Genomic DNA, 72,089 nt, shown 5'->3' on the forward strand with positions numbered 1-72,089 from the left:
TCCTCTCTAGAAACAAATGAATCAGATCTGTCTATCTAACAATGTCAGGGAAAGCAAACGAATACATTACATTTCTGTTGTATTGTTGTACTACAAAAATATTTAGCTTTAAGTTTGATGGTGGTGATACCAGAGTAGCAAAGGCTGACAAAGATATATTTTGAGGGCCCTATATGCAGTTCTAACAATTTCACCCCATTTTCCCACTTTACTCCTACTGGCACTCTTCTCCATTATCCTTTCTCCTTTTAGCACACTATAATACTAGCACCTTTTAATTTTTTCTGTTTAAAACGTGAACTTTTTTAAGTTTTGGAAGTTCTATGAGCAACCTTACAGCTATTCTTGCAATCTATATTTATTCAGCAAGCCCTAAAGGAGGCACAGATGAAAAAGGTGAAATAAGGGAACAGGAAGGAATATCAGCTATTTTTACAATATCAAATTTATCCAATGCAAGAACTGGGCTCATATATGTATGCATAAAACTATACCTGTCATAAAACAACCTGGGTTGCAATACAAAGTGAAAAAAGTCAAGTGATTCCCCACTCCACTGAATAAACTAATCTATGTATCTATGCATATATTATATACCAGCCATAAACCACAAAAAGGAGCAAAGATGGGCTAAATAAAACAATTGAATTAAAAACTATTGATTAAAATTAATTGGCTTTACAATAAACTGACCAGATTACAACATTAACCCACTTCTCACCTCCTAATATTGACCATTCTTTCAAATAACCACTACATACACTTCCGCCTTCCTTCCTCAGAAATAGAGGAAAAAAACAATTAGGATGGCAATGAATGGAAAGCTGCATTAAGAAAAGACAGAAACAGGAAAAAAATGAATCCCATCTTTTGTGAGCAAGAAAAGAGAAGAGAAGGAACAAAAAGGCAAAAGCTGCCATGGGTACTACATAAAGGTTAAAAATGCAAATAGCAGGAATGAGTCCCTTTTCCCCCTTGTCTGACCATTATGATTTATAGACATCCATGTCTATAAATTCAGAGATGTCCATGTGAAGATGAGAAGACATTCCTAAGAAGTCTCTAGCTATTTGCTTATTTATCACAGCATATTGTTTTCTCACAATGTAAGATAACTCCCCTTTCCGTCCCTGCCCCATAGTGAACAGATACTGTAGCTATTAGAAAGAAACTGATATTCATGCTGAAGTACAACATGTTCATGCACTCATAGTAATTGGTGCAAATATGTGGTGCAGCTGGGTCATACTTTGTAATCTCAATGATATATGCAAACTATAAGCTTCCATTCTTTATTTTTATTTTATTTATTTTATTTTATTCTTTATTTTTATTCAGGTCTCTTAGTCAGAACCAATACTGTGTTTTCTCATTAGCTAGCCTACCTATGAATAATTTGGTTTTATTATTTTAAATTTTATTCTTCCTTGACATGGCAACTAAATATATGCAACTAAATCATTACTATTTACAGCTAAACAAAAGAATGGTAGCTATATTTAGAAGGACATCTTGTAATGGTAGCTACAAAGTATGCAATATTTCCTTCCTAAGGTATCTAATCCAAAAATACAATCATTTCACCCATGAGGGATAATCCTTGAAAAAAGAAGGAGAATAATGTACTACTATATCTCATCCCACAGATGTCAACAACAGCAGTGAATACCTCAACTGGGGTCTGACTTATTGCACAGAAGCCTAGCAGCATGCAAAGAGCTGAAAGCAAATGAGTACAGCATTTAAAAAGCATTCTTAGGATCCGCTAAAAAGATAATGGGGGAAAAAAATCCCAATTATGAATCATAGGACAAAATTGATCATACAACTGTCATATCCATAACCATATTTTGCAGATTGCTTCTTTAGAAAGAAACTAATACATTTTGGGGAACCTGTGTTCCTGGGTTACCCACAATCATTACTGTACTGGAGAACAATACCTTATGTGCCTAATCACAGCCAAATAAAGTATTCAATTCAATTCAATAACTAATTGATCAAAAGAAATATATTTTACATAAAGAGTCAAATTACCAACATTTACAGCTTGTTCAAGCTTTTGTGGTTTACTATAGTGATTTATAACTCATAGGTAGATAGCATAGGAGGAGGGCAACTGAGCCTGCTGTGGTGCATTCCAAGGGAATGATTAAAGTTAAAACTTTTTTTAAAAAATTTACTTTTTTATTATTATTTTATTTATTGGTTTTATTGTTGCTGTGACCAATCCAGAGTTGCTTAAGATGGGCAGCCATATAAATCTTTTCAATAATAAATAAATTTAAATGGAACATAAATAAAAATAGTAATATATACAACTTACTGTAGATTCCTGAGACCCTTGAAAATTTATCTCTTGAGTTCTAAGCCCTTTAGTTAACACATGAATTTGCTTTACATCTTATACAGGGTACTAATTCAGTTGTATGTTTATAGAAATAATGGTCTCATAAAATTTAACCATCCAAATTTTGATTTTTTGAAAGTAATGTACCAGCATGTGTAAAACAAATCAGCCCTTCCTAAAATATTCCTAATAATATATTTTTTTTTAAATGAACCAGTTCTACTAATCAATGCACTGTAATAAAACATGTTTCATATCTTAATCTCTGCTACTGCCCAGGAAAATATATAACTAATCAAGAATTCTCAAGTATTTGCCTTGTGAAACATAGTTGGTGTTTTGAAAATTGAATATTAAATAAATAGGTAACTGGGGTAAAGCCCCTCCATGCCCCATCTGAAAAATGGAATTCAGAAATTTATTCCAACCTTGTGCTATGATAATGTTTCCTTTAAATAAAATAATATATTCCAAGAAATGTTCTCCCGGAATAAGACACATTAGAATTGTCTGATCTTTTTTTCCCGTCACTGTAAGTACTCATTGAAAAAATGTTGCATCTCTTTAGCATTTCTCATACAAATAGGTTCCAAATAGGCAAGGACAACAATTAGACAAAGAAAACATTTAATGTGGACCAATAAAAAGGACTAAGTGGACGAAACTAAACAACATGAAATCAGAAAGAAATTTAAATAGGGTAACTCCAAATGATCACAGAGTTATAACCCTACCCTAATTAAATGCAATGTATGCAGCAATGCTGGAAGGTACACAAAAATTCTGTATGCTGTATATAAAGCAGGCAGTTTGGAAGCAACAGTATACCACTTGTTACACTGCAATTATAGAGATATTACTCAAGTTTACCTGCCCTCTTTTTTTAGAAGATTATTCAGGCTAGCAGGTGTGTTTTAGATATATCAGGGGTGTCAAACTACCGGCCTACAGGCTGGACGGCTTATCCGGAAGCCGCACCCACCCCATTGCTGGCAATGGCAAAACCGTCCCGATATGTTGCATGACATCATGTGACTTTGCGAGTTTGACATGTGTGAGATATATTATTAATTACCTGATGCATGCAAGATCTCCCAGGAAATATTTGTTCAAATTCATTGAAAGTGCACACAGATATATAAAGTTTCTCTACAGGTAGTCCTTGACTTACAACAGTTTGGATAGTGACTGTTCAAAGTTATAATGGCACTGAGAAAAGTAACTTATGACTGTTTTTCACACTTATGACTGTTGCAGCAACCTTGTGGTCACGTGATCAAAATTCAGACGCTTGGCAACTGACTCATATTTATGATGGTTGCAGTATACTGGGGTCATGTGATCATCTTTTGCAACCTTCTGACAAGCAAAGTCAATGGAGAAGCCAGATTCATTTAACAACCGTGACACTAACTTAACAACTGCAGTGATTCACTTAATAACTGTGGCAAGAAAGGTTGTACTATGGGGCAAAATTCACTTAACAAATATCTCACTTAGCAACAGAAATTTTGAACTCAGTTGTGCTAATAGATGAACTATTGGACTTAATAATCTTTTCACTGTACAAAAAGAAAAAAATATTAGTTACTGAAATAGTTTATAAGTAAGTAAGTAAACTTCTTTATCGACGTCTGTACCTGAAAATGGTAGTCCTAAAGTAAGATAATCTAACTTTCAATAAAAAGATTTATTCCCTCTAAGAAGAGGAAGACCTCTTTTGTTGTCTTACACACGGATATCCAGGACCATAACTCATGAAGTAATGAAATTTGAGGAAGTTGTAGCTTCTTCAGTGGTACTGACTACTGCTGGGGTCACATGGTCTTCAGTTTCAACATCCCATGACACTTTCCCAGCCAGTCTCACAATCCCTAGCTCCCTTCATCACCCAGTAACAGCCACTTACTTGCAGGATGGGATGAGGTGCAGTAGAATGGGGAGAGGAAGAATGCCACAAAGAGAGCTATTTTAAAAACTAGCTTATGGAGACCCATTTGCTCAGCTGTATAAAGCTTGGTTGTTCCAGCCATATGTATATAGTCCACTTTTAACTATGTCCACAATGTAGACTAATCCTGCAACTACTTTGAATCTCTCTCTCTCTCTCCCTCCCTCCCTCCCTCCCCCCTCTTTCTCTGTCAGTATAAACAAAAAGAACTGTTAAAACTGGGACCTACTATGCAGTATGGGCCATAATAAATTCTGGACAGAAAAAAATCTGTCACATGTGAATAAAAAAAAGTTTATATCAAGTTGTTTGTGAAATTTCTTATTTACATTTCTTATTTATATTTTACATTCAGCAGATAATGGCTGTTTATTATGCCTAACCATGAATACTTAAAAAGAGATGCTAAATAACCATGTTTCTTGTTGTCTTCAGCAAATAAAGCCTATTTAGATTATTATAGTTAATCATACATTCAGCCAGATGTTTTGACTGGATTTGAAATTTTTATCCATCTATTAAGTCCTTGCCAAGAATATTGAATAGGCAACTTTTGTTGTTTGATGGTGTTAAAAGTACCCTTGTAGGATGTGAGCTGTCTCAAGTAAAGCTGCCTTTTGCAATTGAATGATAGTAAATCTGTCAATGTTGATGGTGTTCAAGTGGTACTCCAGATGTTTTGGGATTGCACCCAAGATGTTTATTATTATTGGTACTATCTTTGCTTTGTTTTGCCAAAGGCCTTCTACTTATATTTGCAGACTTTATATTTTATAATTTTCTCCAGTTCTTTCTCTTCTATTCTGCTGTCTCCAGTATTGCTATGTCCTATAATTTCCCTTACAGATCTATTTAAAATGAACTTTTAAAAAACCATGTACAGCAATAAAAATATTCATAAATTAAATGCTTATTCATTTTTAATGTTTGTTTATAGTTTATTTATTGGTAATTCATGAACACTATTTATGCTCTAGTTTATTAAAATAAAAATATCAATAAAGGAGAATATTTGTAGCTCAGGGTTGAAATGAGGGATCCTTGGTTCCTTCTGAGTTTAGTTGTTTTCCTGCAGATGTTTCATTACCCAAACTAGATAATATCATCATTGTTAGTGCTAAAACAAAAGTTTAATACACTAGTGAAAGATAGTATGAGAAAAGCTGAAAACAACCTCAATTCCCTGCCACTACCACTTAGATTTTTCAAATATCAGATTCAATATGTCATTTTTTTTTAAATAAAAAACTTTTAAAAACAGGATAATTTCTCTTTTGCTTTAATAAAATGACATCTATTAAAAAAGAAAGTTATTTCAGCAATTTATTCACAAGCATAAGCGTTCTATCTTAACAACACAAGTTTAAAACAATTTTTCTCCTGCCTATTATTTATTCAATGGTAATGGCTTCTTTTTTAGTTCACGGCATTCTTATTATTACAGTAGCTTTTATCATAAGTGTTTTGAATCAGTGGCTAATGCAGAAGTGACAAATCACAGAAATACCCAGCACTTTATGGTTTTAGCTGTAAGCAATGCCTTTTATGCTTTATCTCCCCTGTGTGTATCACGTTTCTTTTATATTCACATGATCACATATATAATTAAATAGTTCCAATGATTTTTTTAGTCAACACACAAGAGTTCCATTATTTACTGTGATGATGAATATTAAATGTTGGAAAGTGTTAGGATTAGAGCATTTTGTACTCTATGAATGGTATAGAGAAAGAACATCATCTTGTTAGAAATTACTGGTTGCTTCAGTTACAGGAAGTTGGCATTTTGTACATTTTTGACAACTGTACTAACATTCTGTTTTTGTTGAATGAATTTGTATGGATCCAGATTGATAAACAGAATTTGGATTCCAGTTGTCAGTGTCTTTGTCAGGGTCAAAAACAAAGGCATTTGCCCTAACAGTCCTTGAAACCATCAAAGGATAGAATGATGTTTTTCTTCACCATGGCCTTGACCTTGTGGTCAGTCATCTTAAGATTCACAAAGGAGCAAATGGCTTAAAGTATTTTTGAAATATAGCCACTGAAATGTTTTGTACAATTTTGAAGCTGATAAAATTTGCTTAAAAATTTTGGCACAAAGTTACTAGTTTCAAAATTACTATTAAATAGCCCTGGGGTCTTGCATTAAAATGGATAAATACCAAGATTCAGAAGAATCTTTATAACTGAAATAATGGGTAAAAATAATGATACCAATTTGAAGAGGAAATGCAAAGTCCTTTATTTGAGTAGAAAAAAACATGAGCATAGGAAGGGAGATACTAGGCAGCAATACCTGCAAAAGGATCTAAGTGTCTTAGAGGATTTGAAAGTGGAGTTTAGTGAAGGACAAGGTCTTTTAAGTGGAAACTTTTTCGTCTATAACATAGGTTTAACGGATATAGTCCGGTAAAATTACTTCTTTTGTTTTAGAAGACTTCGACCTAGTGATGGGTTTCGAGGGATTTGTCAAGATATATATTGACAAGTTTTATCGATCTACTGTAAGACGACACTATAGTTTTAGACGTTTCATGGTTTGTCTATATTTTCCTTAGTTCTTTATTTTTATGCTCTGTCCAAGTGACTAACCAATTCATTGAAATACAAAAGAAAGGGGAAAAGAAACGAACAGTTGGCCAAGCAAGCATTAGTACATGTTGATTCAGCAAAACATTTTACAGACACATCCCCCAAAAAGAAAAAATTAAAAAATAGTGGAAAAGGAAAACAAAGTTGTCCAATGAGGTTCTGTAGTTAAAGCAGGTCACTAGGGGCAAGAAGCAGAAGACCGAAGAAAGATGAATCACATAATATGACTGCAAACTTGAACACAAGCCATGTATACTGCAGCTCTTTGTTTTGTGTAAAGAAACCAAATTATTTTTTCAGTCTTTCTTTTTGCACATATAGTCCTGTTTTCTTATTTACGACAATAAAGGTACATGTTTGAAATTTTAAAAATTCTGAAAATAAAAATCACACCTGATGATCATTCATTTCCCAGGCCATTCCTAATGGTTTTTTTAAATAACTGCTGATTTGTAAAGAGGTAAACTAAAGTAAAATAAGATTTTTTCCATACATCTAAATCATTCATCCATTTCATGTTGAAAAAAATACAAAGTAACATTTCACCAAATTATAATTTTATAAGAACTCTCAATATATGAAGTATGTAAACTTTATGTTGACCATAAAAAAGAAGTATTCACCATAAAGCAAAAGGAAAATCTTATAGCAAGGGCTATATTCATTATCATTTTTAAAGAAGTTCAGATATATTAGGCTGAATACCATTTTACTGTTGACTTCTAAGAAAATATTACTTTTAGAAGTTACTGATTTTTTTTTAAAAAAAATCAGATATAAGGACTAAGTCAGCAAATTGATAAATGATCTAATTAAGCAGTACAACAGAGTTTTTAGCAGTTTTGTTTAATCCACTTTTAAAAGACAAATTTTCACTGTGTAAATAAGTAATGTGTTCCCACTCAACAAGGAAAAAATATGTCACATTGAAGTCTTCAGAATGACATGTATGCCTTACAAAGTTATCCAGCACAATTTATTGCATACATATGTTTTTCGTATTTTAAAATGCTACAGAATGGCAAGCAACTGTTAAAACAAATACTGCTTCTTTTTAGCACAGTGCTCTTCTCCAAAGCAGAAACTGACCCGTGCCATAAGTATAGCCAACAGACTGCTTAGAATTCTTTTGGAGCAAAAATAGAGGGTAACAAATGGCAGATGTCATTCTTATTATCAAGTGTTCTTTTTACATTTAGATTAAAAGATTTTTTTCAAACATTGCCTTTGGCTGTTAAAAACAACTTTTAAAACTTTAAGAACTACTTTATCTTCTAACGATTGATAGGAATGACCTGCAACCAATAGAATTACAGTATCTGATGCCAACTTTATCATCATGGTTTATATATATCAAACTGAAATATATTTGGACAGAGACTCAGCCTAGCAAAAGGACCAAAGATGGCAACCATAGTGGTGTTTGCTCCCCTTGCTTATCTAGGTGGACTTCTTGCTAAAATGCAGTTATTGTTTCCCTCTGCCTTTTCCTCTGCAGTATGAAATGATGCATTTGCTGTTGCCACCAAAGTGAACATCTTCTTTCAGCATCTTTTTGCATCACTATTGCTTGATGTAGGTGTTCTTTTGTTTATGACCTTCAGGTCTTGGGTGACTTTACGTATATTTTTGGCATACAGTCCAAGCATCTTCCTTTCATTCCTTTCATTCCCACCTACATGATGAGGCAGTACAACAGTATTATCCCACCTACATGATGAGGCAGTACTGCTATATTTACAATACCTCAAGTATTCTGCAAAAATTATCAGAACTGAAATATTCTATCACAGGAAAAAAGAATAGTGGACAGTTTACTACAGTGCAAATGTTACTACTAAAACCAATATTCTATCATTTTACACAACCAGTAAGTATTCAAAAGAAGATTGGTTTGATCTTATGAAACTCAGTGACACTTTCCAACTATAAAATGCCACAGAATACAATTTAAAGCTTCTTACTGAAGAATCTAACTTGATGATTCCTAATGGATTATTGCAAATTATCAGAGATCTAACTAATATACCAATTTAGAATATGGCTCATTAATTATGGCATTGACTACTACCTGTTCAAATGAATTATTTTATACAGAATAGATGAGCTTCATTTCAAATTACAGAGAGAGAGAGAAGGAAAAGAGTGATGATAGACAGACATAGGTTTTATTTGTATTTAAGTATCTCAATTACAGTTCCATTTAAAATGACAACATTTAAAAATTCTTTAATCCAATAAACTAAATTGAAATATTACCCTTCTAGTAAATTTTAATTTTCAACAGATTGTTATTACTATAAAATAGAAAAAACAATTTCAAAAGTTTACATACATAAACAGAGAAATGACTGGGAAGTCTAATTTATCTTCACTTTTTGATCCAAGGAATAAATACAAGTATAGCCATATGACAAAGTCGTTTTGAATGTTATTTAAAAAGGAAAGAATTGTAAATGAGAAAAAACAGACTTTCTATCCCCATCTTCCAAAACCATTTCCCCTCTAAATTATGGCTACTTTTATTTATTTATTTTTTAAAAAAAACTTGTTAAAATTAGTTATACATTGCTGTGTGTTACACTGAATTTAGATTGAATTATAGAGGAGTTTATAAGGAAAGGTTCATGCCCCAGTTTCTAATTCTGCATTCTTCTTCATTAAGAAAGTTTGTTCTGCATTTATTGTTTGCATTCTAATTTTCACCATTTGCATAAATTGCTAGCTTGTCTTGCTGTGCACTTTGGCTAGCTTTTACTGTAATGTTTCATGCATTTCCCAATTCTTGTTTTATTGCTGACAAGTCCTTGCTAATGGAGCACAATCAAGTCTCATGTGATACATAATGAAAAAATATGAGATATTTAACAAGCAAACAGCATGAAACCATATTGTAAATATATGCCCCACCCCAAATGAAGAATAGAAAGCAATCAATGAAAGTAGCCAAAGACAACAATATTTCTGTGGCTTCAAGTCACTCCATAGAATATAAAGTAATATTTTCTAAGAGGAATCTATTTTCTGCTTTAGGCCTTTAGCTTTGCATGCAATGTCTTAAGAAACTACTTTAAACTGTAATAAATAGTATTTTAAAAGCAGTATTTTCAACTTCTATGTAACTTTAATGGATTCAATATTTCAGCTACAGGGAAACTGCTTGGGAATAAAACTGGCTCTATCAGCATAAATAAAGAGATGATTGTTTGTTGTTTTTTGTTACCAACAACTGTAAGTGCTATATCATCATTATTGTCTTTCTTTGTGTGATAGCTGGAACCATCAGCAATAACAAGGAAAATCGAAAATGGTTTAATCTATCCATGACCACTTTACTATTTGCAGAAAATGCATAGTTACTGCTTCCACTCATCCATTATAATTTCTAATGTGGTGTTGATTTTAAATATATCTATTTTAGACTGTACACTTCTTACCTACTAGAAGCTGGCTTCAACATTCTTCACAAATGAACCAGAATTTCAGCATACATACACACACACACACACACACACACACACGTTTTCAAAAAGTAATGAGTTTATGAATACTCTGCTACAATTGCTACACTACAAAGCAGAACTGACAGAAATACCCATTATTATTATACCAAACTGTTCATCAAATTTTATTCTGAAGATTTGGGTGCGAAAGACTCTAAATAAACCTTGGGTGCCAGGTTTTGCTTGCCTCATTTTAAGTATATATTTATATTAATCATCAATATCTAGTTTATAAATATTCAAATATTTGATTTTAACAATCAATCCTTGATCTGTTTCTATTGATCTGTTTCTACTGATCATTCATGTTCACTCACAGAAGGGGAAAAGCATTACATTTTTGTTACTAAAATTCCATTAGAATATTCTACTTCAATTGTTTCTCATCTTGATATGAATGAAAATATCTGCTGTTTACTAAAGGAAACTCAACAACAAGTTAATCAGAAACCCTTCTTGTAATTTATCACATTAGCACAATCATATCAAAAAAGAAGAGAAAATGTCCTTTGAATACAAATACACATTTTTATGTTACACAGGAGCAGATTATCTGGCATTATAACACAGCTTTTGTTATTGCTGCTTAAGGAAGCAGAATATTTATAATATGTTCTCATAACAACACCAATTTACAGAATTTGCCCCTGGCAATCTGTCACTGTTTCTCCTTGAATAGACTTTGGTTAAGTAGTATTGCATAAAAGCCAGAATCTTAGCACAGGTCAATGAAAAAGCCTATACTGTAAACATTATAGATAACATAATTCTAATTGTGATTCTGACTTTAAATAAAGGCAAAGGGGATTGTTAAAAACTCCCTCATATAATATGTCTTATATGATAATTGTGCATAACATACATTTATTATTTATGCAAGAATAGAGGGAGGGGAGGGGGGAGGGGAAAGAAGGAAGGAAGTCTAAATACTGGTAGTATCAACAATATTTAGACTACTTGTTGACATTTACTTTGTAAATTGTGGCTATATTACTGTTTCCATTATTTCTCTGATATTTTGATGCTAGGAAAACATTACTGGGATTCTGATGAAGGAAATTGGAAGACTATGATAACATTATCATTTATAATGATAATGCATGAATGTGTGTTCATGTGCGTATTGGTCAACAAGACACTAAAGAAGTACATCCTCAAGAACTCAATTAGACTATGTAAAACAACAATAGAGGTAAACTCAAGATAGCTCACACAAGTAGCCATTAAATGCAGTATACACCAATGTGATGTATTGTCTTTGCTGCTATTCTGCATAGTTTTGAACCTTGTGAGCCAAATAATCACAACGATTGGATGCAGTACATGGCTGACATCAAGCTGTATTCCAAGAGTGAATGAGACATCAACTCACTGAAACACCTGACTGATCTACAGTGACAATATTGGGATGCCAATTGGACTGGAGAAGTGTACCCATACAATAGAAAAGAGAAGTAAAATAGTTAGACTAATTAGGTGGAACTATCAGCAGGCCACATAGCAGACAACCAGGCAAGCTACAAGTGCCTTAGTATCGCACTGCTACATAGGAACCACAATGAAAAGGTAAAGAAGACAACAACATTCTAGGACCACCAAAGGATAGGTCAGGTGCTGAAGAGGTAGCTCAATGAGAAGAACAAAATTCATGCCATCAGCACACATGCCCTATCAATCAATAGATACTCTTCTGATATAATGAGTTGGCCAAAGGAAGTTGTGGAGTCTGCCAATCTGAAGACAGGAAGATTCTAATAATGTACAAAGGTTTCCACTCATAGTCTAACATTCAGAAAATTTATAACACCCAGAAAGAGGTAAAGTCTGGTGAGTTTAAAAGCCACTGTCTTGGACAAATCTCAGAGCATCCAAGAGTACATCAGTAACAACCAAAAATGAATAGATGAGAGAATGCCTGAGGCATCAGCAGACATGGGAGGAAGGTCAAGCAGAGGAAGCACCATGGCAAGACAAGACCTGCATGGGATGTACTAGACAGAACTAGTGTGAAGACTGTATAGAGAGGTCTCAGAGACAGTCCAGCTCATAGTGGCAAGGTGTAAGATGTAGGCAGGAACAGCATAACTGAATGGCACAATCAAGTAGTTGAGATTGCACAGTATGGGCTAGACCCTCTCAAGTCCAGATTGGAGATTCCGTAAAAGATCATGGAGAATAACAGATTCTGTGGGACTTCCAAATCCTGTGGGACATGAAGGTACTGACCAATCAACCAGATAATAGGCATGGACCAGAAAACAGTGGAAGTGACATGTGTAGCAGTGCCAAATGATGAAACATCAGGAAGAAGGAATATGAGAATCTGGACAAGTATCACAGTCTGAAGGAGAAACTAGAGAGGATGTGGAAAGCAAGAGTCAAAGTGATGGTAGGAGCACTTGGGGCTATAACTCCTAAGCTGGGAGGGTGAATCTGATAGCTGTCAGGAACATCAGCAGAACTCTATTCAGAAGAGTGCAGGGCTAGGAATTGTTAAGATATCATACAGAACTCTCAAGTTCTCAGATTGACAATGATACATACCACCCATTGGGTTGAGAAGAGATTTTTTAAATAGTATTTTTATTTCTTAACCATCCCAAAGTAGCCTTAGAATTAATTTATGATTAAATTGTTTAGTTAAAAACACTGTATCAAAAACAATTAAATAAATCTGAATAAAATGTTTAAATACATATTTAAAACCATAACATTCTTCAAACTCTATACAGTTAAAACAACATCATTCAGACACATCTATTTCTAATTAATAAAACATTTGATTTTTTAAAAAACAGAACATTATGCCATAAAGTTTAACCCAGTATATCTAAATTTTTATCTTCATACAGAACCCAATTTATTAGGAAGTGATAGGAACTAGAAATGTAAATCTATGAAATTTCATGAAGCTCCAAGGCACTTTCCAAAACTATAAATTCTTTTTATTTTCTGCTGATTTAACTAAGTAGAGTTTTCATAGATCTACTCTAGGCTGGCTTTTCTCCTTCACTGCTCTTTACCTATTGATACTGACAACAATATTAATTAGGAATATGGATTGAGTTAAACCTTGCATTCTTAGAGAAACAGAGTGCGTCAATGTGAATTTTGGTAGCTATATAAGCAAGAGGCGTCCTTACAAAGCAATTAAAAAATGGAGAAACTTTATAACAGCTTGGTGCTTTGTAGCAATGCACAAAGGCAGATGCTGTATTGACAAAAATTACTGCATTGTTCCTTTTCTCTCTAATATGCCAGGGATGGAACAGGAGAATAGTGAAGTGTCTTACGAGTTTAAAAAAAAAAAAACAGCAAATGGTTCAAGAGCTTTCCAATCAGTTTTGTGGGTGAATCCTTTGTCTCCAATAGTCAGATCAAACAAAAAAAGAGGACATAGAAATTATAAAATAAATTGAATACCTCCAGACAAAATTCTTGCCATATATAAGTTATGTTTTGAGATATCCTAACTAAATCAAAATACCTGCTAGTTTTCCTCGTAGGCATGCTTTTTGATAAAGGAATGGTGATTTTTTTTTTGGTAACTACCTAAAAATTTGTAAAGTGTTTCTTGCAGAAATTGCTTTAAAGTATCTATCTGAAATTTACTATGACTCATGATTTGCTCGTGCACAAAATAGCTGCTAGGCACAAAGTTGTAGAGATGACCTTGGGGAAAAGATGCAGTGAGAGTTGCAAAACATGCTTTAAGCTCGGGAAAGGAAGAGAGCATAACAAAAAAATTAAAACTGTCACTATTCGAACTTCCTGTGGTAAAATGACATAAAGGGAAACACAGACTGTCAAAATTCTGTTACTACAACCTATATAAATATATCAGTTTTAAAAGAAGAAAATATTTGTAGCTCAGTAGCTGTGCTGCTCTCTGAGCTTGATTGTTTTGCTTGTGAATATTTCATTATCGAAGCATGTAACATCATCAGTATGACTTGCAACTTATCGATTGGATATAAACTCAAGCCATGAACAGGAGAATATGGTACCAGCTGCATGTTATTTCTCCTTTCTTCTTTCCCTATTCTAAAATGAGAAAAAATATTAGTTTCTTCCTTAACTTTCCCCCAAAAGAACAGAAAAGTAATAACCAAAATGGTTAGTCCTGTTGGTTTTATTTAAAGTTTATGTCAACTAACTTGGACCAAGGCCAATATTTTTGGAGATACTAGAAACAGAACATTCATATTGGCTTTTTTTATATTTTTTATTTTTTCATTTCTTTTTCAAAGCCTTGTACCCATTTTCATAAATAATGCACATAGAACTGTTTAAAAATATCTTTCATTTAAATATTAACATATTTAAAGTTATTTTTACATATACATTTTAAAATATTGTTTTAGAAATTCACTGAACTGAAATGTAAGAAGAGAAGCTAGTTGTATAAATATCATATATTTTCTAATGGTTAGTAGTTTATAAAACAGATGAGCCATTTGTGTACTGTAAGTAGAGCAACTGGAAGCTCTTCAATTAACAAATACTGTTGAGACCTTACATATTTAATTGAAAAATGTTTGATCTATAGATTTAATGTTCCAATATATGTAGAAATGTATTAAAAACTCTCTTTCTTTTCACTTAGAGTCAGAATGATTCAAGCATTATAAAGGCATTCGTAAATAAAAATAAATAAAAATAACTAGATCTGAAAAAAAGACAGAAAGTTGTATTTGTACCAAACAAAATTCTATTTGGTACAACATTTCCCATGGTGAATGCTGAGAAAAAAAAATGCTGATGAACATAACATCAAAGGGGCGTGGAAATAAACAAACATCAATGCTTTAAAAGCTACCATTTTTTCTTTTTCTTTTTTTTTTACAGTCCTACATAGTGCAGTGTTTGGGATATTTTAGGAAGAGATCAAAGCCAGGGAGGAAGCATAATGAGTGGAAGAGATTTGGATCTTGGGATAAAAGGAATGATTTTATAAAAGATGGCAGCAAGAGTACAGTTTGATTGCCTCATCAGAACTGACATTTACTCTATATGTGTTTCACTTTGAGAGCAGGCAACTAAATTTCATTTTTGATGTGTGCTGTTGTGCCCACAGTAAAAAAATGACAATAAAGGTTATCTTATCTTATCTTATCTTATCTTATCTTATCTTATCTTATCTTATCTTATCTTATCTTATCTTATCTTACCTTACCTTACCTTACCTTACCTTACCTTACCTTGCCTTATCTTATCATCTTATCTTATCATCTTATCTTATCTTATCAATAGAAAGGTAGAAGGAAATAATGAGTTATCTTATAAGAAACAGGGGAAATGCTGATTAAATAGGCCTTTGCTTCAAATCAAAATTGGCTTTCCTCTCAGGCAAGGCCACTGGAAGTTATTCTGTGAGAATCTGTGTTGCCACAACCACCTAATGCAGAGTAAGTATAATATCCCTGATCTTTTTTATCAAAATAAAATATACATTTCACAGTCTTGCAGAATCTTCATTTTTCTGATTCAGATTTATGCTATTGACTTGATTAAAATTATAGACTATTACACAAAAAGTCTATGTAATATGTATATAGCAATATCTATTGCTTTTTTCAGACATGCAATATTTGAGACTTTGCCGATAATAAAGTCATAATATCTGCAAAAGCCTTTAAAGATTTTAAATGTTAAAGCTGAAATGTTAAAACATTTCACTTGAAATATTATCAACTTCTCCAAAGCAAGTAGTTTGCAGAAATTAATCTACTATCTTAGCCTAGTCATAAAAGAATTCTCCTGTTTTCTACAACACAGGCCAGGTTGTCAAACCTTTCTGGGGCAGGTGGATTATAGGGTTTGCTGAAGCATCCAAAACCTTTCCATGGGTCCTTTAAGCCTCATGAATCTTTCAGGCTTTAGAAGGTGAGCTTATAGAAGGTTTTCTGTACACTCCAGAACTGCCAGCACAGCAATGAAAGTGACTAAAAGACTTTCTGATTTACAGCTACTGTTCAAGACATGCAACAAATCAAAGTTAAATTGATCTATGTTCCATTGTTTCATGTAACATCACAAATATGAATTTTAATGCCACCAATCAATTATTCATCTGAAGGTCTGCTTATCCCTTACTTGGGGTTAGGAAAGATGGGATTTTTAAAAAACAGTTTTTCAACTCATCAGCAAATGAGTTTCAAAATGTTTGGAAATACAGAATGAATTATTGTTATTGGAAGAAAGATCTCTAAGGTTAGGGAATCTTGCATAATTATAATCTCTGATCCTGAGATATTTGCAGCTATTACCTTGATTGCTTCTATCTTTGTCTGAAACCAGAAGCAATTAATCTTGAAAGATTAAGAAGCATTGCCTCATTTGTGTTAGTTTTTGCTAGATGCTAAATTCTCCCCAATTTTTCCTGTTACTCATTTCTTGATGATGATGATGATGATGATGATGATGATGATGATGATATTTCATCCTGCTATACATATGCATATATATGTCAACTCAAAGCAGTGAACATACCTAATATTTCCATCTCCTTTTTTTGTCTCAACAGCAATCATGTATGGCTTGGATTGAGTGAGTGATTGGTCCAAAGTCAGCCATCAGCTTTCATGCCTAAGTAGGCCTGGAATTCAGTTCCTTGTTTTCCAGGCCAGCACCTTAAGCATTGTATTAATACTCCCAAGAGGACCAACATCATTAAGTATGTCCAGTGGGCAAGGATGGTAGGTAGAATCAAATGTAATCTGGATATTTGTTGCTTTTGATAGTGAGATGAGCAGCATATACATTTAATAAATAAATAAAATAAAAAACAAATTAATAAATAAATACAACAGCTTTCTAAGTAGGAGTGCAATGTGTCTTATTTTACAGAGGTCTTGGATTATCTAATCCATATCCCTCCATGCTCTTATTATGAGGTTTTCCAATATAAGAAATAGATAACTTTAAAGACTGACAAGGAGAAAGGAGAGAAAATGTGAGATTTCCATTACCAAGGGGCAATCTATGGTTGGAGTTACCTAGGGGCTAAAGCACTGCAATCTTAGTCTTGGCCAAATGTAGTCAATTGTGTGTTTAAGTATAAAAATTGCAAGTAACCCTTATTTATGTTTTAATATAGTTGAGAGCAAAATATAATTATTATCTGTAGACTCTAATAGTAATTACTTCACAAGCTGTTTTTATATGCAACTAATATATGGAATCCGTGCTCTCCTCTATAGTTTTCTTTCTGACTCTATTATTGGATTTCACCTCAACAGCTTTACAGATAAATATAACAAGTGTGAAAAGAAAGGCCACAGAAACTTTTTTTTTCCTTATAGAAGCTATGCAGGTACAAACTGTGACATACAAAATCTTTCTTGAATATCCTGCATACCTCTCAAAATGTGTAAATAATAATAATAATAATAATAATAATAATAATAATAATAATAATAATAATAATAATAATAATAATAAAGTTGGATGGGACTTTGTAGATCTTCTAGTCCAACTCCCTGCTCAGGCAAGAAACCCTATACCATTTCAGACAAATGGTTGTCCAGTCTCTTCTTAAAAACTTCCAGTGTTGGAGCATTCACAACTTCTGGAGGCAGGTTGTTCCACTGATTGTTCTAACTGCAGGGAATTTCTCCTTAGTTCTAGGTTGCTTATCTCTTTGATTAGTTTCCATCCATTGCTTCTTGTCCTGCCTTCAGGTGCTTTGGAGAATAGCTTGACCCCCTCTTCTTTGTGGCAAAGTAAAAGTGAGCAGGTGGTGCTTTATTTTTTTTAAAAATGTGATATATCAAGCAGAATAAATGTCCACCTTTGATAAAAAATACATTTGATCAGCCTGCCAACCAATAACAAATCACTTTCTCTACAGTATATCTGCCTGGGATACTTTAGCCAATATTCTCACATTTCATGAAGATATAATCTGTATGGAACTCATTCTACTTATTCTAAGCTTAACATTCAAAATAATTCAAACTGGAGCTTTTACATTCTATGATCAATGCAATTAGATACTCAATCTTTAGAAAAAAAAACATTCCTTGAACATTTGCAAAGACTTTTATGCTTCTCAGCAGAAGTGGCCTGTGTTAGTTCAACATTTCAAAAATTAAACCTCAAAAGCATGACAAATACACAATACATCTTTGCTTGCTTTCACAATCATAGTCAAAATTCCACAAATTTATCATAATTTTGAACTAATATGCCACTATACACTTATCCTTTTTTTGCTATTTTTTAAATCCCCCTTTATTATTTTTATAAACAACATATAGAATGTTCCTTCTTCCTCCTATTTTCCCTACAACACCAGCCTTGTGAGGTAAATTGGCCAAAAAGCATGTGACTGGCCCAAGGTCACCCAGCCTGCTTTTATGCTTTATGGCCGAATTAGAACTTGCAGTTCCCTGATTTCTAGTCTGGTGTCTTAATCAGACAAACTGGCTCTCAATTTATTATTATTAATTTATTTGATTACAATATTAATTTAAATGATTTGCTGTGTCCTGTGGGAGATAATTAAAATATCTGGTTCTGTCATTGTAAAGGAGAAAATAGAGAGGTGGATTATATATGAAATTGTCTCCTATCCTTTACTTAGAAACAAAATTAAAAATAGGATAAGAAAATAAAAGACATATGAAGAAATGCATTTGCGTTTGCATTAGCAGCTGGGTAAAGAGTGGTTACTGCAGTGCAAACAAAACTAACTTGAATATATAGAACCTGATTTTGCTACTTTGAAATGCCATGGTGATTCCAAATAAAACAAGCTCTTGTGTACTTTAATTGTAGACAAAGAAGCCAGATTGCCTGAATAAAAGAGACTTGAAAATCAGTGGTAAGAGGGCTGGTATGTTTTCAGCTTGTCCCAGCTGGGCATTCTGTAGTAAAAAAAAGGTTAATAGACAGGGAAATGTAGTGATCCAGAAGAACAATATCTAATTTACCAAGATAGGTTTAATATAGAATTGACTAATGCTAAGTACAGGTGGCTCAGTCTTGGAACCAAAGAGATATTTGGGATACTGTAAATGTACAGCTTACTCTATTAGTTTACAGTTTCTTGTCTAACAGAATTACTAGCTGAACTGACAAGTTGGTATCAGAGGGGAGTGGGGTTGAAATCACAGGCCGATAGTGCTCAATTTCCAATTTAATAATAGTTAGACTGGAGTAGTCCAGGAGTTCATAGACCAATAGCAATTATGGATCTATTACAGTATGTCTCATATTTCAGATTACACAGTTGATTTGATCTTTTGTTCTGAGGGATGTTTCATGGGTGGGAATGCCTCAGCCTACCAGCTGATTGGATTTCTGACTTCATCTCTGTTCACTTCTGTTGCGATAGTGGACCTACAGCAGGAACAGGTCCTAAAAGGCTGTAGGATACAATTGGATTCCAAGTACTTTAGGAAAAGTTTATGCTTAGTGCCACTTTTTAATATACATAACAATCTACATTAAAAAAAACATTTTTCTATTTTCTATATGCTATGTTGTATGGCTAATTTTGGTTACCTTTCACCAATATTTGTTCCTGAAAATGTTTTTATTCCCCTATTGACACTCTTCCCACAATGTATTCACACATCCTTTAATGTCAGAAATGTCTTGAAAGCCTCAAGAATGCAATTATGAATAGATCTTCTTCTAACTGGTGTACAGAGTACAGACCTTACAATGCAGCTTCAGTTCAATCTGAAGCTAACATAGGTAAGATAAGAAAGAAATAACATAACTATTCTACATTTCCATTTCTGTAGTAGCAGGATGAGAATTAGATATTTTGGCACCCTAGGCAGTCATATTGTGACTCCCCCAAGATTATATTTAACTCTCTGTGGGCATGCTGGTACACAGAATACAATACCACTGCCTTTCCAGGTATAACTTCAATAAGCTAATAGTCATGTGATTCAATCACTCAATAATTTTATATAAATCTTTGTCTTCCTTTGGTTATATTATCAATTTACTGAAATCCATAGCTATAATATGGTAATAATTTCTTTTTTTTTGTGACTAGTAATGTCATTCAACTGACTTTGTTGAGTCAATTTTGTAAGCATTCTAAAAAGAATAGAAAGAAAAATGTCTAAATCAATGAGGAAAGGTTATCAGATTTTATACTCATGCTGTGCATTTCAGAGGTGTTTTCAATGTTGGCACCTTGTAAATTTGGCACCCAATGAAACTACCTACTTTGCCTGGCCTAGAAGTTACCCTGGATGGCAGCCAGAAAAAGTGGTATAGATTAGTGTTTCCCAACTTCAGTAAGTATCACTATCAAATTTGTACATATCATAATTTTGTACAGCTCTACTTTAATCTTCTTAATCACTATTCTTCTAAAGTAAAGGCTGGGTTTATTCATCATTCCAAACTATGGTTTCCTTATCTGTGACTGTCAAATAAGCCAGAATTAGCTTAACACATCCAACCAAAAAATCACAAAAGCTTTGCATCCTGTTGAACTTTTGGACAGAGATACCAAGATGTTTCACAGATGTAATACAGCCTTGAAATTTCTCCTGGTAGAAAAGTGGAATATAAATTAAAAGAAACAAAAGAAGGCTTAAATAATTAATAATACTTTATCTGGAAGCTATATAAAGATGCAGGAAGTTATTTTAATAATGATGGAGAAACATACACTTCAACAGACACAAAGCAATGCAATATTTGTTGAAAAGGAAGTGAAATAAGAATAAACGTAAATTTCAGGGGGGGAAATCCTGGTCAATTGGTTCAAAGACAATTGAACCAATCATAACTTTAACCATCAGATTTGCAATAAACTAGCAATGATGCAGGATTCTGTCTCTGTTCTATTATATTCTTGGAGTCCATGCATTATAATGTAAGCTTATGAGTACTGTAACTAGTAAAATTGAGTTATATGCTGTGCTTTTTATTATATACATTCCTGTTCCCACCCTGAATCCTATTAAACCAGCGTCATTGTCTATATTACTTTGACAAATACATTTGAGTAGAACCTTCTTAAGACTTCTAAATATTCCATGGGCATTTCCTTCTCACTATGTCCTATGTCAATGTAATTATTTTCTCAATTGGAAATACCCTCCCTTCCTTAACAGGACTTTATGAAAACAACATGTAATGTTGAAATAACTCTTCTCATTACTGTATATGTAAGTGAGTCATTGCACTTCCTTGAATGAAAAATTGTAAACCATATAGTCATGTCAAAAACTAAATTATAGTTTGCATATGACCATCTTCTTGATTGGGATCCAGAACAATCATCCCATTATACCTCGGAATCCATTTTTAAAAAATCCTGAACAGAATTATTCAAATCCAGGTTGTGTTTTTTCAGATTATCTTCGATAGCAAATTGCTTGTTCTAGCTTGGGATAAATATATTTTTCATGAGCAACATAGCAGGAGAAAGGTAATTGTGCCTGGCAGATAGAGGTATTGCAAAAATTGGAAGTTTATTACAGGCATATAAAAGAAAAATATATGAATGTGTTTGTGTGCGGATGCAATTTTCTTCCCATTACTTCTTCCAGTTAACTGAGCTTTTTGTTTCTCCATATAGTTCTTTTCACATCTAGATCAATGAAATGCTGAGACAGTTTTGCAACTTCACTAAAGCAGAACTATTGACATTTCAATTATGTTGTAGTTCTTTCAATCAGTGCAAAATATTTGGTATATTTTTCACAAGGATAAAATGGTTTTCACTCTGATTGTCAATATAGCATTCCAGATAAGTTTACCTTTGTGTCCTGTCTTTCATGCTTTCTCTAGCAAACATCAGAAAAATCTGACTGAATTATAATTACTGTTGACTTCCTCAAGTTATTTCACTGTTTACCTAGCATTAATATCTGTCTAATAAATATGTGATACCTATAATAGCTTACATGAATAAAGATATAAAACAACTTTTAATAAAATAATTTTAAATTATAATAAATAAGCATTTTCAATAAAACATAGTTTTCTACTAAAACCAAGCGGAGCATGATAGAAAAAACCTGGCCAAACAAGGAAAAATAGTATTACAATTGGATTCTTCTCAGGGTTTTCGCATAGTAGGCATGACAACCTGGATAAAATAAATGCTAGACAGTAGTATAATCCAATAGATTTGTAACACATTCAATAACCTTGTCAAAAATTGCTCATAAATGGTTTTGCATTATCTGGAGGGAAATATTGAGTGAACTCCTCCAGAGTTCCATCCTGCATGATGCTATTAAATACCTTTTAAAATTATTTGGAAGATGCAGTAGTATAGACTTTTGGTATAGGAAAGCAAGTCAGCACCCACATTTTCTCCACTCCATGCTGATTGTAATGGCTTATTCATAAAAATCTTCTACTAATGGTCAGCACTTGGTAATGTTAGATGAGTGTCAACAGCATTCAAAGAGGGTTGGATTTAGTTCATTTGTGGCTATGTAAGGACTCTAAATTGATCCCTCTTTTCACGGGTTCTGCCAGTCCTTCTCCTACAGCAGTGGAAGAAGGAATGGGTGATTGGAAATAAAAATATCAGACTGTCAACATTAGGAGAGGTATCTTCCATTAATTCATTATTTGTCACTGTCGTGATCCCACTGTGAGTGATTTTGAAGAAAACAATTTTGTTGTTGTTGTTAGTTGCAAAGTCGTGTCGGATCCATCGCGACCCCATGGACAACATTCCTCCAGACCTTCCTGTCCTCTATCATCTTCTTGAGTCCATTTAAGCTCATGCCTACTGCTTCAGTGACTCCATCCAGCCACCTCATTCTCTGTCGTCCCGTTCTTCTATTGCCCTATCAAACAGCAGAAAATGCTAATAAAATCTCATATTTGCTTTATGTAGATGATCTGAAACTTTATGGAAAATCATAAATCAAAATCCAATCATTACAAACACTGTAACAACGTTTAGCACAGATATTGCAATGGAATTTGGCATAGAGAATTGTGTGGTGGTAGCAACAAAGTGTGTTAAATCAGGAACAGTAATGGAATTGAAGTGTTGAATGTTGATAGGCCAAACCATCAGGACGAAGCCTCCTAGTATTCAGGCAATTATCTACAGTTAGATAATATGAATTATAGACAGGGTCAATATGGGATTAATAAAGAATACATCCAAATATGTGAGAAAATTGCCAAACTGAATGGTGGAAATACCATAAAAGCCATCACTACTACAATCGCAAAAATTATTAACTGGACACCAGCTAAACTAGACAGTTTGGACTGAAAAATAAAAAGAATCAATGAAAAAAGTGAATATCAAAATAATGTAATAAAACATGAACAAAATGCTGGCAAGGAAAAGCATTACCTGACTAATTAAAAAAAAAAGGTTGAGGGGAAACTGGATAATGATAAAACCTGGTAACGGCTTGCAACATTACATTAAAAAGAAACAGAAGGCTTAATTTTAGTTATGCAAGAACAAGCTATTCGAAACAATGCAAAGTAATGCAAAGTAATAGCAGGGGATAATAGAATAGATTCAATAGAAGACAAAATACAAAAATGTGAAAATCAAATTTGAAAGATAAGGTAGTGGACCCAGTGGTTATCAACACAATGGATCCCATCCCAAAAAATCTTGGTGAAAGCTGAATATAGAAAAGAAACAACTGAAAATCAAATTGCCAACTGGAAGAGTAAGTGAATACATGGTCAATACTTCATCTTTCAATTTTGATTTTCAGACTTTAAAGTCAAAACTTAATGCTTTAATATACTGTGTGGATTGTTCAATAGCACCAACTAATTCAATTAAATATCAGAGGTTTTTGAAGTATGAAAGTGATGACAGAGAAAGTGTATGCTTCACTCATAAAAAATGTTTCTGCCATGCTGCTTTTAGGTGTTTTTGAAAAATCCCTTATCATCTGTTTTCATCACCATTTCACATACTAAAGCCTTCATATTAAAGTAAAAAATAGGAGTTCTTTCTCTCTGTTTTAAGAGATAAAAATCTATTTCAAGGCATATTCACTACAATCATATTATTTTACATCCACACTAAGCAATTTAATAAATACAGGCATAATGTTCATATTATAGGCCAAATATCATACTGAAACTTAGCTATTTAATATAGTCTAAGAAATTAAACCAATTTAAGCAAACTCTGAATAACTGAATTTGTTGTAAAGGAAGCATCTATAATTAGAAGATCATAGTTTATGCAAAATGTTCATGGGAAATTCAATAGTTGAATATAGAAAATTGTGGCTTTATATAGATATCTCTATACTTCCTGCAAAGTAAGAACTGTTTATTGGATCAAGGAGCTCAAATAAAAGAGCATATAGAACACAATTGTGGTATCTGTCTAATCTTGAAGAAGAGAATATTCTATTCACACTCATTCTCTTCCCACTCTAGCCTTATGCTATCCTTTATTGCCTTTTTAATTTGATGCAACACATATATACACAGCTAGAGTAATACAGAAAGGAGATTTTAGATCCTGGATTTATGTGTTTTATGGGAATCCCTCTTGAGAGTTCCTGTTTATTACTTCAGTCGTGAAGCAAACAAATAGCTTTTGTCTACCATATATGCACTGCCAATACATTCCTTTATCACCATTTATATCTTGAAATCATAAAGCAAAGCATACTGAAACAGAGTACAAATCGCAGTATGTTTTATTTAAACATATTCCTGCTTTTTAAACCAGAATCTCCACCAAATACTTTTTGAAAATATTACTTCAGAATTACTTAACTTGTTTACCTTAAATTACTTAAAAAGTAATCACCTACTTTAAAGTCACTGAAATTCTACAACCATGGGAATTAAACAGTGTTTGCTTGTACTATTAAAGATTTGCATAGTATAATAAGCTTTTCCAGATTATCATCTGAGCAGCTGGAATGGACTATACAGATAGTCCAGCTGCATCACTACTTAAACACTGGTATCACCAAAAACATTTTGCATCCAATATCCAAAGTGCTTATATTGAGGAAAAATGCTCAGATATGAAATAAATACCGTAACAGGGCACAGAAGAATTTTCAAGACTTACTTTATTTTTATTTACCATGTCTTCCTGAAAATAAGACCAACCCAGAAAATAAGCCCTAACCTGATTTTATGGTGTGTGCCTAATATAAGCCCTACCCCAAAAATAAGCCAGGGGATGAGCATGGCCAGCACAAGAGGTGGCAAGTGGGTGGGGGCCGACGGTGTCCATCGAGATCACCTGCCTACCTCTGTGCCTCTGCCGCTGCCTGCTGCCAGTGCTGCTGCAGAAGCCTCTCGCAAGCCAGGCAGCCGCGCAGCACATCCAGATCGCCTGCCTCCCCCCCCATGCTCTGCCTCCGCCTGGCTCCGCCATGCATTTTTTGCCCAGAGGGAGAATGGAAGCTTCATCTGCTTGCAAATGGGCCACTTTGAAACAGAGCGAATCACTCCATTTCAAAGCACCCCATTTGCAAGCAGACAAACCTTCCAGACATGGGCAAAAAGTGTTTGGGTACCTATGGGGCACTTGGAATGGAGAAAATTGCTCCATTTCCATACACTCCATAGGCACCCAAACACTTTTCACCCGGACAGAGAAATGATGGAGACTGGAAGCTGATCTTGGGAAAGGTATGAAAGAGCTGTTAAGAATCAGGCTTTCAACAGTGATGTCAGCCTTTTGAAGATAGATAAAAAACTGATGCCAGAAGGATTACCAGAACTCTACTGAATCACAGGATATATTAACAGAGTCTTGAAACTCTGTTAATATACCCAACTCAATGACTTCTCCAAGATAGGTCTTAGATCTGACCTTGGAAAAGGTTTGAAAGAACCACTAATAGAAGAAGGTAGGAGTGAGCCATTAGATGGAGCCTTAGAGAAGATATAATGACTTCCTTCTTCCTTCCTCTTTTAATGGTTCTCTCATATCTTTCTCAAGGTCAGATATAAATTTCTTTACAATTTACAAAGATAATCAAGCAGAGGATTTGTGAACATCTAGAAATGAACAAGGTGATTACTGGAAGCCAGCATGGTTTTTGTTAAAAACAGATCATGTCAGACATGACCACTGGACCCTCTCCAACAAGATGCAATTCAATGGTGAGAAAAGGTCCTGCATTTAGGAAGGAAAAACCAAATGCATAAGTATAAAATAGGAAGTACCTGGCTCAACAGTAGGAACTGTGAGAGTGACAAAGTGTCCTAGTGGATTGCCAGTTAAATATGAGTCAGCAGTGTACTGCAACTGCCACCAATGCAGTTCTAGGCAGCATCAAGATAAAGGGAAGTAATAGTACCACTTTATACTGAATTGGTGAGACCACACTTGGAATATTGTGTGCAGTTGTGTGCTGACACCCTAGAGAGAGTGCAGAGAAGAGCAACAAAGATGATACAGGATCTCAAGCATAAATCATAAGATGAATGGCTAAGGGAACTAGGTATATTTAGCCTAATGAAGAGAAGGTTCAGGGGAGACATGGTGGCAATTTTCCAATACTTGAAGGAATGTCACAAGGAAAAGGGCATCAATTAATTTTTCAAAGCACTTGAGAACAGAACAAGAAGCAATACGTAGAAGCTTGACAGAGGGAGATTCAACCAGGAAATAAGGAGGATGGAATAAGGTCTCCTGCCTTGGGCAGGAGTTGAACTAGAAGACCTTCAAAATTTCTTCCAACCATATGATTCTTTGAATTTAACAGTCATAAACAAAAAAAAAACAGTATCTGGAAAATGTTGTTACTGGGAAAACAGAGCACAATAGTTTATAAGACAATACTAAATGAAAGCATTTTAGTAGTTTAAATTCAACCTGCAATCTGCAAATTAAAGTAGCATCTCTATCAAGTTATTAAGATGGGATAAGATAATATTATTTGGAATAGGTTTTGAATCACTGTCTCAGTCAAGCAATATCCATACTGGAGAGCAATAGACTAATTCTAGGCTTCCAAACATTGATATGTTGATATAACTGTAATGAGGAATGTTTTATTTCATCTCAACAATAGTTGGATGATATCAGAAAATACTTTAATTTTCTCATGGGGATTCTGTGTGAAGCTGAAAAACAGTTCAGAGTCTTTCTGAAGTCCACAAAACTTTGGCATAGGAATGCATAGAACTGAATTATTAGCAATCCTGCTGGTCTCTATCATTCATAGTACACATAAACTAAATTGTATTGTTATATGAGTAAACACTTCCCTTTGGGGTGAAATATTATGTTTTAATAGAAGGAATACATTTAATTGTTGTAACCTATACCTTTTTTATTGTAGAATATTATTGGGTTTCACATACTAGAAACCAAATAATGCAGTACAAATGTCAGACAGAGTAGTGGAAAATGGCTTTTGTTTGAAGATTTAATTCTGTTATTGCCATTCCACTAGGTGTAGAATGATAATCATATCATTCGGATACTTTGAAATGCCATCATTCACAAGAGACAACTGAAGTGCAATAGAAATACACAATGCTTTATCCACCACTAGATGTCAGCACCAGTTTATTTTTCAAATTATCAAAACAGAAAATTGCCTTTAAAATGAGAATCTTAACCATTCAACAATTCCAAACTTATCCAGATTTAGGTTTTATATTCATTTCATTTCATTTCTGTATGTTTTGGTCCTCCATAAAAGGTTTAATTCACTGCTTCCATTAGTAAAGGGTGGGGCAAAAATCCCCCTCCTTCATGTTCGGAAGTTTTTTTTCCCAGGAAAGTTAATAAGTAGGATAGAGAAAATTGATAATATTACCCAGATTCAAACATGCTGTTTACAATCAGCTTAAAATAGTGCTTTTTGATTTCAGTTGCTTGTAGCTTGGGCTAGACTCTGAAGTTAGGCTAGCCTTTCTCCTGTTGGTATAGATTGGTTGGTATAGGTTGGTATAGAATGTGCAAGTATACCAGCCAGTTACGGAAATGAAGAGGGCTTTAGAAGAATATCTGAAGACAGTGAAGAAAATACACTGAATCTAGCATACCATGAAGGCTTACTGAGTACCAGTTCGGAGAGACCAAACTGTCCCACAAGGAATATCAAATAAAGAATAGAAAAGAGATATGGCAAGACAAAGTATTATGCGGCCAGTACCTTAAAAGTATTAAATCAGGCATATTACAAGTTCTGGAAATGGTAAGAGCAGAAAAAAGAGACAGAGAGCCTAGTATAAGATCAAGCTGCAGAAGATCAAGCCTTTAAAAAAAATGCCTACAAAGATAGAATTGAGAAGGCATCAACAGATAGCAAACAGATTTGCAAAGAAGCTGAAGAAACAATGGACCACCTAATTAGCTGCTGCAACATCACATAGACTGACTAAAAACAATGGCATGATGAAATAGCATTAAATACCATTTGTTTGCAAGCAAGAACTGGTAGGATCACAAAGCAGACAATGTGATAGAAAATCAAGAAGCTAAAGTGCTCTGGGACTTCAGAAATCAAACAGACTAGCATTTGCCACATAACACCCCAGACTTAACAACTGTCTGGATAGTAGACATGGCAGTAACTGGAGACAGCTTATATAATTTTGTTATTGGTGGAGGAAATGTGATCACATACGGTAACTATAGTTATACTCATAGCCCATACTTATGTATTTCATTTGCCTTTAGCTTATTACTCTCTGTGAACTAATCACTATGGTTTGCATATCATAGAGAATGACTTGGCCTTATCGATAAACGAAGCCACTATAATTTAATACTGCAAATGACAATTAAAGCAAAATCTGGATGGGATGTGTGAACCAGTCTATCTTTCTGTCTGCTTGCTCAAGTGGTAATATTCTAAATGGCCAGGGCTTACATCCCTTCAAAAAAGATTCCTGTGTTAAGCAGAATGGGTAAGCTATATCCATAGACTGTTCTATCATATAATTCTAAGATCTCTGCAGGATATGCAGTTATTATAATATTTCCTAAAGGTATTGTATGATAGAACACATTTTATCCATGGAAGTTTTGTCTCTCTAAGCCAAAGCATTCTTAGAGAAACAGTATGGAAGCTTTTTTAAAAAAAACAAACAAACACAGTATATTTATATTTATTATGTGAGGTAACCATGATTTAAGTAGTGAATTTCATTTTTTTTTCTTCTGGAAAATGGAAAGAAATGAAAGTGAATGTTTGACAGAAAAAATAACACCAAAGGAAGCAAAATGTGGTTGCTGTCTATATATAGTTATGAACGGGACGCATCTGATTTTTGTTGGAAAGGCAACATCTGCAAATCTATTGGAAGCAAGTGCTTTCCACTTCTGCTAGAATGAGACCCATCTGGACTGAGATAATGATCAACACTGACAAGCTGCTGGGGAAAGCTTTGACATGTTCCCCCAGCTGCAGGAAGAAAATTATGATCCAGGCTGCTGGAGGGAAGAGATGTTTAAAATGCCTCTTAAAAGTCCAATGCACTTATTTTATTTTATTTTTGAGAGAGAAAAGAAATGCTTTAGTAACTGATGGGAGGAGAAACACAGGTGAGTATGATCTCTTGGCCTAGTGAACACCAAATGACCCATATTTTAATGACAGATATAGGTTAGGGCAATGGGGTATTACTGAAAATATTTGCTTTTATCACTGGACCATCAAGGAAGATGACAACATTATTAACACACACAGTAACCCAAAACCTACAAAACTGTAAAAAGGAGGGAGCTATCCAGTAAAAGACTTACAGCAATGGGGATATTATATACAGTGGAAGGGTAGGGCTTTTCTCAAATTATATTTCTCCAAAGGACATCTGAATAGATGGGATATAATATAAATTATATCATTTTATAAATTAAGCTTGCAGAACTTGAATGGAAGATTTTTGACATCTATTGTGAATATATCTAGTTATACCCCCTTTCCCTTATATACATTTTGAATATAATGGACTTATTTGAGCTTACATACATTCTGAATATATATAAATTTGAATTTATTAACAATAAAATCCAAATGCTATTATTTCTCTTAATGAATCTTTTCCTATGTTGCTTTATCATGGTGAGGTTACCTGCAGGTAGCAGTGAGATTTCTGATCACCTATCTTTTAAGTTACCCAACTACTCCCAAGATACTGTATATTTCAGAATGTATATCCATACATACCGATCACACTATTTTCCTTCTGTTAAGCAACATTATGCAGTGTCTACAACAAAAACAGGAAACAATCTAAGCAACCCTGGGAAATTTAAATGGCAGCTCAGTCCACAAATGGTTGTACTTTGCCGTACTCAATTGCACAGAATAAACTACTCAAATAACAAAAATTCAAGTATCAGCAGAACTGAGACAGGAGCTGAGATTGAATGTTCTATCAGAATGATGAGAGCCTTGACAGAAGGCTACATAAATGTGGCATGGCACAATCATTTCTGAGATAGAAGCAATTTCAGACTAAGGAATCTCTCTAAGAAGACTGGGAAAAGGTTGTCAAGGAACAAAAGCTAGAAAGTTATGTAGGTGACAGACAAGCCTGATAAATAATTGGAAGGCTTTCGGCTTTATAAAAACATTAGAGTAAAAAGCATGGTAGAGCTAAAGACATATACTTGTAGATCAAGTCATCCTGATCTTGTTATATTGCTCAGTATGTTTCCATAACCTTTACACAAGGTGATTATAAAACTACTTTGATGCGCATGCTTGCAAACATCCTATGTTTAAGGTTTTATGCAACAGGTTTCCAGTCACACAGCTGCATGCAAATCTGTTTCCAACTTGCAGGCAGGCCTTAATACTGAAGACAGAATGCTTCCCATGTCCCTGAAAAGATTGGCTTTTGATTATGTGCCATTCCCACAACAATAATCTTCATAGGAAGAGGGCTTTGTAAGCATAGAGATAAGAAAGAGAAGTAAACTAACCAGAACATAGATAATGTAGATAACATACATATAGGTCTTTGAGGTGTACCAGACAAAATTGGACATGTACATAGGCATCGCCTACTAGCCACAATTATAAAAAAAAATTAGAGTTCTTGAATCCTGACAGCATATACATAAGACATGTGTCATGACACACATTTTGTCATTTGCCTCTCTCTTCCCATAAAGTATATTTAAAAGGCAGTGCAGTCTTTGACTGAATATCATCATCATTTTAGCCAATGTCTATCCACCTCAGGATGAAAGCCTCTTCTGCATGTTTCAAGGTTGTACTTGCATTGTGGAAGGAATAGACCATATTCTGCCATGTCCAATACAGGTTGGCAGTGTATTAGTGTTAATCTGGGGTATCCATCATGGCCTGTTCACCTTGGGACAGCCTTCTGGACATATATATGTCTGAAGTCATAGCCCTCAATTTGATTTACCCACACAAGCCCTTCACCTTGTCAAGGCCCTGATCATAGAAGAAGTTAACTGAATTTATTTAGGAATTCTGAAAAACATATCTTGTGGTAAACTAAGTGAATTCCTAAATAAAAGCAAATATGGAAATTATCCTTATAAAATAGCTGAAAAGTCCCTGTCTTATTTAATAGAAGGATGGTAACAACTGTTATACATTACACTCACCTAATTCTGATGGTCCTCAGCAAGTTTCAGCAAACTATTCATAAATGCTTTCACTATCAACAAAGCAAATGTATAATTACTAATACTGAAATCTGATACTGCCACCTCTTAAATGACCTCACCACCTGTTTAGTTATAAGGATGTCACACAGTGGCTTTCTAGTCAATAAAATAAGAAAAAAATGTACTTGATCTTGTCTATTTATAGATGCCTGGTTCTTCCAAGAGCCTTGTCAATTTGATTTTAATTAAATGCTTTAGTAAATATCCAGCACGGCAGAGGCTCAATATAGATTGAAAAGATAATATTAGTGAAATACAGCAACCAACCAGATTTTTCTCCTGTTTATCTAAATGAACAAAAAAAATTTCTGTGGAAACCTCAAAGGGACATATAGACGCTGAGAACAATAAGCTCTTATTTTCAGATAGTCTAGTCAGCACAGTATTCTTTTAGCACTTCTATCCCAGTTTACAAGTACACATCTTTTATTATAATGTTCATACTGAAATGGGAAGATTTTGCAAATCAGTAATCATCAGCAGAAATGTGTGATTAACCTTTTGTCACCTGCCACACAAGGACCCTATCCAAGATATCTATATTTTTGAAAGGTATTCATCACTGAACAATTCTTTTTAGTTAGGAAGAAAAACTTTAACGATGCATGGAGAAAACAATAGATACGACCCTACTAACTATATTCTGCATTTTTTTACTTTGTGAGCAACACACTAATTTCTGTTCTGAATTCTGGAATTCTCTGAAATCCATCATATCTCTCAGGCTTCACCTCTCAGGTACAACTACTCTGTTGAACTCACAAGAAATTGAGACATTATTGAACAAATATTTGAAGTCATTTTTTTAAAAAAACAGCTGCTATGATTAAAGAACAAGTCCCATTAATAGTCTTTGGACTGATTGGCTTATCTAAATATATTTTTTTGTTTCTGTAATAATTACATTTCCTGTTGTGCTGTTTTCACTGTGTGATAACTAATTCTCACAGTTTACAACATATTTTTGCATCAGTTTTTACACTGAATGTATTTTGATAAAATGCTAAAGCAAACTATGTTCTTTATAACTCTGAGTTTAATGGTGCTGTTTACACAAATGGAGAGATTAAAATGGAGGGAATTAGTTATTCTGAATATAAATATTTGGCTGGTCATTATCAAAAAAATTGTTGAGATGGCATGTCACTTTGAGTGACAAGAGCTTTGGGGGGACAGTGGAGAAAAATGGAACAATGCCAGCGATCAGAGTTTTGGACTGGATTTATCAGAGGAAGATGGGAAAATGGTTTGGTGATATCTCCACTGAACGAAGAAATCATGACTTGCTCATTTCTTTTAATTTCAGGCAGAAAATATAGTATAAATTAGGTCACAAAAAGCATATTAGTATAGCTGTAAATTCTATCACATGAACAATGTTCTCTATGTTGGTGCAGCTGATGCAAAGTACAGAGGTGCAGGGAATTATGCCTGCCACCAATATAACACTTCTGCTCCACAAGCTGCATTGAATGTAATTTAAGGTACTGAACTTTCTTGTTTTTCTTTGAAGATGTTTCGCTTCTCATCCAAGAACCTTCTTCAGCTCTGACTGGATGGTGGGGAATGGCAGGGTTTATTCTCCTTGCAGACAGCTGGTCATTTGCATTCTTTTGGCAAGTTGTTGAAGCCCCTGGAGGCTTATCTGTGTCATCAGGATCACCTGAGTAGTGCAAATGGGTGTGGAGCCTTCTTGGAACTGTTGAAAGAACTGTGTTGTGGACTGGAGATAGATGATGTCGTATCTCTCTCCCTCTGTTGAGAGAGGGCTGTTCAATTTTGACATTGATGGCCTCTTTGATTCCTCAAACCAGCGGTCCTCTTTGTCCATAATGTAGACTTTGCTGTCTTCAAAAGAGTGACTTTTGTCTTTTAAATGCGGATGGACTATTTTGTTTTTGTTTTATTTTGTTTTTAATTGTTAGGTACCCAGAGTCATGTACGATGTCATATGGGAAACTATACAACTATATTAAATAAAAACATTTATTATTGTTGGTTGCACAGTCAGCCACAATCATTCAAATTGGATTGAGTTCTTCCTAAGAACCTGGGATACACAGACATTGTTGTTTGATGGTGTTAAAGGTATTTTTCACATATGTCTGAAATAATTATGTACTTTATTTATGGGGAATAACATTGAAAGAATGATTAAACTACCATTGCACTATACTTGAAGAAGTATTTTTATCCCTCATTTCTTATTTAAAAGGGCAAAGATGTTAATAAAGTACCATATGGTCCCTGAATTCTAGGAAAGGCAATAGATAAGTAAACAGCTTTGGCAAGTCAACACCTCTGGTTCCTATTTGGCAAACATGCTAGCCATAGTTACCAAAAAGTTGAGGGGAGCTTTCTGTGTGGAATAGCACTTCCTAATAGATCTCTTGGGCATTGCGATAGGTAAAGGCTCTTCTCAAATGTATTGCATCAAACCAGTCTCCATTCAGTCTTTTTTTCTAGGTCAAACATTAGACAAAGATTGGGAACACTTTCAAAGCATAACCTCTCAAGCCCAAGTCACCTCCCAGGCCTGTTTTTGTGAGGAAAATAGAAGAAGGAAAGAAAATTAGGTATGTTCTCTGCCTTGAGTTACTTATAAAGTAATAAAGGCAGGATAAAAATCTGATTAAATAAATACTCAACTAATGTGACCATTTTAGAAAAGGACGATCCCTACTGCCTTATAAAATATTATTAAGAGGGCTTTTTGAAATTCAGCAAAGTGAAACACTCTCCTGAAGCTTTGCACACCTCTAGTACACACCAGCCAAGACTGACCACTTGTCAGACTTCTGTCAGCTACCTCGGCAAGAAATTTCAAGAATACATTCAAAGGCCATGAAACCTCAGATAAATTGGTTTACTGTAAATTAAAACGCTAAAGAAGCATTCAGGAAATCACTTATAATGAAATGGAAGAACTATTTATGGTGAAATCAAAATTCAGATTCTTGTCACTCTTTCTTCTGTTTACATGATGTAAAGTCAATCTCTTCAGGGCAGGAGTGATATTTACATCCATCTTATTTCATTTAAAAGAATGATATGGTAGTAGTATATTCATAATATTCTGATAATTAGAGTTAGTTTCACAGTCAACCAGATGTTTAGACTGGATTTGCATTTTATCCACCTATTGAGTCCTTCCCAAGGACCTAAAATAGGCAGACATTGTTGTTTGATAGTGTTAAATATATCATCCTAAAATGTAAGCCAGGGATGTCAAACTCGCCACGTCACATGACGTGTCATGACGTATCGCAACTTTTTTCTCCTTGCTGGAGCTGGGGTGGGCATGGCTTCCATGAGACACATCCAGCCCGTGGGCTGACAGTTTGACACTCCTGATGTAAGCTGTTCCAGAGCTGCAATTGCAATTGACCAAACATGAACTATTGTTACTACCTTTGCTTACTTTTGCCTCAATCATTCTATTTTTATTTTCAGGTCTTTGTATTATCTTTTCCAGTTCTTTATCTTCTATTCTGCTATCTCCAGGAACTGCTATGTCCACTATCCAGATGTTTTTTTTAATCTACAATTGTTAAGTCTGGAGTGTTATATGGCAGGTGCTTGTCTGTTTGAATTCTAAGGCCCGAGACCACTTTAGCTTCCTGATTTTCTATTATTATTATTCTTACGCCAATCAATCCAACCTAATAATATCTGCCATGATTAGCATTATCCTATAAATTCTAAGAGGGATCTTTCTTCCCCCATCCCAACGTTATTTCTGATATCTTTTAAACTTAAAATGCTTAAATTTAACCCTGCAATTACCATTACCCCAAGCTACCATAATTCTCTGCTACTGTAGTCATAAATCGATGAGGCTGCAGTTCAAATGGCTTACAAATTGTAAGCTAATCCAACCTACTTGAAAATAAACATTACCACAGGAAGCATCTTGGATTACTTGAAACTATGCATCATATTGGCTGAAAATCAACTAATGAATAGTGAGAAATGAATGACAGCACCACCAAAAATGCATGAGATACAACTTTAGAGGCTCCACAAGCCACCATGGGAGGGAAAACATATTTGCTCACCCTTGATTTAATGAATAAGAATAGTTTTGAAGTAGTTTTGGCAACCTGCAATCATAAGATAATGAGCTTCTGTAATTCTCTCTCTGGTGCAGAGAACTAGGCTATGGTTATTATAGCAGTACCACCTGCCACTTTCTTTGTCAAAAATAGAAAAGATGGATTCTTAGACCTGTTCCACTGTGTGCATAATTAGATGCAGGTGTTTTTCCAGATGCATCAATGGACCCCACTGAAGTGATGTATTATTTCAAACTACCTCTATATAAATAATAAGCACTACAAATTTAAAACAAAGTCTGTTGTCTTTAAAAAATAAAAATTCAGTTCCTTTTAATTGTTCCATCCACACAATACTGCCATATGTAATATTTCGTATCCCATAGGCAAGATAATGGCAAATGGTTTGAATTGGAAACAGACTGACTTTAATCATTGTATATATGAACTGTGAAACAAACCAAAAATGTCCTGTTTAGTTATATGAGTAATATGTTCTAGAGAGATGAATATGAAATATATTAGCTGCAAAACTCAATTTTATCATGTCCAAGTTGTACTTATTCCTATACTATTATTTTCTTCCAACCCTTATAAAAAGTTTTGTTTTTATTATTTATTGAGAAAAGACAGTTTGTGTGGTTCTCCCAAATTATGGAAAACTTCAAGAAAAAAAACTTCAATAGAAGTTTTACATATATAACCAGATATATGAGATACAACTGGAATGAGATATACACTGGAATCACCCAATACTTATATCATGTCAAGTGATGACAGTAGAAACTGATCAAAACTATTTCCTAGAAGGGAGCTCCCTCTAATTTTGTACTTCCTCCCTTATAAGAAACCTCTCTAAATATCTACCATCCTGAAGTTCTTCTTAGAATGACAGTCATAAGATGGGAAATTAAATGGCAGCTACTATAGAGATGTGCACAATTGAAGGGTTATACCAGGGTTGGGCAACTCGTGCACTTCAAGTCCCAGAATTCCTGAGCCAGCCATGCTGGCTCAGGAATTCTGGGAGTTGAAGTCCACGAGTCATAAAAGAGCCAAAGTTGCCTACCCCTGAGTTATACCATCCCAAAGACCTGCAATAGGTACAGTGCCTATGGAGATTCTCAGACATCCAGGTCATGGTTGTCCCAAAGGTGCTTTTTCAAAAGGCAACTGGACATTCTTTGTTTTTGCTTGAAGACTGAGGAAGAACTGAAGAAGCTTCTTGGAAGACAAGTGAAACATCTTCAAGCAAAAACAAAGAAAATCCAGTTGCCTTTTGAAAAGGCACATTTGGGATTAGGTACAGTGAAATAATTATTTAGGTGGCAGCCAATGAAGATTTGGCTTCAGTGAGTTTACTATATTTGTCATGTGTTTCTGCCACTAGAAACAGTCTCAGGTTCTGGAAATAATATGCAACCTTTGAAACTGCCACGAAGATTCATTACATGGCATCTTCAGCTAGCAAGCTCAGGAGTTCTTAGACAGACAATACTAGTCAGAGAAACAGATAAATCAAATGTCCTGAAACAAAGTGCCAACTTTATTCTCATGTATTTACAGTTTCCTGTTTGAAGCACTATCCAGCCTTGTCTGAGTTTTATGGGCATGAATCAGTGGTGGGATTCAAATATGTGAACAACCGGTTCTCTGTGTGGATGCCGCTTCCTGAAGTCCATTCTGGTCTTGGGCAACAAAAAATTAGCTACCGGTTCTGCTGAAGTGGCGTGAACCGGCTGAATCCCACATCTGGCGTGACTGAACAGGAGAAATGGCCCTTGTTCAGCAGCTTATCAATATTCAACATGTTTTATTGCTTTGGGGATATATGGGAGCTGAGATATATAGGAATTGTTTTTAATATTTACCTATATAAAATTTAAGATATGTAAACTTATATGAATCTGCTTTTTTGTGATCTTTTTTAGGATACGTTGATGATGATGTGCTCTTGGCCATTCAGCTTATGTCTGGCCAAAGCTATGGAATTTTAAATTCATGATCCATTAACATACTTATCTATCTGCTGAAATAAACTTTAAAATAAAGTACAAATTCTGCAATTTGATTATATCATGGATATGTGGTGCTATAAATCAGGAATTTGAACTTAAATAAAGCATATTCACAATGATGATATAATATAGATAAGGGTCTCTTTTATCCTAGGTTTTTAAGGTGATGTTAGGATTATGAAAAGTAATGGTAATTGCAATCATAGTAATTTTAAAAAATCGGCAAATTCATAGTAAATATTTATATACCAAACTATTAGTGTTCATATTTATTCAAATCTTATGGTATTTAATTAAAAATTGTCCATCACACACAAAGTAAACATTTTGTGTGAAACCAATTTAGTGATACTTTTTGCTCAATTACTGAATAAAATTTCAATCACTCAAAAAAAAAAAGAAACATTTTTGAGACCATGGCAAAAGGACATGTTTTATTTTCAAAAGAGACATAAACATCTTAATTTTATAAATCAAAATGCATAAAATATAATCTTAAAGGAAGTTCTTTAAATATTGTGGTTGTCCTTTCCCATAGCTTCTCCAGAGCAGCAAATCTTTCTGAGAGGTAATTATCAAGTATGGAATTTACCCTTCCTCAATTATGTGTACATTTTCCTCAAGCTGTCTGCTAGGACCCTAAAATCTTTTTCTTGGCTATTCATTATTAAACATATTTCTATGCTGCCACAACCAAGCATCTCTCAATGGCTCAAATAGAAAAAATACAATATACAACATGACCCATACAAAAATGGAAACACAACCCATGTCAGGTTAACCATCAACTGGAAAATATAATTTAAAGCATAGTATGCATGACTTTACACTAAAGTATGTTGATATATATACAATGGAGATTACTAAAAAAATGAATTATATTGTGCTGCTTCTGATATAATTACTTATTTAAACAAAGAAGAGCTAGATTGGACTTCTCTACAATCACCTTTGGCTCCCAACTGTCTCACCCCTTTAGGATACAATGACATTGTCCCCCCCCCCACTATATGTATTCAGCTTGTTACTTTTAATAGAGCATTTAATAATCATTTTCTTATTTAATTTGTGTACATACTGTAATGTAATGGTTTTAAAACTTATTGCTAGCTGTTTGCTCTAAAAGCTCTCTCTCTCTCTCTTTCTCACACACACATACACACACACACACAAAGAGAGAGAGAGAGAGAGAGAGAGAGAGAGAGAGAGAGACAGAGAGACAGAGAGACAGAGAGAGACAGAGAGAAGGAGGGGGGAGGGAGGGAGGGAGGGAGAGAGAGAGAGAGAGATTCAAAGTAGTTGCAGGATTAGTCTACATTGTGGACATAGTTAAAAGTGGACTATACACATATGGCTGGAACAACCAAGCTTTATACAGCTGAGCAAATGGGTCTCCATAAGCTAGTTTTTAAAATAGCTCTCTTTGTGGCATTCTTCCCCTCCCCATTCTACTGCACCTCATCCCATCCTGCAAGTAAGTNGGAAAGTGTCATGGGATGTTGAAACTGAAGATCATGTGACCCCAGCAGCAGTCAGTACCACTGAAGAAGCTACAACTTCCTCAAATTTCATTACTTCATGAGTTATGGTCCTGGATATTGCACACATTCTGTTGTTTTCTCCAGAAGGAGAAGAATCTCCCTTATTTAGAAAAATAACTTTCAATCTAATAGAATGAAAGCCTGATGGTAAAAGTCCATGTCTGCAGCTATTTCTTCAAATGAATGAATGAATATTTGATAAAGTCATTGATTATAAAAAAAGAAAAAGAAAAACATGGAGGGAGGCAGGAAGAATTGGTACACAATTTTCATCTGTTCTTCCATTCTTTGTTTCAGTGATTAGAAGCTGGTATTCTTCATCCGAGCAAAGTAATCTTGTGCGATGATTTTCAAAATTATCTTGAATATTTTTGCTGAGACTTTCCTAAAAAGGAAAAAAAACTAAGGTATAAACTAAACATGGGGAATTTAGCCAAATGATTAAATTTGTCCCTGAACAGAGTTTTATAAGAGGCAACCGCTTAGAGTTACCTATGCCTGCTCTACTTGTAATACGAGGAACTACATCATAGCTATCCAAGGTAGAATGATAGGGGTGGGGGGAGAGAAGATCTTTTAAATGGGGAAAGCAAAGCCCATTTTCAAATCCCTTGATATATCAATTATTGTTTATGCACCCTCAGGCAAATAATTACAAAGCTCTGATTTCTACAATTAAAGCTTCAGTCTGAACACTTTTTTGGTTTGGAACTTAACATCATTGTGATGAATATAAAGTATCTGGGTTATAATTATGATTATTTATTTGCACTTTATTGTACTGAAATTAATCACAGCCAAATAATCTGCTATAAAAGCTTTCCTGTTATTTTATCTCTGCATTTGAAAATATGCCAGAAGCTCAAAGATGGGCAATTTTTAATGAGCTGTTTGTAAAAATGAAGGAGCAAAACATTCCCCAACCTCCCTTGACTTCTATACAAACTTTGAACAGATGTTCTCTCATAATTTTTTACAAACACTTTCTTGGCTCATCCAGAATGCTCTCTTAATGTGCATTCTTTTAGTTCATGAGGGTAGCACTAAAATTATGCCAACATAATGTTTTCTGTTCCAGAAGCTCATCTTTATCCTGTTTTAACAGCAAGGCAATCAAGTGGTGCTCTTTAATATTTTAATTCAGAATAAGTTAAGGGCAATGATTAGTGGCTGGGTTTCTCTCCTACTAGCCTTTCCACTCTCACATGTAAGATGGGAAAACTATGAGTTCCTCTCCTTAATGTAGCCAGGAAGAATTGTGTGGTAGAACCTCACACTTTTCTTACAATAAAAGCTATTATAGCTATGTGGACAGTTTATTAATCACATTGAAAACAACATAAATATCCTGTAATAAAAAAGAGGGGGGAGAGTTGACATATTGATGGCATCAAGAAGGGACACAAGATGAAGCAAAAGAGTGCAGAAAGAAAATACCAGTTAAACTTTCTTCTATTTCACCCTGTTTCCAGTTGCCCCTTTTTTTTGACAGATTACTATGAAGATCAGTGCTTGTTGTTGCTCACAATGGGAGCGGTAGTAGAAAGGAAGTTTAATGAACTTGCTGGAGTTCTTCATAACAATTTTCTATTATCAATCTTTAATCCAAATCTCTGTGGCTTTCTCTGTGGAAGCAAGATATCATGTCATCATTTGGGACATAGAATGAGGGAGCTGTAGAGTTGGAGAGGCAACATGGAAATGAAGGTCTAGAGTCTAGAGAGAGAAGAGGATCCAAAGAAATAAATAAAAAGATTCATGTTTTTATATCAATAAAAGGCTGTTTGCTACTTGCTAAGCTTAACTGAATCCTGAATTAATTATTTGGAGAAGTTAATAACAGCTACATGGTCAGATAAACACACCATCATTTTAGTCTCAGCAGGGAGACAGTTAATTTTGGAGTAGTAGAGCAATTAGGTAATAACAAAAATGATTGCAGTCCATTCTCCACAGACACTGGAGGAAGGCAAAAGGAGATAAGTTTGTATGCATTAGCTGAATTTTGCTCACTTAGTTATCTTCTTGGAAAAATCTTTCTACCTGTTTTAGGCTAAGAATAAAGAGAAAAGTTGATATAGCTCACAAGAAGATTCTTGCCTGCTGTATCTCAGAACTCAGAATATTCACAATATTTCTCATGCTAAAAATATGTCTTTTCCTTTATCACCATAATTGTTCCATTGCATCATACCTGAGATTCATTATATTATGCAAGGAAATAGATAAAATAGAGAGATGGATAATAGATGATAAACAAACAGATACTTTTGGAAGATGTTTAAACCCCGTGCTTTTTATTTGGATTATATTTTTCAGATGAATGGCATCCTTTTGAAAAATTTGCTGCCAAAACTCTGGGCAAATGACTATTCTTGGAAACAAAAAGTTTTTCATGCAAACTAAAAAGACATTTTGCCTCTAGTTGAGTCAGTAGAAATTACATTTATCTCAGCAGGAAGACTTTGCATATTTAATAAGTATTTCAATTGGAAATTTTCCATGTAAAGAACTGCCTCATCTGATTATACCCATTTTATATCAAGGTTAGAGGGTGGGGAAAAAGATATAAATTATTCCAAAAAATTAGGACAGGCAATGAAATTGTTTCTATTGTTTGGTTCTAAAGTAGAATGATTTTTTAAAAGGGGGGGTTACAAATAACTAAAGTATTTCCATAACCTAATAATCAATTTAACTATCTTTGAATCAAGTCTGCTGGAAATTTTAATTCAACACCAGTGACATATTTATTTAAATTATTTTAAAATAAACTCTTTAATGTGATATTAATTCAATTTTTCATTGCAATGACTGGACAGCGTATTTATATTGAATCGCATGCTGTTTTGAGGATGTTGAATTTTGATAGAAGAAAACTGTTGAATTATTATTTATGAATTATTGGTTTATGTTTTTAAAACATGTTCAACTGCTCTGAGCCTACAGACTACACAAATCTGCATTGGTTGCTAGATGGCTTCTGAGTACAATTGTCAGTGCTGATTATTACCTATAAAACTCTATATGGCACAGGGCCTGGATCTCTGAGGCTACTTATCTCCAACTGGTTTTGCCCAGCCAGTACACTGCAACAGAGTGAATGCACTCCAGGTCCCCTGCATTAAACATGGTCATCTTATATGTTTCTTCTCTGCTGTGGCACCATGATAAGGATGGTTCTCTGTCTCCTGGGATCCAGAAAGCTTTAAAAACCTGGCTTTGATGCTGGGGCTGGGGTTAATATATTGTTGTTTTGAGAGTGGGCACTGTTTTATTTTGTTTTTGTCATGTTTAGTTCATTGTAATGCAGGCTGTCTCTGTGATTTTAGGTTTTATCTGTTTTTATGGATTTGGAGGGAAGGCTGTATGCTTCCCAGAGTCTATTAAAGTTGCCAGTGTTGAAAGTGTTTTATTATGAGGATTAACAGTTGGAGACAATGGGAGAAAAATAAATGGTAAATTGCATGAATTGCATACATTAGAGAAAGAGAGAACAAATAGGATATAGGATATAAAAGCATGGTTCAGATCAATGCAGTGGTGGGATTCAGCCAGTTTATACCAATTCGGCAGTACCAGTAGCTAATTTTTTGTTGCCCATGCCCAGAATGGACTTCTGAAAGTGGCATCCACACAGAGAACCAGTTGTTGAAATATTTGAATCCCACCACTGGATCAATCCATAAAATAAATCAATAAAAGAATCCTAATTTGCATTTAGCTCTGCTGTTCCTTATGTGTTTTCCAGATTGTAATACTTCTCCCAATTGGGAGAGTTTCCTTACCTGTCTGAAGCCACTTTCAGAAGATACATCTTTGCCTCCTCCAGGGCTTTTTTTCTCATAGAACGCCCAGAACAGAGTTCTGGCACCTTTTTTGGATGGAATCTTATAGGGTAGGCAAGGTGGGTTGTATGACATGTGTGAGTTCCGGCACCTTTTTTTTTTTTAGAAAAAAAACACTGACCTCCCCTCATCCTCTCTTTAAACCCCTCCCTAATGACAATTAAACATGTATGTTCCTGCCTGGCATCTCAGAATTTGAGGTTTTCCAGGTTTTGTCAGTTTTTGACCACTACCTAGATTGACAGGTTTAGAGAGGATTAATTATTTTTAATGTAAACTTCATGGCATGTGACTATTCCCTCTTTATTACCTGATATATATCTGTTGTGTTTACTTTATTTTTGAAAGTTGCAGAGTGTGTGTGTGTATAGTGATGAGGGGAGTTCTTCCTAGTAATCTGGCTCATTCCAATTTTGTGGCATTATGATTCTATCACTGTTTAGTGACTTACAACTCTAATTTAGTTAAACATAAACATTTTCAACATTACTTCAGATGTGTGACCTCAAAAAGAAGACATTTGCATAAAAAAACCATCTGGATTTTTTTTTAAAAAAAAAAATAAGGAACAATAATATATAATACACCACATTTTATGAGAAAGCCATCATAAGATATGCAGTTTTATAAACAGTGTAAGTAGGATTTATTTAATCTTTCACCACTTGTATTATAATTGCTGTGATTTATCTAATCTCTGCTATGTTAACAACTACAGAAATATTTAAAGTTTTGCAATCAAATCCCTAAAACATTCAATGTACTTAAATTTAAGATTTTAATCCTGCAAAAAAGCATTCTGCTGGTGTAAGCACCAAGTACTGGATACATTTGACCTTTAGAGTGGCAAAGCTAAATGCAGTCTTATCCTGTTCTGGTGTGCTGCTGAGACCACAATTAATTAGCAGACAGGAACAGCATTTGTTATGGTCTGTAGACCAAGCAAACTACAGAATGCTGACTGATAATTAGATGTTGACTAACTTAGATTTCTACCAAAGATTTTGGCAGGCACCCAAGAGCTCTGTTCAATTAATGATTGTAATAAATGCTTTCTGGATTGTAAATGAGAACCTAATTAAACTAACACCTGTCACAGGTGTTCAATACCACTGACTATGTTATAGTTTTGAATCATCTATCTAAGGGTTTTTCTATAAGACCTGCTACAAAGGGTGGAAAATACTTCTGCAGTTGTATTAAAAAGATTTGAATGTACAACAACATGATCAGAGTCAGTTGGGTTGGGATAGATGGCTAAAGAAACCAAATAAATAAGCAAAAAAAATCATCTTCAGCTTGCCTTATTCCCAACATGGGGGCAAGTTATGATTATTTTTTGTCATATTTGCATCTGCACAAGCCTGGCTCTGTGATTTCTCATTCTAACTCTAATTCCTACCTACACATGCAAAAGATATACTTATCAATAGTTAGGATAAGTGATAGCTGGTTAGAGATTACTGATAAGTCACTGGATTTTCCTACCATTACTTCCAAATTGATGGAATACTAATTAATAGTAAACATGCAGAACAAAAATGATCAAATACCGTATGAGGGGGTCAATGGATGAAGTTTGTACAAGAAATTTATCAGTGGAAACCAATGGACTTGAAAAATCACATACAGAAAATAAATAGTACTTGCTTTTCCAATATAGGTGGGAGAGTAAAGAAGCCAGGAAATCCACCAATTAGAAGCGGAGATAACTGCAGTGTGGACACAATATCTGACCAGTATTATTGCCAAAGCTAAAGCACAAATTGAAATCTGAACAATAAGATTACTTTAAGCTTGGGTTCATTTGTAGCTAGTTTTACCATGGGAGACAAGCAATTTAAGGAAGCAAGTCAAGAAGATCTTTAAAAATAGGCCTTAGAGCATTGTTCTTCAAGTGTTTAATATTATCAGGTGAAACTATTCCAAAGGTAGCATTCATAAATTAATTTATTTTCAGTAAGTTTATTCTAACTTTATAGAATGCCCCAGATTCAACTTGTCACATTCAATTAAATTTATTTTGAATTTAAGAAAGAACAAGGGGAAATAACTTACACAAACTTACTACGGAGGGTTGTACATGGTTATATTTTTCAAAATTTCAACAGCATTTAGAACAGCCTGGTCAACTATAATTTCAACAGGAGGACAACTGCTGAAAAAATTCAGAAATGCTACAGTTTTCTAATTTAGACACTAATGAGACATTAATGTTTAAATGTTTTCTGAAACTTAAAATTGTAACTTTAACTTGAAACAGTTCTACAAAATCAGAATCTGTGTCTTTCAAAAGGCATAGGAACAAAATTGAATAGCTTAAAAGTACACTTTAATGATTAATATTATTTCTTTATTTATCAAATTTCTACACTGTCCATCTCACCTAATACATCTCTCCATCCGTCTGCAACATTCTTAGCTGTGCAATCTGAAAGTATAATGTGAATTCCGTCATGAAATTTTCCTTTTGGATTTCACTGAAGTGTGGGAAGCCAGGGACATTGCTCATCTCTGTAGTAATCATTATGCAATGAAAGACAACACATTTTCACATGTTTCTTGATCACCTTGTAACTGAGTTAGTTCTAGAACATTACACTAGCCCAATGATAATTTGATCAAAATATTCTCTTTTGAAAGAAAGATAAAAAACAAATTCTTTGCAATAAATTTAATGACAATCATTACAAAGAAATGCAGGAGAATTTCTATAAATTTATAGCTTCAACTTTCCTAATAGATGGCTACCCTAACTCTGACTTTATAAGGAAGTGTTTGAGGCTGTTTTCTTTTTTTCATAAATAAATCCTATTATTTACTTGAAATTTTTCTGGTAAGTTGAAACTGTGGATTCAGCTCTTACTTCCCATAGCAATGGAATAAAAATGCTCTATCACCTATGTTATGGCCCATTAAATATTTAGATAGTACAACCACATCATGCTTTAATGCACTTTTTCTCTAGGCTCAATTTACACAACTCCTTCAAATTTTCCTTAGTATACTTAGTCCTTTGAGAATATATTTCTCTATTGAGGAACATGACTTCAAATCACTTTTATTGAAGGCAAAGGCAGATCACATCAGCTGGTTCTTCCTTTGATCTCCATAAAGTCAACTGAAAGTGTGAATTGAATTTTATACAGACACAACTATATGCTTTTAAAACTGCATGTGTTCAGCTATGTATGTGATCACTTTTCTTGGAAGGTATTTATTTATATATTTGCTAGTATTATATCTTGCCTTTTCCTCAAGGAATTTATTGTTAGTGTACAGAAAATTCTCTGCTCCATTTTCCCACAATTGCAGGCTGAGCGAAACTGTGGTTGATCCAAAATTATTCAGAGAACCTCTGTATTTGGGGGTAGAGTTGATCCCAAGTCTCCAAATTCCTTACTCAGTCCATTAATCATTACACTTCAGTGACATCTTCATGGATATGATTACACATCTTTAGAGTTCCTTCACACTTCTAAATCCACAGTGCGTCTTTCTTTATATAGATGTACCATGAAAACTATTCCATCTCCTTCAAGAGCCCCGTCCCAGCAAATGTGAAACTGACTGACCCAGGAGTCAGACCATGTTATCAGCAAACCATCAAACAAAAATGTCAAAGAGGCTCAAAGAAAAGTTTCCCAAAACAAAAGTTCACATGGATTTGAATTTTATAGCGCCCATTCAAGATATAAGATAGGAATCAAAATATGAGTCGGCAGCCTTGCATGGAGAGCACAGAGGAGCAAACAGCTGTGCAACTGGCTGATAGTCTGAGAGCCCTCCCTTTGGCTTTCATCCTCATCTCCTAAAATTTTAATTTTTGTATACTTTTTTATATTTTAACATTTTACTGGACATTGCCCAGAGTCCCTCTCTGAAGAAAATAAGCAGTTTAAAAATGTGGAAAAATAAATATATAAATAAAAATATGCCTACAAAGAGTTTGGGCCAGGGGCATCCTTTAAAATACAACTTATCCACATAAAAATTTGTAATAAAAAAATTAAAACAAAAATTCCTCACACTTCTTTTTTGATGTAGGCTCATCACCATCTGTTATTTTACAATATTATTCTTGTGAAAGTCAGTAGATTATCTGATGGTTAGATGAGTATATGTTGGATTTAAAAGGCAGCTGTAAGGACCCGCTTCAAAATCTCTTCCCAAGAAAGAAGAACTCTTGGAACAGATTCATCCCAAAAGAAACTTTTATTAGGAGAAGTTATAGCAGGCATAGAAGGCAGGATCTGAGGGTTTCCTGCTCAAATCAATAGGTTAAAGGAGCAAAAAGCAAACCCCACCCCAACAGTTCATCCAGTCAGTTCAAATGGGCTAATCCCCAGATGTTAAGTCCGCTGTGGGAACGAGGCTGATGAGACTCCGTTCCCAAGATTGTGAAAACGTTGTTGGGTCTTTGCACCTTCCTATCCGCAGTGACAGATAAGCCAGATAGCCGGAGGCACATTCCTTTCTCACCCCAAGCTGGCATCAAGGAAAGAATAGTTCAAAGAGCAAGCAGATAGAGGAAGCAGAGAGATTACATTGTAGCAGTTAAGCAAAAGCCAATACACATACAATTCCCCCCAAAACCTCCCCCCTCCCTCCAGGAGTTTGGCAGAACCCAGAGAAAGGAAAAGGAAAGGAAAGGAAAAGGAAAAGGCCCCCCACCAAAGAAATGGTTCTGACAGCAGCAGATTTGTTTTAAATTAATTTCTGTAACAAGCAGACCTTGTTTTATTTTTATGCAGTTTAAGTTTCTTTCCTATTTTTTTTCCTTTCCTAATTTTGAGGGGAGGGGGAAGTAAAATTGCTGGACATATAGGTTAACATCTATTGATTAAATTCCATTTTGTTTAAAATTTATGAGTTTTCCTTCCTATCTATGTTTCAGGTAGGTATTTAATTTAAAAGCATTGTTAGAGGACTATTTACCAGATGTAGATTTGTCTTTCTAGGCACAAAAGATCCAGAACCATTGAATAGCAATATGTGCTAAGAACAAAATAATATTGTCAAGAAATGCTCCTTGTGTCTTAGTAATCTTAGTAATTTCTCAGTACATGATCTGCTGTATTAGAGGTAATTTGGGTTATCTAACTCATCCTAATTCTACAGATAGAAATTTCTCCTTTGTTTATAGAAGTGTAAACAGCAATACTTTGTTGCATTATTGTTTAACTTCTATAAATAAAGAAAAAAATCTCAAAGATCACTAATTAATTTCATTCTACATTTTCCAGTGATTTTTCTGAGCTTCTTTTTAAAATCTCACAATATTTCTCCATTTATTGTCATTCTTGATTATCTTTCCTTATCTTTCTTGTTTGATATGAAAGTCTGTGCCCTGTTTTCATGTGTTCTTATTGCCTAAGGCTTTCATCTTGATCTTTTCTTGGCCACTCTAATAGCTTTTTTTAAAAAAAAATCACTTGGTAGTTTTCTTATTTGAAATCTTGGAAGTACATTTTCTGCTTCAGTTTTCACAATATCTTTTATCTCTTACTTCAGCTTTCCGGTTCTCCTTTGAATAAATTTAGTGCATTAAAGTGCACCCAGTACTGATCTCATAGTCTTAGTTGTATCTTTTCAGATCATACCATGCTAACATACTCTTTAATGTTGAATGTTAACCCATATATCTGAACCCGTAATTAATAGTCTTTTCCATAATTTACATCTGGAAAAGTCCTAGCTGAACAGATTTCACTGTTTCTTAATATGTAGTCTCTTTGATTCTGATGTTATTGTTTGGATGTTCATGACTAGAGCCTATATTTATATTGCAGGTATTGTTTAAAAAAACATGTATTTTTACAATATTTCTATTTACCTTTATTATTGCATTTACCCAGCTCAAAACTTTTGTGATTCCAAGTTTATCCATTTTTCCAACTGTAGCTTTCCAGTTATCCATTAGTTATATTACTAGGTTCTTTTCTGATGTTTTATATGGCACCTCTTGTAATTTGCTGTAGAATTTCTCTAGGTCTTATTTTCTTGTATTTGTAGTAGGTGCATATTCATTAATAATTTATTAGATATCCAGTAATTCTGACAGATATTATTATATTTGAGTTATACTTAAGAACATACTTAGCAAAAATTATTTATTTATATCATTGGCAAAAATGCTTTGAATTGCATATCTATCTAATCTAAAGTAACAATTTCTTGTCCATTCATTTCTAAGATTTTTAAGTGAGTACTGTATATTTGAATTATGGATTTGGAGACAGTTATTAAAGGTATCTTGGACTGCAAGAGGAACCAGTTAGTTCTGACCAAATAAAAGCAATAATTAGCAATCGCAAGCTCATTTGGAGCATGTGACATGAACTATATATTATATTTGATAAATTAACTAATACTAGGACATTATTTCAGCTAGAGTTTCAAGGAAAAGCCAGAAATTCACAGAAGACCATAGTAAAACACTGTGTTTCTTCTCTCTTAAATAATAAAAAGTAACTTTTACTTGGTTTATTTCTTACAGAAAACTATTTATCTATAGTACTTGTTGCTTTTGCATAATCTATAGCATAATAAAAACAGATAAATTAACAGAAAGATAGATGCCAGGAATCTGAAACAAATTGAACATACATCTGCACATAAGCACTAACATATATTACACTCACTAAAATATTCAGCTCTCATCTGATGCTCATCTATGAACATGTTGGTTTTAATCATTGCCCTAAAAAACAAGTGGTGCTTGCCAAATCTAAGAGCATCTCTTAACTTTTTGTATCTGACAGCACTGCAACCTCTCATTTGGAGCCAGGGCAGAAACTATTAATTGTCCAGTAAATGAATACTGCTGGTAGATGACATGTTCAAACAGCAAGGACTAACAGAAGCATCAGCTAAAAAGAACATACAATGTGCCTAACTGCTGCATCCTTCCACACCAGTTTTCAGCCTTCTCAGAGTTGCCCCTATAAAGGAGTTAAAGTAAAGCAGTTGCTTCTAGACGTAAGGGATCAAAGGATTGCCACTTAACCCAATTTGGCAGCATGTTCTAAGTAATAGAAGGCTTCCAAGCTAATGTGTGAAATACTAAATTGCTCCCCACCAGTTTTGTTGTTGCCACCATCTTACAAGTAAGATTAGAATATTAAACATTATATCAGATGGAAGGCAAGTATGACAGCATATATTAAGAATATCTTCTATAAAGAAGAACTACTAAAACAGTATGTTTGTGTGTGTGCACACAGTATGTGGGGGGGGGAGGTGGTGCTTACAGAAGGGGAGCTGGTATGATGGATTGCAGTGAAACAGACCAGAGCAGGATAGGAGACAAAGGGAGAGAATAAGGATAGTCACTCCCTAAAATGTCCCAATATATACTTAGGTAAGAGTAGTGAGGTTTTAGTCTGCCAAGATTATGTCTCTCATGTGTAAGCAAAAAATTGAACCTGGCTGGATTGTTTTATGTTGTTCTTCAGCTTAGCTTGAAAACATGCCATGCTATTAATGATTGGAAATTGGATTAGGGTTAGGCAAGATTTTATGTCTAGAAACATGATATATAATTGAATACCAGAGAAATTACAAAATAGTTTCTTACTGAAGAGTATGTTATGCTCCACTTTTTATGCATGATCACATTAGCTTATTTTAATAGGCACTGTAAACATTTTACTGTGAATGTGATTTAGACAGTTAAACACATTTAAGTTCAGTTGATTTTATATGAAATGCATACAGTCCTTTTGGCTTTTATTAATTGGTGATTCTAATGTATGCTGACCAAATCTTTTCAGTTGAGAAACATGCTATCTCCCAAGAGGAAAATGACAGAATAGCTGTCAATAGCATCAAGCTGAATGACTGATATTCTTTCCTGTTCAGTAATCTGAAGATAAAAGGATTGCAATAGCAGCTATAACCTCATATCATATTTGATTTCAATGCTATAAGAAGGCTTGGCATCTTCTCTAACTGATCACCAAAAGACATTGAGTAGGTATAAAAGACTGTTAGTAGATGAGTAGTTTTACATATTCCAAAGTGTCCAACTGATATGCTATTATATTAGAGCTACAAGCCATCTTCCCTCATATCATGGAAAGAAGAATGACCTTTATGATGTAATTTTGTCTATTGCTAAAAAAGGATAAAGAGTTGGAGATCAGCTATCTTGAGTATGGTTTTAATTGGTCAAAGAAGGATTCTTCCAGCTTGATCCCAATATGATTATTACCACAATAAACCTTTGATTTATTATCCCAATTGAGCCCAATATTTGAGCCCAACATTGAGCCTGTACTTCAACATACCTGCCATCTACAATAAGGCCTCAACCGAGAAAGAGGGAGGTGAAATGCATGACTTACATGGTGTCATATTGCTGCTGGGTGCCATGGCCAAAGTCTGCCCTCACTGTCATGCATTCCTATTCCTTGGAAAAATCATCAATTTCTGCTGTATGAATGGAAAGGTCAGGATAGGTAATTTACAACCTCTACCTAATGAATTCCTCAGTTTATATAGCAATGATAAATCTGCTGTAAACGAGTTCAGGAAGAACATCAGACAATAAAACTGCCTTTTCCAAATGACATGGTGCCCAAGAAGTCCTTTCAATGTTTCCCTGCTTAAGTTGGGAAATATTTCTGAAATTATGACCCACTGGGGCAGAGACTGTCATGGAATTTTTTAGATAGTGATACCATGTTGTCCTGAAAAGTATAGCTGACAAAGAGTTCAGAAAGCACCACATGCTTAAAACTAAAGAATGAGTATTTCTTTCATCCTTTCCTTAGCATGAGCAAGTCCTTCCTTAGCCTTAATAATAATTTACAGAAGGAACAATTTAAGTTAACTTTTTTTCATTTAACCACAGGAATAGTATGTTTAAAGTTTCTTTTTAAAGTGGCAGCCAATAATGCTTTGCTAGGCACTCAATCATTTTAAGTGGATATTTTTTATAAATGAATCAAGTCATCCCTTAGGGTTTTCCTTAAGAGGAGGGCAAAGGGCAATGATTTCATAGTAGGTTTTTTTTCTTATATAACAATAAATAACCCCAATGAAAATTTAATTTGTCAAAAAAAATACTTCTGTTAAGCTGATGTCTGATGCCACTTCACACACATTTCAGTCTCAGCTTCAGTATAAGCCTTATTTTGAGGATGCAAAAAAGGAATATTATTTCCAAAATATTGGACTAAAATAATTTTGTAGAGGCATGAAAAATCTGAACAAGGAAACAAGTTTAAGGAAAGGAAATAACTTTAAATAAGTTGCTCGTCTGCAGGTAGAAAGGCCTTTGATCTAGCAGATGCTTCTTTTGGTGCCAGATCAGTGTTATAGGTCATACAGGGATTATTAATAAAATCACCCCCTTAATTTGTAAAATAACGCTCCAAAATATTTAGCCATAGATTATGGTCCATTTTTATCCATCTCTTCTGTGCACAAGAACATCCGAAGACTAAGATTTTTATCAAGTGTCTCAGAATACAAGCAGCAAACGTGCAAAATATAAATCAATTTAGCCCATTCTTTTGTACATGGCCATTTTTCTTTTTATTTTTGATAACATATTAAAAATATTTACACATAATGCAAGTTCATATTATACTTATGGCTTATAAATAAAAAACAAGGTCCAAGAATTTCAAATTGTCTTACATTCATTTGATATAATAATCAGTATTTGAGTCAGTTTGTAATATAATTCCAAATCTTTGGACATTTTGATAAGCATTATGTAAGAGCTGAAATTTAGAAAAATATATTTGTTAAACATTTCAGGTTCACCTGTAATTAAAATAGTTTTTGTCTCAGCAATTGGTGAAAGAAAAAGAAGGAAATAACAGAGCTTATGGAAACATGGCAAAGATAGAATCAAAGTCATGGGTTATTTAGGGAATTCAGATCTCATATTTATCTTAGGCAAGTTGTTAGTCTTCACTTAGTCCAGCAACCTGCTTCATAATGACTAGGTACATATCTTTGGGAAGCTTATGGTGGTAAAATAAATAATAAAAAAATATTAACATCTACCTGCTGTTTGGCTCCATCATCTTGCATTTGATCATATGGCCTTTAGACAAACTTTTGTTTAATTATGTTAACTGATAGGAAGGATTTCTGCAGGCGAAGTTGGTATCAGAATGTTATTGGATAGGAATAAGGGAAAATATGGTGGACAAAGTCAGGATTAACACTTCAGACTTGCCTTGACATAGAGCAAAGAGGACAATTATATCATATATTGCAATATATATGACATCTTCTCTATTTAAATAACATACTGTATATAGAAAGTGAGTTGGACTGAGATGGGCTATTATAGAAATTGAGTAAATTAATTAAACAGAACATGTTTTTAGATTTGAGGTTTGTAAGATATTACAAAAATTGGCAATCTAACAACGATCAAGGCTTTGATCTTTTTCTGCGTGGCATGTTTGAAAGATGTGGCCTTTTCAGATTGCTCCTGTTTCATTCCAATCCTCTTTGGGAGCCACAGTGCTAGCATTTGACAAAGAAGAAAGCAGAATTTCCTATAGAGGTTGCAGCTGTCATTTTCGAAATGGACCTTTGTTAGAAATTTTACTAAGAATGTCACCTTTCCCAGTATACTAAGTATCAGTTTTGTTTTCCCAGTTCACATGTGAGATGCTTGTCCAATTTGTTCTTACGTTGTTAGACACAAAATAGCCATTAGTTAGCTAGGCTATTATATCAAGTTAAAAGAAGAAATTATAGAACCATCATTTCATGGTGTGTTGCATCTACAAATCTCTTGTTATAATTTAATAAACTGTTTGCAATAGTGGCGAATAAACTGTCTTTTTTTTTAATAAACTGTCTTTTTATAAGATCATTACTTTTTGAACCAGTAGTTATACTGTGATAATTTTTGGAAAAGCTTTGTGTTCTATAAAGTTACCCATCCACCACCCAAACTGATCCCTTGGGGGGGAAAATCCTCTAATTTCTTCATACCACTGCTGTTCTCAGGAGGCATTTCCCGCACACTTTTAACTTTGCCTTCATAAATGGAAGAGAGCAACATTTAAAGGCCGGTGGGGATTTCTGTGCTTTTTAGAAAGAAAAGTTGATTTTCTCAGAACTAAGAGTATTGCAAGAAGAGTGTTAAAAACTATAGTGTGAAATGAATTCTTTCTTTCCCTAAGATGGGAAAAATGCCTCTGAAAGTGATAATGAGTATAAAAAAGGATTTAAGATCCAACTTTTAAAGTAGATTTTTAGAACTATTTAAAATTGTATTTTTTTAACATTGCATTATTGGTTCTGTGCATTATTTCACTTATATATGTTTATTTGTTGTGTACTGCTTTGGTAATTTTGGGGCAGGGCAAGGCAATATGTAAATAACACAAAAATATACATAAATATTCAAGACTTCTTCTAAAAATCTGTGGAAATTGCAGATAATTTATTCTCCAGTGCAAATCTAGCTACATGGCCTAATCTGAGACATAGTTTTGGAACAGGGAGAATCCCACCATATAGAAATGGAAGATGCAAAGACAAATCTATATTCTTGTGATAATGACAAAGGCTTCTCCCCACTCCCCTGCAAACACATTTTCTGAAATAAATGCATGCCTTGTTTGTCTGTTCCAGTTTAAATCATCTTTCTCTTTACTGCTAAAGGAAATATCTCAAAAGAAGATTGGCTCTAAATTAAATGTCAGTCAAAAGTAGGAATTCCACTGTCAATCAGACTTGAATTGGTTCACTGTTTTTGAAGATTACTTGTTTCATTTACAATGCTTGTTTAAGAAAACGCCATTCAGTTATGAAAGTTCTCTCCCACACCTTTTCATCCATCACATAAACAGCATCAACTAGTAGTCTAGCCAAACCTTCAGAGATGACTAAGCTAGTAAAACTTACACTTAGGTGGAGAACAGATATATTACCTGTTATTTACAATGCTAGCAGCTGTTCCATTTCATTTTCTTTTTAGAAAGGAGATATTGTATTTTCCAGATAAATATAGCTATATGTCTGTACATTAAATTTGCTCACAGCTGGTAATAATTACACTTTTTATACTTATATAAATCAGACAATTATAGATAGAGAGTAGAATTTAATTAAGTCATATTTAGGTATATATGCATTTAATGTATAGAGAGGTTGTTTTTTTCTTTCTTTTATTCTTTCAGAAACTTTATTTTCTTGTTTTTGTGGTTCTTTCAGGGACTAATCTGAAGAATCTCTTTAATGTTGTGGTTGTCAAATGCAATTGCTTATTGACTTTGTAGGTTGTGCTATAAAATGCTATTGAAATCTAGACAAAAAAATGAATGAATGAAAAATGTATATTGTGCACATTTGTTTCTGTTCTTATTTTTATCAACATTTATCTTCTCCTGTGTAAATACTTGATATTGCTAAGAATTGAAATGAGAAAGGAATGAATCCAGGCTTGTTGACTCTGTTTTCCAAATTCACTCTTTCATCCATGCTGTCCTGTAGACAACATGAACTTTGAGTTGAACATAAAAACATACAATAAGTTCTTCCGGTAATTCTTTTTTGTCCGCCATGAACTCTAACATGTGGGAAGATGAATGTAAGATAATTGATAAAGTATAATCAACAAGGTATGGTCCTTTCAGAAGAAATATCTTCTTTCTTCATGCTTTTCAGCTTTGCACATGAAGTATAGTTTATATATTTTTGAAAGACAAATACATGATTCCCCACTACTTTCTCCATAATCTCCCCAAAGAAGAGAAGACTGGAGATTGAATTAGTTGGACTGAGTGTAGCCACATATGAGACTTCAGACAAGCTCACAATTGACATGGAAACCAAGAACTCCTTGACAAATCTGGGTCCTTTCTGAAGGGCATGGAGGCTTACGTTCTCAACACTAAAAGTTTAATAAGACAAAATGTACTGTGAGTTATATTTAGGAAAACTGTTGATTTTTTTAATGGGATGTGAAAATGACTTGAAGACATGAGGAAGATCCATAATCTAGACAACTGTCTTTTGCATATCTCAGCCCACAAAAGGGAAAGGAGCATGAGAAGCATGTCAGAAGGGACCTTCCCTATTTTTCTGGAAAGTAAATGTAAGGGAGGGGAGAAGTGCTTTCAGACTTGCAAAATTCTGTCACTGTAACCTTACAATAAAGGTAATATTAGTATTTTTAGTTTGTGCTTCTTACCTGGACTACACTGAATGGCTGACCATTTTTTATCCATTTGAGATCCAGGATTAATGTATCCATTATCCTACAGAGCTTTATTTAACACAGATTTGTTTTCTTGCAGTGGAAACCAATCCCTATACTGCCTTAAAAATACTATATTGTAATTTCTAATTGAGAATTCTTAAATGTGTCCCTAGGCGTATAGTTCTTTTCAAAATGAAACACTTAAACAATAACATTTTAAGAGCACCTCAAGGCACAGCACACTTATCAATGTACTCTAAATAAATATGTAATATTCTGAGAACTTTATTGAAAATAATTGACAGAAAGCAGAGGTGAAGCTTTAAGAAAAGAATGAAATAATGAAATGTAGAGCAGAAGCAACTCCAGAGTACCATAGCAAAGTCAGACTTGGCCATTTTGTGGGAAGGTACCTACCTTAACTATTTAATAAGATGGTTATCTGCATTACACTTAGTTCATTTGGAGACAATAAAGTGATGCAGTATCTATTTATCTGGATCTGTAGATTAGAAACGTAAGACAAAATATAAGATCCACTGATTTTTTTTTATCACACAAGTATAATTGATGCTTTCCCTACTAAGGTTAGGCTAAGAGAAGATATCAGTTTGGAATGGAAAGAAAGGTTGGATGGAACAAACCAAAGGCAATCTTCAATCTTGGGTAAATAGGGGCATTACTATCAGTGAATTCCACTAGTGGAACCCATCATCAATACTCTTTAGATCTGCCAGGTTCTACTAACTCTTGATATTCTGTGTAAAATGTGGATTTCACCCATCTATAATTCCTGTCCCAGCCAGCTATCTGAAGCAGGGATTTATATTGTCCTACCTGTAATCCTATACTTTTACCTGATTGTAAGCTCTAATGCTTAATGGAATTTCCTTCTGAATTATCACATTCAAGACTGTGGTATAAAATAATTTTTAAAGCATTGATTGTAGTGTACATTTCTTTTCAGAATAAAATAATCCACCCATATTCTACTTTAAATCCTATTTCTTTGCTGTGAATATTCTTTTTTTCTTGCATAATCCTGCTTTTGTTTCAGTTTAGAACCCCAAAGGTATATCAATATTCAGAGAAGAGTAACATTTAAACATTCAACAACTTATAGCTCTATATAAAATTAAGCACACTCTTAATAAAAAAAAGCATATATGAAGTGTTTGAAGCTGTCAGAATATGCTATCTCTGGATATTTGAGAAGCAACTTTATTTATAGCATCATAACCATGAGTCTGTATGTATATTAAGTACAGCATTTAGATACAATTTTAAAATAGTTAGTCACAATCATATGTAACAAGAAATATTAGTACAAAAAAAGATTCTTTTCAAAACCCATATACTTTACTTTACAAAGTGATCACAGTTGTATTAAAATCATTATAATTAACAAAATTAATCAGTAAGGTTGCAGATGCTGATAAAACTGAAAGAATTTAACTATTATGTCCTGGTTAATGGAACATGGAAAGTTAGGAGCCAGCCTCTTAAAGTCCACTTTAAAACAAATTCTGTTAGAAACACAAACTGTTTATCTATACTGGTCATCATTATTTATCAAATTAATAATGCCCTCTACAGAGCTCAAAGGAGTATATACCTAATTTCTCTACATAATTCCATGAATAGAGTATCTGAAATTGAATGTCTGTCTCAGAAGAATTTTTATATGGTCTCTTCATTAACCAGTGTGCCATAAAAATATATGAAAAACCAAATAAACATAAAAGGGCCTGTTTGGTGTAGTGGTTAAGGTGCTGGCCTAGAAACTAGATAACTGTGAGTTCTAGTCCTGCCTTAGGCAAGTAAGATAGCTCTTTATCTTTCCTACATTTACATAAGCAGAAGCACTCCTCTTTTGAAATTTCTGCTTGTAGAACATAGGTAACTAAGTGCTGCCTTGTGTATTTCCTGTAAATGAAAATTCTTCCCACAACAGCCCTGGAAGATTATAAAGGTGGAGACAAATTGATAGGTATATACAATCATCCATTAGAAGATCATTATTATGTCCTGTTTGATCTTGCTGGAGAGACACATTCTGGCCCCATCTTCAAGAGAATGTCATCTGGCAGGATTCAGGAAGACAGTCTTTTATGCCATAGAGCCTGTCTTTTGGAATATCATCCCCTGAGATCAGGTTTACCCTAATTTAATTTCACATTAAAATGCCTATGAAGATTCTCAATTATCCAGATCATGGTTGCTCCAAAGGTCCTTTCAAAAAGATACTGAACTTTCTTGAAACTGAAGAAGCTTCTTGGATAAATGAAATCTTTTTCAAGGAAAAAAACCAAAAAAGTCTAGTTGCCTTTTGAAAAACACTTTTGGGTTTCACATTAAAAATGTTGCCCTCAAGATTGGACCTCAATTCTGTAGGTGATTCTATTGTCTGATAATATTGATTGTGTGGTGTTTTATTATTTTCAGCTGCTATTTTATTCTGTCTTGTGTTAATTATGTTTTTAATCACTGGTTATGTTGGGTGGTCATATTATATCTTTATATCTCTATTTTCTATCCCTATCTTTATATTTAAGACTCAGACCTGGATTTTTTTCCAGTCCTAATACAATGTATTAGCTTCTATATACCACATTGGTATTGATCAACTTCATGTTCATAAATGAACTAATGCATAGAATAAAATCAACTAACAGTTGCATTTTGCAACAATTTAAAATTCTGAACTATGTATTATATGTGTCTAGTATAAAATCAAATGCCAATTCCCTGTGAAGATTCTTTATGAAAAATTAAATCTGAACTCTTGCTCAGTATAAGAAGCAAAGCTAATAACCTTTTCAGATTAGTCCTTCCAATTATCTCAAGTCAGTAGATTAAATTAAAGGCAGTTGTGTGGTTGACAGTCTAAATAATGGATGACATTTTGCTTGCCATTGCACTTTATGGGCTATTTAGGTCTTGAGAGTGAGCATTTGCAGTTATTTAGGCTCCGTCTTGTATTAGACTATCTTTGGAACATATTTAGCAAAAAACAGAATTGTTAACAAATATGTGTTTATGGGCATTTTCCCATAAGGTTTCCTCTTGTGATATTTGGTTTAGTCGTCTCTTCCAATGGAATTGTAGCAAATTAAATCTGAAAAAAATATTAATAGATGATATACTTTTTTTTCCAGCTCTTGAACTTTCAAGCACTAATGTCCAGCTTTTCTTTTCTTGATTACAGGGCAATATTAGAAGATTTGTGCTTCAACTATCATACTAAAGAGAGCTTGACACAATTTCAGCGTATGATAGCTCCCTGAGGTGCTACAACCTTTTCGGAGGAGTTACATAATGAGAAAGTTTAAGCAAAATTAAGTAGGTAGAATTCTTTTCTGGTGCCCAAATTCTCTTTGTAACAAATTTGCCTTTGAAGATCATTTTCTATTTTTTCTTGGAAAATGTCAAGCTGCAATGCTGGACCAAATATATAACTGTACAGTTCACAATAAACTTAACTGGACATAATTCATCTTCATATTGGTGGTTCTGTCATGAGGTGTGAATATTCTGAAAAAAATAGTATGAAATCCATTTTCACATGACATGGTATATCTTCAGGCAGAAAAACTCCATAAATTCCTACATTTTTACATTCAGATGGAGTCACACTTGATTGTGGCACTCAGCTAGCTGTTTTCGTTTCATCAATGAACCACTGAATAGCAGTACAAGAACTTGTGATCAGCTGGAGTGTAGTCCTGGTGGAATGGAGTATTCTTGGATTGGAGCAGTTTATAAGCCCCAGAAGATAATAAAAAAGAGGCAGTTTGATATAGCAGTTAAAGCAGAGAAAGCAGGAGATGATTAGTTCTAGTCTCCCTTTAGGCACAAATCCAGTTGCATGACCTTGGGCCAATCTCTCTCTCTCTCTTTGCCCTTGGAAAGAAATATTGGCAAGCCATTTCTGACAAACCTTGCTAATAAAACTTCAGGAACTAGTCCAAGCAGTTACTAGGAATCAAAAAACTGTCTCAAAGCACACATACCCCCAAAAGATAAAATTTTAAGAACATAATTCAAAGATCAGAATATAGAGTACTAGGACTCAAGCAGTACATTTGTCACAAAAGTATAACTTGCAGAATGGGTTTTGCTTCAGCAACTTGGAAAGTCAGGATTGGAGATACAATAAAGAAAATCTACAATAAATTGCAAACTTATATCCATGAATGGATCTTATGAAGATTTTTCCTGTTAGCTATTTAGATAAGCATTTGTATACCTGATAGCTGACAGAGTCCATACCCTCTGAAAGTGGTGTAGGATTGGGAAGGGGCTCATTTACTTTCTCAAAATCGAGAACACATCTTCCTCTCTTTCATTCTGTGACAGAATGTAGTCTGGATTCCTAGGAGGGGGGTCTTTTTTGGTTTGGGGAGCCTAACACAGAATATAAAATAACAGAGTTGGAAGAACCTTAGGGGTCATGTAATCCCCCCCCCAAGCAGGAGACCCTATACCATTCTGGACAAATGACTGTCCAATTTTTTTTAAAAAAAACCTTCAGTGATAGATCATCACAACTTTAGGAGGCAAGCTGTTCTACTGGTTAATACAATGTCAGGAAAATTCTCCTTAGTTCTAGGTTGTATACTTCCTTGATACATTTCTATCCATTACTTCTTGTCCTGTCATCAGTGCTTCGGAGAAAAGATTGACCCCATCTTTTCTGTGACAGCCCTTCAAATATTAGAAAACTGCTATCTTGACATCTCTAATCCTTTTCTTTGTTAGACTACACATACCCTGTTCCTGCAATCATTCATATGTTTTAGCCTCCAGCCCCCTAATTATCTTTTTTGCTCTTCTCTGCACTCAACTTCTTTTTTGTATTAGAGTCTCAACTTCTTTTTTGTATTAGAGTGACCAAAACTGGATGCAGTGGTCTTATCAAAGCAGTATAAAGTGGATATAACACTTCACATGACTTTGATAGTATCCCTCTGCCTAGGACTGCATTGGCTTTTTTGGCAACTTCAGCACACACCGCTGGTTCATATTTATATGGCTATCCACTAGGACTCCTAGATCCCTCTCACCTATGTACAGCGTAGTCTATAACTGTACATTTGGTTTTTCTTGCTTAAGTTTTATCAACACTGAATTGCATTTTGTTGGATAAGGCCCAGAGTTCAAGTTTGTCAAAATTCTTCTGGCTGTTAAGCCTATCTTTTAAAGTGTTGGCTATTCCCCTTAATTTATTCATAAGTTCAGCATTATTGCCTGTAGTAAATTTGAAGCAAAAAGGTTCATCAATAGAGGAATGTTATTGTTGTGTCCTGAGCCTGCTGAAGCATTCAGCAGGCTCAGAAATGTTGCAAATGGTTCCGGGCAGACCAAAAGCTGCCCGGGACCAGACTGGCTGTCGCCAGCCTTGTGCACATGCGCAAGGCGCGAAAACAGGAATGCCCTGCTGACGCTGTCCGGGTTTAGGACAGTATAAAAGGCCTGCGTGCCTTTTTTGGTTATCGCTGGTTGTAAGGAGAAGTCAATAAAGAAAGCTTGATGTTCACCATGTGTCTTCTTATATGTTAGTTAAAGAAGATTAAGCTTTTCATTACATTTTTAGAAAATGTAATGTGAGCTAGAAATTCTAATGTGGCTAGAGATTAGAAAATAGAAATATAATATATTCTGTTGTAGTTTTCTATATTTATGTAAGTTCTCCCACATGACAAAGAATCTCCGGTTTCAAGGCTTTTAAGTTACAAAGTATTCACAGACAGAGAGCTCATGGGAGAGATAAAGACAATGATAATAATAAATAAAAAAACAAAACAAAAGCCCTGGCCTTTCTTTTCATCAAACCTGTGTATAGTACAAGGTAGTAACATTTTACAAATCCTGATCAGTGCTGCCAAAAGGAATGATGTAAAACTAAAATAATTAGAATATTTGCAGATTTCAAAAAGGCAGGTTATATGGAGGAAGAAGCATCAAAAAAAGCATCAACACAATTATCTATTTTTTAAGACCACTCTATGGATATTGCTAAAATGATTAGGCAAATTGGGTACGAGATGATAAGCACCCAGATTGGAAGACACTCTATGAAACCTAGAGAAAAACTAATTAACATTAAAGGTGTAGCTTTAATATGGTGGAAGAAAACTACAAGAAATATTGATAGCTGACACCATGAAATAGACTTGGAACATGGTATAGAGAACTATGACAAATCGAAGTTCTTCTTGATTCAGTGGAAATGAAGCATAGCAACCTAGATTTTATAGAAATAGGAGAACAAAACTGAATTGGAACAAGTTTAAATCAGATGATTAATGATATGCTATTCAAGTCATGAAATCATACAAAGAACTGGAGTAAAAATGACATACAGAAATATAATTGCTAAAAATGCATTTGGCTCTAACAAAATGCATGTCGGGAACACATATTTTAGAATTAGTGAATACCATTAACATATCTATCATAAACATGCATACACCTAATACATGTGCAATAATGAATTCTACAGCAAATAGCAAAAAATGATAATATGAATAAAGAAATGTAGGAATGTAAAAGTTGGACGAATGTAGAATTACTTTTTTATTATTTATTCTATTGCTTTAATATATTTACAAATGAACCTGTACAAGTAAAAAAAATCAATAAAATAAACTCCAAAACAAAAGTCTATACAAAATACAATATGATATTAATATTATTTTAAAATGTAAATTTTAATGCAATTAACATAGTCATGTCTCTTAAAACATATACCAGTCATGAAGTTATATTAGTTTTCACAACTTGTATTCTTTCCCATATGCTCAATATTTTCAACCATTGTCACCATTATTCTGTATGATACAAATATTAAAATTTACAATGGGCATATTTTATGAGGAATAGCCGTTTCCAGATATTGAAAAGAGTATGAACAAAAACTGAAATCTCAATTTACATGTTTCTATAGAAACCTTAGTGTCTATTGGTAATATATTCGTTTTATTCCAATTTATACAGTTGTGGAATTGCAGGAAGATTGGGGTTTTTTTTTAGAAATAATGGTTTGGAATAAAAATAACAAAATAAAGATGAATATTTTTCTTGCAGAAAAATTACAGATGAAGAATAGAGAAGATTGCAGTGATTGGAATCTAAACTGGAAGTCAAAGTACGGATTGATGATGCTGTTTAGTTGAAGTAAGGATTTGGAAGAGCTTATTGTGAATACAACTGCAAAATGAGAGTTAAAAATAAATATCAAGAGAGCAGATAATTACAATAGCATATTTAGTGAATTTACAACTTCCAGGCACAAAAAATCAGGTCCACATGTGAACTTTCAATTTTACTGATTTATTGCTAAAAACCTATGCACAGGAATCTTCTCAATTAATGGTCAGATAAGATTCAATGGCAATCAAGGGTAGTTGGACTTAGTTCATTTGTGGCTATGTAATAACTCCAAACTGATTCCTCTTTTTACCCCTCCCCCAGCTCTTCCTGTCCATCTCCTATACCTAACTGCAAAACAATGAAGGTAATTTTGTTTTCTAATGCTCCAGAATAGATCCAGGTGGCAATATGCTAGGGCAGTAAATAGATTTATCCTCAGGGCAAAGGCAATGACATCAAACTATGAAAGATAAGTATATTTATGTGACATCAGAGATCAAGCTATTAAGGAAATAGCTTTTCTAACGTAATGTATGCCTGAGAAAAGTGGACTATAAGAGAAAGAAGAGGAAGAAGACTGTATTGTAGAATGGAAAGTGGTTGGTAGGAATATTATGGATTCTAAATTCAATTGGAATGGGTGAAACAAAGACTGAGTGTTCTTCTGAGCAAAAATTTGCATCTTTTGGGCAGGTGTTTTATGCACATAACAGAATAAAAGTGTTTACTACAAGATGGATGGACAGAATTAAGATGAACATTGGAATATGTTTAAGAGAAATATGGTTTATAGGCCAGGTTAGAGGGCATTTATGCATACAAACATCAAGGATCAAGCCCAATTTGATGGCATGTAATTAACATAGTAAAATTATAAAAACCTTCTAAATGTCTCTTAAGCATCTGGGAAGAAAGATTACTTTGTAAACTACATATATTAGATAGAATGTACTAAAGCTCTCTCTGCTTGAGAAAGCTGCAAATCAAAACTGTCTTTTTAATGTAACTTAAAAACAAAACAATAAAAGAGAATATTTGTAGCTCAGGGTTGAATTGTGGGATCCATGATGCTCTCTGATTAGTAGTTCTCTTGCAGACATTTCATTAACAAACTACTGGTAGGTAACATCACCAGTGCTGTTTATTAATGCTGTTCAAAATAAATCCAGACAATGGAGAAGAATGCCAACCAACCATTTAGGCAGTGAAATGAACCAAGTACAATATAAGAAACCAATTGTGTTAGTAATAAAAATGTAAGAGTTGGGTGAAAGTCTTCCATTTCCTTAACCAAAACAATCAATAGGTATCAGAACTATATTTCATGTTGGTGATTCCACCATAAGATTAGCAAGGAAGAACTGAATAGTGATGTGTACCTTGTTTTTTATATGTACTTTACATAGAGTTCATAAAATTTTATATTTTCATATAATGGTTTAGTTTTGCTTGTAGAATTAAGCATTTTATACCTGGGTCATACTTTGCTTTGCTTTGTTCTTGGTGATACCTCTACATAGAGTAGGATGACCTTTTTCATCTTCAGTTCTGTAGCCATCTTGGCTACTCACAGTATACACCTTCATACATATATTCAATTTAATGGCAGGATATTAGGTGATAACTTCCGTTGATGCCTGGGAAATCATAAATTCTGTAAATTTCAGGAAAATTATTGTGCAGTGAAAGATAGAATGTGTATGCATATTCTTTAATTATTTCATAACTAACAAGGGCAAGAATACTACATGCCACGTAGGAAATTTTCATTGAAATTCTTTCTCATTTGAAAGAAATTTCAATACAAATTTGCTTTAATCTATTGAATGAGAATTAGTCAAATACTTTTGACTAATTGACAAAAAAGACTTTTTCTGTCTATCATTCCTTGGCTTTGCCAATCTATTTTTTAATAGATGGTGGCATTTTGCAGCTATATTCTGCCTCTTATAATGTGAAAGTGAAAACACCAACTGTGCTTCCATGATAAGAACAGTCCCTATTTATAAATTAAAAGTGACAAATCTCAAATTATCTCAATTTGTCTTTTGGGAATTTGCATTTGCAGAGCTACCTTGCAGATCCTGATATTTGTGTGGCAGGAAGAAATAGCTCTAGTATTTCAGCAAGATGCTCCCCAAAACACTGATGCTGGACCTAAGTTCGTTCCTGGTACCCATGGATTGGTTAAGAAAGCTACACCTCTGGGAGCCTCTATGTTCAGCATGATCATTGTCACAAGGGGCTGGTCACTCCCTGGGTTTGGGGTCAGGAAAGCTGCAGATTGCTCAACTATACAGTACCCTGCAGCAGGTTGCCTTAGTCATTTTAATTCTTCTTCCAGATAAGTTAGGGATTTATGCACCTTGCATGGTCACATGGAAGGTGAGTACTAGCATGTGGGATGGATGGCATAAAGACCTTTGGTCTTGACTACAAAAAGGACCGCTCTGCTGTTTGTAGCCTGTTTGCAGCAATGGGACTTATAGCTTATGGTGTTTGCCTTATAGCTTAGAAGGCAAACAAGGTATTTATGTGGCTAACCATCTGGCTGGTGGTTCTTTTGTGGTCTGTTTGCCTACAAGTATTTGCCAGTTTACTGGTCAGGTACATGTACTGTAGGAATGATCTTTTCCTCAGTTTGTATCATCTGACATAATGACTGGAACTGCCGCATCCACAATCGATGGGACGAGGACCACCTTGAGCATAAAGAACATATTGAACACCATCCTGTACCTCATGGCCTAGAAAATGCCATTGCACAAGCAGTAATCCCAGCTATGGGGTTGGTTTGAAATGTAAATTTTTATAGAATTAGGTGCCTAGACAGAGGAAATGTTTAACCATACCATACAGGCATTTACACAATCCAATAAGGAACAAGGAGAAATAAGTGAAGTAGTGTTACAGAATCACCAAAACTAGATATGGTACTAGCAGCAAAGGAGCGGTGTGTGCTTTGGTCCACTCAGATTTTTTTCACTGATTATCAAGTTAATATTAGTCACACCATCCATCTCATGGAAGGAGAAATCAAGAATTGCCCTGAGGATCTGGAGATTTTCACTGATGCTGTAAGGGGAGTCTTCAGTAGTAAATTCTCGTTCCTTACCAGCTGGCTCCTGGGATGGGGATGGTTTAGGGAACTATTTATTGGTCTTCACTTTGTGGTGTTCCTTGTTATCTTTTTCTGTTATATCTTTCACTACTTGCTCCTACTCACCTCTGCCTGTCTTCAACATACTGCAGAAGCTTATCCTGTGTCTCTCCAGTTTGATGATCATACTTCTGCGCACTGCTTGAAGTATGAAAGGGGGGATTATGTTGACCCGGAATTAGGAGACAGCATAGGAATTATCAATTGTGAATATGTGCAGATGGTCCTGCTGTCTTTGGGCACTTGCAGAGTCATGGATGCAGGGTCATGAAAGGACAGCAAGGAAAACACCCAATGTCTTAACCCACCTGGGAACATACGATGTCTTTAGGGAAACACCCAAAAGGGAACATTTTTAGCTACTTTCTCCCTTCTTATCTACAGTTTGCCAGACTTACTGGGTGAAATCTTTATCTTATGTGTGTCAGCTTTGCTGGGTGGATTGCTTATGTAATCAGAAAGAATAAATACAAGGATTTCTTGTCATTCGGGTCTTCTCTCTTTTAGAGGAGCCCGTCTTTGTTCAGCTGAATAAAAACATAAAGCTTAAAGGCATCTTCTGGTTTCCTGTATTTTTTTATCAAACAAAACCTCAGAACCTGCACAGCAACTGGTCTCTTATTATCTTAATCATGATGAAGAAAAAGTTATTTTATTATTGGGTCAGGTTACAGATATCTCACTAAATAGCTTTTTATGGGATATTTATGAGCTGCAGTTGAGAAATAGATTTTTAAAGGTGATTCCTTTACAGTGTGGTTGAATTTTTTGTATCAACTCAGGAAAAAACTTTGCATCTTGCTCCATGTAATAGCTTATGTTTATACACCTAAAGAACTTTGGACTGAATCTGGAAAAGGAGTTTTTAAAGAAAAAAATAAGATAATTCTCCTTGTATATATGGAAAATATTCTTAGTAGCCCTTAAAAATTACATTTTTGAGGTATACAGAGAAAGTAGATGAACAGAACTTTTTTAGACCTTAAGTTACTGTAAAAATTCAGAGAGTGTGTCAAAGTTCATCTCAACAAGATTACTTCGCAATTACATGAGAAGGCAGGTTATAAGACTTTTGTCTTTCAGCAACTATCTAATTTGTATTTTGAAAAATTAAATTAAGTGGCATTATTGAAAGCAACTGTGCCATTTAAAAATGCCTCAGGGTAGCTCATTCAGGGAAAGTTCATCTTTAAAACATTTTCACCAGGAAAGATGGAGCAAAGGTGGCTTAGACATCTTAACTGACAAAACTTTAACAGGACATCTGAACTCAAAATGATATGATTAATATGATAAATAATAATGGAAAATAAAATCATAATGTCTTTTAAACAAACCAGGAAATTTTAATGATTATAATTGTTGATAATTGCAGAAGCTGGAAATTACATTCCAACTAATATTCTAAGCTGCCTACCTGTTTTGCCATTTTTTTTGTATGCTGCCATTGTTAAAATTCTTTAACATATCTGAATTTTATTTTATTTTTTGAAAACTAAACTCCTTATATGCTCCCTCCAGTCTTCTTATATGGTCTGATGCTCAGACCTAATTGCTAGCCCATTATTAAATTGTTCTGGCAGGTCAGATGAAGAGAAAATGTTATTCTCTTTGCTGGAAAAGTCTGCAGAAACTGCTCAAGGAGAGATAAGTTCTGCACTATTGCTATTCAAAGACAAAAATTTTAGGATGCCAAATCTCCTGAATGCACAAACGCTCTTACCATGCCACAGAAAAAGTGAATCTGATTAAGATCTGTCTTTCTTTATTTTACTGTTTTATTGTATACTGTATGTATATTCTTCTTTATTAATTTTATAATGCTTCCTTAGGATCATAATACATTTTAGCCCTGGTTCTTTAGCTTAATTTTGCTAACTTATCTCATTGATTATTTGCTCATATTAATGATGGTACCTTCCATTTCCACTGGTAGAAAGAGTCTACTTGCCAAATCTAAATTAAAGATTTGTTTCATTATTTACTTCATTGTTCTTGCATTCATTTATGCAAGAAAGTTCCTCAAGGTACTAAATTCTTATCGTTTATTCTAAGGTCAGATGACCCAGATGATGTTTAATGTGTTTTCTTTTGCCATGGCAGCCTTATTGATTGTAAAAAATATTTCTTTATTGCATACAATGATTTTCTTTTGCATTGAATGAATAAGTACATACGTAGTTAGCCCTTTTCCAGGATGTTCTATCCCCAACTTGGCCCATCACGTCTTCCAATAGGCACACTCATTTTTGCAATAATCAAGTCCACCTGCCTTGCTACTAGTTGACCTCTGCTTTTTTCATTTTATCTTTCCCAGCATTACAGACTATTCAAGAGACTTTGAATAATGTGCTGAAAATATAATAATTTGAGCCTGATCATTTGTATCTTGAGTAATAGACTAATTTGCTTTTTAATCTATTTGTTTTCTTGACTTTCCATGGTATTCTCTAGAGTCATCTTCAACTGTAATATTGAAAATAATCAATACTGATTTTATTCTGCTCCTTAAAATACAACTTTTACTTCCAAAAAATATCATAGGGATTCTGATCTTTGTAGGCATAGGCAAAACACAGCCATTAGTATTTTTCCAAAGATTTCATTGTATTTTTTTTTTTAAAAAATATGGATATTTATTAGATCTTGCTTTAAAATACAATTGGGAAAAGATCAACCAAAAAGCAGAGAAAACCACAGCACCTCTCTGTTGCTATTTAAACAGCCATGCATTTTTCAGGGTTCTTCATGAATATGTAACATGAATATGTGGCTGCTTTCCTAAAAAGCAGTGAACCATTTGCATAAGATCCAAAGCGTGTCTGAATCATTTTTTAAAATGTGTATAACTCTATCATTAGGTGCATCAGTAGCAAATATTTGCAAGTGCTGAATATGTTGAATTACTGGCTAGTTACAGTGCACTTAGCCCTTAAAAATATTGAAGTGAGATATGAAGAAGTTGGGATCTAAACTGTAAGTGAATATAATAGGAAAGACTAAGATATTTAGTGCTTACATGTCATGGATGTGTTAAGGCAAGAGACTTGACATACCAATTTCCATGCTCCATTGAGTGTGAATGAAACTGCAAGATCCTTCAGTCTTATCTTAATTCAAGATATTATCTGTGGGTGTATTTGTATACACACACACATGCATACATACACACATACACATATACCAATAAACTCATACACCAACACACACAAAAACATAGTTGCTTTTCATAAGCAACCTTTCTAAAGCTAAAATCTATGCTGGAATTAACAAAGATGGAAACAAATTCAAAGTTACAGGAATGTTCAATCACTTCAGAAATCAAAACAAGAGATCTCAGACTAAAAACAGATAAAAAGAGAAGCTGAATGAAAAATGGTGGAGAAATAAAAGCAATGTTGAACTAAATAAAAACGTAACCTTTAAAGCAGAGGTGTCAAACTCGCAACATCATGTGACATGTCGCGACGTAGCGTGACTTTTTTTCAATTGCCGGAAATGGGGTGGGTGCGGTTTCGCCATGATGCATCCAGCCCGTGGGCTGGCAGTTTTAACACCCCTGCATTAGAGTGTCAAACCTGGCTGATCTCCATAGTTGCCTGCACCTGCTTTTGCTCCCAATTTGCCAAATAGTGACAGGAAGAGGGTTGGTGAATTCCTGGGGGGAGCTATTGAATGCAGAGAGCTTTCTGTTGCTGGCGAGATGTTATCCACCAAGGTCAAGTTATTAAAAATGTTTGAGCCACACAGACAGTTTTTTCCCCAAAACAAAAGAACTGAACTCAATTGGTGAACTATGAACTGTGGGTGGCCTGAAGGGGGGAAAGGGGTTTTTACCTATGTGGGTTTTTCTGGGAAAATCCTAGAGCTGACTTTGCTTCTGCTGTGCCTAGATGGGTCTTTCAATAAAGCTACACTTTTGGTCATCCTAAACAGCTGGGAGTTTCTTTTGTTGAATGTGCCAAATGGTACAGTTGACATAGAATAGCTTATAATTTCAGGAGAGTCATGATAGCATTAAAATGAACTGATTACATTAAAACAATATAATTTCCATGAGAGTGTTTTGATTAGATGTTTCACTACTAGGAACTTCCATTCCACGTTTTTTCCCATTTTCAAGAAGTCAATCTATGATTTAAATTCAGATCTTTGGATTGGATGTAGATTCATATGAAATAAGAAAAACAACCTTTCTATTGTAAAAAAATACACCCTAAAAACTGGCATTTCAAATACTTTACTATAAAGTAGTTACTTTTTAGTTCTGCTTATAAATATCACCACCTTTAGTTCTTTGAAAATTAATAATTGTTCTATTTTTTCCAATAAATTGTTAGGATTGCAGTGTTCTTTTAAGGCATAATGGAGTGCAAGAAATGATAGCCTCATTATCCACATATAGGAGCATAAGGATAATTTTTCTTGCTAATATAAAGGATAGATGACATGGCTACACTGTTGGTCATAGACTTAATATAAAAATTAAGCAATATGGGCACCCAAATCTTCTGCATCGTGCTTTTTTATGAAACTGAGGTCAAAAATAAATCTGTTTATGTTGAACTTGCTTTTGAAAACAAAAGCTGTGTGACTAATTTTCTATATGTAGCCTCCTGCATTTTCAGAGACAAGTTTCATACTTTATTCCTTCTGTTCATTTGCAGGTCAGGCAGCCTTAGTTCACCTTAGACCAGTGGTGGGATTCATCCAGTTCGCACCACTTCGGCAGAATTGGTAGCTAATTTTTTGTTGCTCAGGCCCAGAATGGACTTCCGGAAGCGGCATCCACACAGAGAACCGGTTGTTCACATATTTGAATCCCACCACTGCCTTAGACCATATAGCAATACTTGAGCATCTTCCTTTCTTCAGAAAAAGTCTTCTTTGACTGGTCATACTATTGAGGATAACTGAATATTAGCACTGTCTAAGGGATTAAAAATAGAAGTTTCACAATGTTTATTAGTGCAAATAATACAGCGCTTTTTGCACCATTAAAGTAATCACAACTTTTGCAAATGTCTTGTAGCTGCTTCAAAAGTGTCCCTAGCTGTCTCTAGGTTCACATGCATTTGTGTTGCTGACATTACCATTTTGAAAACCAGGGACAGCTTCAAACCAGCCATGGCAGTTCTGCAATAGGCTAAAAT

Source organism: Protobothrops mucrosquamatus, unplaced genomic scaffold (genome assembly GCF_001527695.2).
Source record: "Protobothrops mucrosquamatus isolate PMUCROS unplaced genomic scaffold, P.Mucros_1.0 scaffold_163, whole genome shotgun sequence".
Lineage (NCBI taxonomy): Eukaryota > Metazoa > Chordata > Lepidosauria > Squamata > Viperidae > Protobothrops > Protobothrops mucrosquamatus.